Source organism: Scomber scombrus, chromosome 8 (assembly GCF_963691925.1).
Source record: "Scomber scombrus chromosome 8, fScoSco1.1, whole genome shotgun sequence".
NCBI lineage: Eukaryota > Metazoa > Chordata > Actinopteri > Scombriformes > Scombridae > Scomber > Scomber scombrus.
In genome coordinates this window covers 32,090,924-32,155,923 of record NC_084977.1, presented here as the reverse complement: position 1 = coordinate 32,155,923, position 65,000 = coordinate 32,090,924, and the positions used below count along the sequence as shown (strand labels likewise).

General features: G+C 40.3%; 2 protein-coding genes across 2 annotated transcripts in view; both read left to right on the top strand.

Annotated features, from left to right (window-relative positions):
* trmt1l (tRNA methyltransferase 1-like) overlaps nucleotides 1-827 on the top strand; it is a 12,898-nt gene extending 12,071 nt beyond the window's left edge. The window contains exon 16 of the mRNA XM_062424943.1: nucleotides 125-827. Coding sequence (XP_062280927.1) covers nucleotides 125-299 — 175 coding nt within the window. The 3' untranslated portion in view covers nucleotides 300-827. The remainder of the gene's footprint in view (nucleotides 1-124) is intronic.
* Nucleotides 828-14,550: 13,723 nt separating this feature from the next.
* niban1a (niban apoptosis regulator 1a) lies at nucleotides 14,551-50,894 on the top strand. The gene is given in 15 exon segments (XM_062424888.1): nucleotides 14,551-14,794; nucleotides 35,234-35,260; nucleotides 35,263-35,363; nucleotides 35,918-36,046; nucleotides 36,717-36,831; nucleotides 38,975-39,139; nucleotides 40,050-40,165; nucleotides 43,885-43,989; nucleotides 44,243-44,405; nucleotides 44,772-44,959; nucleotides 46,103-46,249; nucleotides 46,574-46,684; nucleotides 47,409-47,516; nucleotides 48,610-48,721; nucleotides 48,812-50,894. Coding segments are annotated over 15 exon segments (3,429 nt in total). The 3' UTR covers nucleotides 50,410-50,894.
* Nucleotides 50,895-65,000: the final 14,106 nt, after the last annotated feature.

Sequence of the window (65,000 nt, the reverse complement as noted above, 5' to 3'; positions counted from 1 at the left end):
CAGTAAAGTACAAGTACCTCAAACTGTACTGCAGTAAAGTAAAAGTACCTCAAACTGTACTACAGTAAAGTACAAGTACCTCAAACTGATACTAAATAATTGATGATATTCTCCGTGTCTCCAGGCTGAATAAATTCCTCCAGTACCTGACGGAGGCCGGCTTCAGGGTGAGTCGGACCCACTTCGACCCGACGGGGGTTCGAACCGACGCCACGCTGGTGCAGTTCAAATCTGTCCTCACTAAATACAGCGTTCCCACGGCCAGCCAGACGAGCGTGAGCGCCGAGAACGCGCTGTGACAGACCCGGCAGAGACTCCGGTTCTGTCTGACCCGGCAGAGACTCCGGGTCTGTCTGACCCGGCAGAGACTCCGGTTCTGTCTGACCCGGCAGAGACTCCGGTTCTGTCTGACCCGGCAGAGACTCCGGTTCTGTCTGACCCGGCAGAGACTCCGGCTCTGTCTGACCCGGCAGAGACTCCGGGTCTGTCTGACCCGGCAGAGACTCCGGTTCTGTCTGACCCGGCAGAGACTCCGGTTCTGTCTGACCCGGCAGAGACTCCGGTTCTGTCTGACCCGGCAGAGACTCCGGTTCTGTCTGCACTGAAACCTTCAAACACCCGCCGCCTGCTTCTTCCTGCTCATCGTGCTTTTACTAGAACAAAACATAGAAACTTCTTAAAATCCAGAAAAACCAAAACTGACTTTGATTTAAAACCAAACTGAGCCTCCGTTCTATTTATTTTAGTTTTGCTTTGTGTTTTTTCTTCATTAATTAGCTTATTAATTGTATTTTTATGTCTCTTTTGCCTTTTTAAAAACCATAATAAAAAAAGTCTTTCTGCTAAAAAAACTGAATCTTGTGGATCTTTTAGGGGTGTGATGTCACAGGGGTCAGTATGGGGGTTAAATTGTGTCATATATACTATATTTAGTTGAATTACTATGACATAAATGTAATCCTATACACAGTCTATCTGGAGTTGAACCACTAGATGGCAGCAAACACAAGAAAGACTAACATCAGACCTGCTGAAGCTTCTCCTGTCTGTTTCACTTATTAGTTTGTTTCTATTAGAACAAACTTCAAACTGTACTGCTGTGAAGTACAAGTACCTCAAACTGTACTACAGTAAAGTACAAGTACCTCAAACTGCACTGCTGTGAAGTACAAGTACCTCAAACTGTACTACAGTAAAGTACAAGTACCTCAAACTGCACTGCTGTGAAGTACAAGTACCTCAAACTGTACTACAGTAAAGTACAAGTACCTCAAACTGCACTGCTGTGAAGTACAAGTACCTCAAACTGTACTACAGTAAAGTACAAGTACCTCAAACTGTACTGCAGTAAAGTACAAGTACCTCAAACTACTACAGTAAAGTACAAGTACCTCAAACTGTACTACAGTAAAGTACAAGTACCTCAAACTACTACAGTAAAGTACAAGTACCTCAAACTGTACTACAGTAAAGTACAAGTACCTCAAACTGTACTACAGTTAAGTACAAGTACCTCAAACTACTACAGTAAAGTACAAGTACCTCAAACTGTACTACAGTAAAGTACAAGTACCTCAAACTACTACAGTAAAGTACAAGTACCTCAAACTACTACAGTAAAGTACAAGTACCTCAAACTGTACTACAGTAAAGTACAAGTACCTCAAACTGTACTACAGTAAAGTACAAGTACCTCAAACTACTACAGTAAAGTACAAGTACCTCAAACTGTACTGCAGTAAGGTACAAGTACCTCAAACTGTACTACAGTAAAGTACAAGTACCTCAAACTGTACTACAGTAAGGTACAAGTACCTCAAACTACTACAGTAAAGTACAAGTACCTCAAACTACTACAGTAAAGTACAAGTACCTCAAACTGTACTACAGTAAAGTACAAGTACCTCAAACTACTACAGTTAAGTACAAGTACCTCAAACTGCTACAGTAAAGTACAAGTACCTCAAACTGTACTACAGAGAAGTAAAAGTACCTCAAACTGTACTGAAGTAAAGTACATGTACCTCAAACTGTACTACAGTAAAGTACAAGTACCTCAAACCTTACTGCAGTAAAGTACAAGTACCTCAAACCTTACTGCAGTAAAGTACAAGTACCTCAAACGGTACTGCAGTTAAGTACAAGTACCTCAAACTGTACTACAGAGAAGTACAAGTACCTCAAACTGTATTACATTAAAGTACAACTACCTCAAACTGTACTGCAGAGAAGTACAAGTACCTCTAACTGTACTACAGTAAAGTACAAGTACCTCAAACTGTATTAAAGTACAGCACTGGTGTAAATGTACTTAGTTACTTTAGTTACTTTTACTCAGGTTATTACGGTTTTGTATTTATAAATAAATATAATTGAATCACAGCTGGATGACGTCATTAATTGGAGAATCGTGGCTGATTTTTAGACGCCTTTAGGGATAAAAATGTGAGCTAGTGTGTGTGTGTGTGTGTTTGTGTGAGAGAGAGTCACTGAATGACACAGTGTTCATAGGAGGGGAGGAGGAGGAGGAGGAGGAGGAAGGAGGGCGTGTTCCTCCCTCTCTCTCTCTCTCCTTCACTGCTGCAGATCGATGTGTCGCTGTTTGTACCTGAGGACTGAACCTTACCTGTGGATCCTCTTCCGGCAGCAGCACCATGGGATCCGCGACCAGTCTGCTGGATGAACCCACATCCAACTACATTAAAGGTAAAACATAATAATAATAATAATAATACATAATTAAATAAATAAAAACCCCTTTTAACGCATGCGGATTTACGCGTTTTGGAGCGACGCAGACGGACGTGTCATTAAACACAGAGGAGACTACAGCTGGTATTGCTTCTGTCGGGTTTAAAGAGGAAACTTTCACTTCTCTCTCTCACTCTCTCTCTCTCTCTCTCTTTCTATTCCCTCTGTTCTCTCTCTGTTGTTTCTGGAGCTTTAATCCGGTTGTTGATGATCAGTGGAAATCGGTGAATCGACCAAAAAGACGTGCGCCTTCTTTACGCTTCATGGGTTAACTCATGAATGTCAGCTTCAGCTCCTGGTTAATCTGAGTGTGTGTTTTATATATTTTATGAGCTGGATCTATATGTAAAGACTCAGCTGAGAGTTTCACCTTTTCATTTAAACACCCAGCAACACATTTAGTCTTAACTTTAGCTCTCATAGATCTGATCTCGCTGCTCTTAGAAACCTGTCAGGCTGGTTTCCTTCTAATCTTAAACACTGAGATATTCTCCTCCACTCACTTTCACCTTTCCCTCTGACAGACTGCATGCAGAGGAAAGAAAGAGAGGGTGTCATTCTTGGTTTTAGCCATGTTTTTATTCCTCTGTGGGAATAATGATCAGGTCACTCCTGCATTTCTAGTCCTGCAGGAAAGGTGAGGAGAGGGGCGAGTCCTCAGAGTGCCACGAACCTGTTTCCCCTTTTGTCTTCCCTCTGTCCCCTCCTGCTGCTGCTGCTGCTGCTGCTGGGTGTGTCCACAGGTTGTGTGATATGTAGGGAGGACAATAAATAGGTCAGCTGTTTGTTTAGTGTGTGAATGAGACTGTGAGAGGACTCAGGACAGGTGCAGATGCTTTCAGGTGTTCATGCAGAAGGTGAAAGATGCTGCTGCTGCGACTCAATCTGTGATATTAGACTTTAATTAACGTCAATAACATGAATCAGGAGGTTTAAACTCAAGAGATGCAATGATTAGTTGCCGTAAATTGAATATTTTTGGGTTGTGGATAAAACAAGACAAGACTGGGAAACAGTGATTGACATTTTTCACCATTTTCGGATATTTAATGGACCAAATTACTAATCGATTAATAGTGAGGCAGACAAATAATCATTCTGAGGGTGTTTCAAGACTCTTCCTCCATCCAAAAAATGTGATTTTTAACTTCTTTATTAGTTTTCTTTATAAATTTGGAGGTTCTTCTCTTAAATTCAGAGTTTATTTTCACCTGCTGAAGGAGGAAAAGTTGAACGCGTGAACCTAAGACGATGATTTGTGACATAACAACCAGTTTATAGCCAGTCATGGTCCAGTATGCAGTTTACACACATGTGGAAACTTGAAACCTCTGTTGCACAAACACTGATTTTTTTGGCCTATCTCATCTTCATCAGTGTATCTGAGGTTGTTTCCTCGTTCCTTTAATCATCAGACTTGTGACTAATAGGTAAAAAATGTGCAAAACCGTCATCGTCCCATCATCTTATTCAACATTAGTAGAGAGTTAAAGGATGGATGTGTTATAGTAAACCACAGAAAGGACTTAGGATTGTAGATGGAGGAGGTTTATTTGAGTATATAAGTATTACAAATTAAATTTAGAGGTGCAATGATTAGTTGGATTGTGGACATATGAGGATACCAGCATGATTGTCACTTTTCACAATTTTCGGTCATTTTATAGACCAACGACTAATCGACTAGTCAAGAAAACTAACAAATATGAAGTTATCGATAATTAACATATTCATCAGTTAGTTGCAGCTCTAATTAAATAAAAATAAGTAGTTTTTGTGTGTATTTGATCGCCAGCAGTAGAGAGATGACAGGAAATGCTTGGAGAGAGATACTAGATATTAATATTGATATTTAGGTGTTTCATAGTGATACATCAGCTGATTGATTCTTCATGGTTATAAATCTAACCCTTTGTAGGTCACACCAAGAAAGTGCTATTTTTGCTTTTCCTCTTTGAGGCCATAACAACATAAAACATGGATTATTTCCTCATTGAGCCTAAATGTGATGTTTTACAGACCTCTACAGACTCATTCACACCTCATTTGTTCTAAACATTTCTTTAAAAACATGTTAGACTCATTCTGTTCATGTTCAAGATGAAAGAAAGAAAGTCAACTTCAAAAATGTCTCCAGCAGGATCTCTGATGTCAGCAGTGATTTGTGTTATTCTTCATTTATATACTAAAGCACAACCTGTATCTATAGCAACCATAGAACAACCTGTATCTATAGCAACCATAGAACACAACCTGTATCTATAGCAACCATAGAACAACCTGTATCTATAGCAGCCATAACACAACCTATTGCAACCATAACACAACCTGTATCTATAGCAACCATAACACAACCTGTATCCATAGCAACCATAACACAACCTGATGGTCTGTCTGTGCATTACATACCTCATACAAGTGCTAAAGATTGACCTAAAAGTTAAATGGGTTCAATAGATTTATGTTTTTGAGCAGATATCATGACACAAAGTGACTTCTACCAAACGGTTGAGCAGACCTAGAAAGGGTTAACATTGATCCTAATTGTGTCAAACATACATCGACACTTAGCGAGACATTGCCGTTGGAAAATCGTCTTGACAGCGCTCTCTGGTGGACATTTATTTTACTGCAGCGTCTTGCATCTTATCATCGAACATTCAGGCTACACGATGCCAATATATTTATAATAATGTAATCCTGGCTGATGTATTTAGACTCTTTAGGTTACGCTGCAGTTCATAGTCGATGTTTCAACCATCAGGAAGATTCAGTCTTTGTACGCTGGTCTCACCTCGCACACCTGGGTCACACGAACAACACTGAGGGTCAAGGATCAGCTGGAAACCCTACGCTGTTTGTAAACTAAACAAAATAGAAGGTGAAAAGTCAGAGTAAGGCAGAGAGAGAGCGTAAACAACGGAGAACAAAGAGCGAAACAAGGGGAGACAATGACGAAAAATCTCGTCTCCTTCGGTCGTTACACTGGTTTGCGTTGACTCTGCCGTTGCCATGGTTACACATCCTGGACGTTTGTTCAAAATTGCAGAATGAAAAAAACTAATAATATAAATCCTGTGCTGTCCACGTGTTTTTTTTGGTGCACTTGTGATGCTTAATTTTACTTTAATTTGGAGTAAATTGAAGATAATTTTTAATGGCTAATTTTACAGAGACGGTTTTGCAACTCGTTACAAAAGTTAAGAAACAATTTAAGGTTTTTAAGTTGGTTTAATAAAGACAATTCTTTAACTGACAGAAGATACTTAAAGTAGTTTTCAGTGTGTCAAACTAAATATTAGCGTTTCAGATCATTTCTTAAAAACTCTTTTAACAAACACATTTCCTGTATACTAGTAAATGACGTAATCTTTCAAAGTAATGACCCATCAATGAATCGTTACGAAATTTTGAAAAAACCCAATAATCATTCCTACTAACTAAACCAATTTATCAGTTTTTCCATTTTTTTTCTTATAATTTGTACCAAATGTCCTAAAAAATAACAGTTAAATAAGTGCAAATTACTCAAAAATTCCAGGAAATTTGTATAAAAGACCCGTAAAATGAAGTGAAAATCATATAAATGAGTTGTAGTTGTTGTGTATGTTGTGAATTACAGGAATCCTCACTCTGCCTGCTGGATCCTGTAAATAAGCCTGTAAATATTACACTGTGTATGTTCACGTTGGACGAAACCAGCCTTCAAACTCTTGTTTAATAGGGTCCTTTGGGTGCTTTTTATCTCCTACAGCTCATATTGAAGCTCCATAAAAAGCAGCTCATGGCCTCAGTCTGCAGACTTTTAGGGCTCGTCTGCGCTTTCGTGTTTCCCTCGTCAATTTTTCCTGGCTGCCATTTAGCGGAGGCAAGACTTTTTAAAAACCAGAGCAGTGACAATGTGCATCCATTTCTCATGGTGAGAAATCTCTCTGTCTCTTTGCAGTCTGCAGCTGTAAAAAATGTGTGTGTGTGGAGGGTGGGGTGGGTGTGTTTGTTGCATAGTTGTTGTCAGCGTACGTGGTCGGGTTGGATGCCCCTCGGTTTGGTTTTGGTCGGACGGAGCGATTCCCGCTGCACTAACACATGATTCATGAATTGACAGCAGTCCAGTTTTTTGGTGGAGGCTCATCCCTCGACACTGTGAGGCAGTTTTTCGGACTGATGTCATTTGTCATGTTTGTGGTTTTTTTTATTACAGCTCGCTCAAAACAAAAGAACTCAAAACGTCTTCGGAGTATAATAGGTACCAACACAACAATCATAAAAATAGCAAATGAAGTTGTCAGCACTTGTAAACGAGTATGTAACACTTCTAATGATGTGCAGCAGCAGCAGGAGGAGGAAACGGACGTGTGTGGTAGCTTTTTGAGGCTTTCCTCAGTGTTTTCTGAGACATTTGTGGGTGTGACTCACATTAAACAGCAGCTAGGGACCTGATACAGATCATCAAAACAAATGCCAGTAAGAAAAATGAAGTCATAAAAAGAAAATGATCCCAAAAATTCCGTTATTGCAACAACCAGACCAACAAAATATGCATGTATGTAAGCTATACTCATGTCAACTCATCATGTGCAGATCCTACATAGAGAACACAGTTAATTATACATTAGGGCAAGTGTAAGGAGAGTCAATACAAAAGGAACGATTACACTTAATGGATAGTTAATGGACTGATGTGTTTGGGGCGTTGTGGGAGGAAGAGGATGCGAAGCGAGAACGGAAAGAAGCTAAATGATTTAAGAGGCTCTGAATTATTTACACGCTATTATCAGTTGTGTATTATTACCATGACGTTGCTATATTGTGACACCCCTAATATACACCAACAAAGCCCTGAAAATCTGTATTTATTAAACACACGCCAAAAAAACAATTCATCATTTATACTCAGTCTGTACACAGTTTATCCAGCAGACCTCGTTTTGGAGAAGTTTCCTCTTTTTTTCCTCCTCTTTCCTTACTCATTACCAATTAACCGTAGCCTAGAAATAAATAGTCTGTTGTAGGGATGCTTGATATTGACTTTTCTGCCGATATCCGATATTCCGATAGTCCCCAACTCTTAATTTCCGATACCGATATATGCAGGCTTTTTACACCAAAACTATTAGGTAACAACATAATATATCTCCTACTGTTGAATTAACACATTATGCCTAATTTTATTGTGATGCTCCACTGGATGCAAACATAAATGCAACATGGCTTTCCACATGTAAACACTGTCTGAGCAAAATAAGAGAAAAACTTCAACTTAAGTTATGGAAAAAAGTGCCAATATAGCAATATGCCATATTTATTATGCTGCTTTGCAGTCATTGCAAATTACAAATTTACTATCCGTAGGGAACACTTGGAAATAGTTCCAAACCACAGACATAAGCCCCGTTTCTGGAGGCGGGACCTTTTATAGGAACATCCTATCACTCGGTCCTCTCAGCTGTTGTGTTTCCATAGCAGAGTAGGACCCAGATAGGACCCAGATAGGACCCACCGGACTCTGACGGTGACGTCACAGAGGCGACTCGCCGAAAGCATAACAGAGAAAATGACAACGAGGAGGTAAAGCTTGTTTCTGGTTTGTGTGTTCGTGTTCATGGCGGTGGACGCTATGAACTTGTTAGCCACGGTTAGCCACGGTTAGCGACCCAGGAGTATAGCGTGTTGTTGTTATACGTCATCAAGCACCAGTAAACGTCCCATGCTGCGTTCATGCAGGCTCAGAAATGCTGAAGCCTACAGAACAAACATCGGTTATAAAAACCCGATACCGATACTTCCCGATATAACATTTTTAAGTAAATATCGGAGGGCCGATAATATCGGACATCCCTAGTCTGTTGTCTTTGGCTTTTACCTTTTCATTGGGTTTTCAGTCGGTTAAAGGTGTTCCAAATGTGTGACTGTTAACACCACGATCAAAGAGGAGCGTTTTTACATCCCTACACAGGCAGAACAATACAAACCAGTAGAGGAATCACATGTAGTCCTACCTACTGAAATGTCCTTGTGGGGTTTATCTATGTGGGCAAGACAAGAAGGGGAACTGAGAATTAGGATTTCTGAGCATCAGAAACAGAGATGAGAGGTCTGCTGTTGCTTTGCATTTAAATCCTGCTGGCTGTGGAGCTTAGAGGCTTCGGTTCAGTGGTGTTAATGCTGTTAGGTTGATGCTGAGGGAGGAGAGGAGAGAGGAAGCTGTGTATCCTCTGAGTATCCTGGAGGCTTAACAGATGGGTGTTATTGCTTTATATGTTTGTGTATTTTCTGTGGAGGTTCTTCACATTATGAGTTTACAGATGTACATACATGTATTTGTTATTGTTAGTGTGTAAATCAGTTGGAGATTCAGCTGGTTGGGATCATTTTCTAATCTCTTCTTATGTCTTAATTTTTCTCACCAGTATGTTGTTTTGATGATCTGTATCAGGTGTCTGGCTTAAAATGAGTCACACCCAGAAAATGTCTCAGAGACACTGCAGCTCTGTTTCCTGCTGCTGCACATTATTAAAACCAATATACGCCTATTTGCTGACGACTTCATTTTCTATTTCTATTATAGTTTGCTCTGTGTCCTTTTCAGATCCAGTGCTGCAAGTTTCAGCCCCAAAATGATACGTTTCTTTTCGATTTTAGAGTTTTATTGTTTTACATGTATACAAATAATACAAATTAAACACATATAGGCAACATAAGATGTGATGGAGAATTGCAAAAAACTAAAGATTATTAAAGAGAGATTAAGATTTCACAAGATATTCAGATAATAGATTTACATGTATGCTGTATGTAAGGATTAATGGGTTGATTACAAAGATAATGCATAAGGATAACACTGCAGCCATAGAAACAAACCTTTTACAGCTTGCTTAGAATTTGCAGTTGCTAAATAAAAAACTTTAGATGGGAACGCTGAACCTTTGTAGATTGGACCAAACTGTAACTGAGATGTTTGATAGATAGGCGGCCTGAGTGTAAAGTTGTTATGGGAGGAATAGTTATGAAATTGGTGACAGTAGAAGTTTTTATCATACATTGAGGAATACGAACATGTTTTTCTTGTTCTCAGCTTTCAACAATCAATATTTAATAAAAACATGATAGCTGTTGTGGAAACATGGTCGAGTCATGAGCTACCGACTGCAGATCTGGGAACCTTAAATGATGAGACACAAATCAGAAGTGAGGGGTTTTACTTCCTTAACCGTCCTGTTGTCCTCGAGTCAAGGAAGGAGGGGAGGAAGAAGGAAGGATTGAAGGGAGGGAGAAGGAAGCAAAGGAGGAAGGAAGGGAGGAAAAGGAAGGAAAGAAGGAAGGGAGGAAGAAGGAAGGAAAGGAGGAAGGAAGGGAGGAAGAAGGAAGGAAAGGAGGGAGAGAGAAAGGAAAATAGGAAGGGAGAAAGGAAAGGAAGGAGGGAAGGAAAGAAGGAGGGAGGGAGAAAGGAAGGACAGAAGGAAGGAAGAAAGGGAGATGGAGGAAGGAAAGAAGGAAGGGAGGAAAGAGAGATGAAGGAAAGAAAGAGAAAAAGGAGGGAGGAAGGAAGGAAAGATGGAAGGAAGGAAGGGAGGAATGAAGCAACAGTCAAAACAGACGGGGTCAATTTGACCCGGGAGGACAACAGAAGGGTTAATGGTATTTTGATAATTGATGAATCATTCTAGCTCCTAACATGTGAAAGTTTGCTGCTATCTTTTGGTTTTAGTTGGACAAAACAAGCAGGTTGTAACCTTTGGCTTTAAGGAAATGGACATTTTTTCTCTGTATTCTGACTTTTTTTGGACTAAAAGATAAATCAAGGATGAAAATAAGTGTTAGTAGCAGCCTTAAAGCGGTCTGTTTATCTGAATCTACGTCTATGTGAGAGCACAGAAGAATTAAATCATCGTGAATAAACGAGTGTAACATCTCTTCCTTCTATCTTCTCTGGAAACACAGAATTAACAGATCTAATTGAAGCAGTGAGTCATCTTCTAAACAGTATATTAATCCCCCAAAAACACTGTTTCCTTCATAATAAAGAGAAGACGGTTTCTTCTCACTAACAAATGTTTCGTGCCTGAATGTTACTAACACGGCTGGAACGTAGATTCCCCAGGTTTTTTTTGTTGTTTTTGCTGTCAGGCTGCCATTATTCATGCTGTGTCACTCTGCCTCCAGCTGCCATTACACAATCCCTCAGATATTCAGAGGAGCTGGGAGACCATGAAGCTATTCCCCCCCCCCCCTCCCCACCACCACCATCCCTCCCCACCACCACCATCCCTCCCCTTCTCCTTCAGATCTGAATCCACTGCTTTCCACAAAGAGAGGAAGCTGCTCTCTGCTGGAAACCCACCTGTTGTTTACTGGGACTGAGAGCGGCCTGAGAACACAATGCAAATACAGCAAAAGAAAATCTGCTTCCATTTAAACAACTTTCCCAGCATTAAACCAGCATTTAACAGGCTGGAGGATTTATATATTTATGTCACTGAATCTGTATAAAAGGACAGGAGACCAACGTTAGAGCCCAAAACCATAAAAATCAACCTTGTGGCTGAGATTAAAGTATAATTTGCTCATTAAAGGGTTGTTTCACACATATAAAAACATTTATTCTCACTAAAAGGAAAACATTGTTAGGTAATTAACTTGTTTAACCCTTACATACTGTTCATGTTTACATCTGAGAGCAGTAAAAACACTCAACACTTTCTTCTTTTAGCCTTAACTGTGACGACTTATCCTCATGTGACCCAGAATATACAAACATGTAAACTATTTTAATCCTTAAAAACATTTTTGTAGAGACTGTTTGACCCATATTTCTTTGAAAACATTCAAAAATCAACATTCAAACCATACTATAAACATATAGACATCATATTGTTTTCCTGTTTTATGCAACAAAGGACATTTATATTATGTAGTGTGGTTGTCAATGTTTTTTTACTCCACTAAAGAATAAATTCAGCTCTGTGAAAGCCTCGTGAAGGGTTAAGTGTTTGTGAATGATTTGTGATTCAGAAGGTGGACACTAGGGCTGCGTTCACACTGCAGTTAAAAGTGACCTAAGTCCAATTTGTTCGCTCAAATGTGACCCACATCTCATTTGTTTCTGACAATGTGAACAGCACAAGTCGCATTGAATCTGACATTTTCAAATCCGATTCAGGCCACCTTCAAATGTGCTACTGAATTTGAATGCGACCGCAATCTGAACACTCAGGTCGCATTTAATGCAGCTTTGACGTTATTCTGGAGCAACACACATTAAACAGACCTAACCCTAACCCAGACATCATTAAAGTATTCATTTTCTTTCTCCTCTTCCCCCTTTTTAACATCACCCGCCGCCACACACAGTTTTTAACATTAGACCATAAATGAGACGACCAGTAACTTCTCCATGTTCGCTGCCGTAGACACCGTTCTGTGCGTGACGTCATTAATGATCAACTGAGCATGAGGGTCACTTCAGGAGCGTTGAGCTGTTCACCTCGCAGTCCGCAGACAGGCCACATTTAAACGTGTAACATGAACAGCCAAACAAAAAAAATCGGATTTGAGCATTAAGGCCTGCAGTGTGAACGTAGCCTAATTATGAGGAAATAGTGTGATGGGTCAGATACGAACAGTACGTAAGGGTTAAGAGGGAGATGTTCAGATGTTCAGGATATCAATCTTGTACAGAACTTGATTAAAGATGAGCTTAGTTTAGGATTTAAAGGCTGGAAGCAGGGGGAAACATAATAGTCTATGATAATAGTTTAGCTTTAGGTGGCTGTTCAGCATGTGTTTCAGATTTGTATGAAATGATGCTTTTGTTCTGATTACAGCGAAAGAAATCAAGAGTTTAATGATTGAAAGTGATCCTGCTGATTTAACCCTCCTGTTGTCCCCGAGTTAAGGAAGGAAGGGAGGAAAAGGAAGGAAGGGAGGAAGAAGGAAGGAAAGGAGGGAGGGAGGGAGGAAGGAAGAAGGAGGGAAGGAAGGAAGGAGGAAGGAAGGAAGGAAGGAAGAGAGGAAGGAAGAAGGAAGGAAAGGAGGGAGGAAGGAGGGAAGGAAGGGAGGAAGGACGGAGGAAATAAGGAAGGAAGGAAGGTAGGAGGGATGGAGGAACGTAAGAAGGAAGGGAGGAAAGAGAGAGGAAGGAAAGAAAGAGAGAAGGATGAAGGAAGGAAAGGAAGGAAGGAAGGAGGGAAGAAAAGAAGGAGGGAGGGATGGAGGAACGAAAGAAGGAGGGATGGAAGAAGGAAAGAGAGAGGAAAGAAAAAAAGAGAGAAGGAGGGGGGGAGGAAGGACAGGTGGAAGGAAGGAAGGGAGGAAAGAAGAAACAGTCAAAACAGACGGGGTCAATTTGACCCGGGAGGACGACAGGAAGGTTAAACAGCGACTCCACACAAACAGCACTTTTTACAACTAGTTTTAAAAGCAAAATAACTTCTACATTTCACACAGATGACTTTCACGTTTCCCCTGTGATGAGCACAAACCAGAGCTGGGGACTCGGACTCGCGACTCGGACTCGAGTTGCACTTAAGTCTCACTAAACTGTGACTTCAGACTCGACTTGGACTCGACCGCAAAAGACTTCAGACTTGACTTCGACTCGAGGCTCGAGACTCGCGAACAACCTTTATTTCATGTTATTATTATTATTCTCATTATTTATCTGTCATTCATCTTTTTGTATGATCTCTGGCTCTGAGCTAGATGTAAACACCAACGTCATGCCACGCGCATGCGCCATGTGTGAAGCGCGCATCTTCAGTATCAGACATTGACAATGGCGAGTGCGACAAGTTCAGCAGGAGTGCCTCAGATCATTACGTTTGGATACAATGCCTTCACACTCCCGTTTTTCCCTGGTTCTCCCATATTTCGAAACCATCTCCCGCCGCCCTCCCGTCATTTCTCCTGTAATTGACAAGCCCCAAATTTGTTTGTTAATAATAATAAGAAGCGCACAATAGCAAAGGTTTTATTTTGAAAGCTCAGACAGGAAACCACCGCAACTCTTATCATGCTTAGTGCCACTACTAATTATTAACACAACGTTGCGTTAACTACAGTATGGTCATTTTATATATATATATTTTATAATATCCCCACACATTCCCTGCTGTGTGTTGTGTTAAGCAGCAGATAAAAGGCAGCTTGGAGAAAAAAATAATGAACATGTGTTTGTACCACAGTGTTAAACTGCAGTGCAATGTTTCTGTGATGTTCATGTTTTGTTCATTTTGTTATATTTTACAACATTGTTAAAATAATTATTTTTTTGTTGAAGAAAATACAGTTATGGAATTGAAATAATTCTTAGTGTATGTTTCTTCACATCACATTGCAGTAGATTCTCTATAGTGAACCTACAATTGATACATTTTCATACTGTCCTATATCAAGGTCTAGGTCAAGGTAATAGCTGAAGGTAAATTTGGTAACAGTTTCAGGAGAGGGCATCTCAACATACAAACAGATACATACATACAAACTTCAGTGACAGCACACCACAAAAACAGACATGGGCAGGTGCTCGCAAGGCTAACTGATCAGGATGAAATATTGTACAGCTCTAAGGTCAGAATTTGAATTTGAATTAGTGTTGGCGAGAGACTTGAGACTTGACTCGGACTCTTGACCAGAGACTTGAGACTTGACTTGGACTCTAGCTCAAAGACTTGAGACTTGACTTGGACTTGTAAAAAATGACTTGTGAACAGCTCTGGCACAAACATCTCTGCTTTCACTGATTCATGTGTTTTGACTCTAAAGTGGAGCTGAGCACATTTCCAGACAGTGAAAGCAGAGATGTTTGCGTTGGTCGACCCTGCACACAAACATGCACTCGCTCATGTTTTCTCTCCTCAAGCGCTTCACTTCTACTCGTCTGAGTCTCTGCACATCGAGGTTTATGTGACACCTGAAGTTCACGCCTGCTTGCAGCTTAGTTTACATATAAACACGAAGAGCATGGGGGCGAAAATGTCAGCATACGATCAACAACTGGGTGTTGAGCTCTATATGTTCTCACGTATGTCATCCAGGTATGAAGGTATGCAGGCGTCAAACTGGCTCTGCTGCTTGTAAAAAAAAAAGTTTCACTGACAGACAGATGAGTTTAATTTAGTTGTAGATAGTGTTGAGTATTGATAAGAAACGATCAATATCAATGCCATTGTCGATTCTTCTTATCGATACAATTCTTTATCAATTCTAAGGGTCTGATTTATTAAAGGTCTGCGTGTGTATAAACGTGTGCAAACTTTACATCACCTGCAAAAAATGTGCAAGCTGATCTACTAACGCAGCGCACTGAGGTTTGCATCTTTCAAATGTGCAAAAAGATAATACACACTGTTCATTTAGTACGTTTACCGTAATGACTGTAATATTAGTAGTTTACCATAATGAATGTAATATTAGTAGTTTACCGTAATGAATGTAATATAAGCGGTTTACCATAATGAATGTAATATTAGTAGTTTACCGTAATGAATGTAATATTAGTAGTTTACCGTAATGAATGTAATATTAGTAGTTTACCGTAATGAATGTAATATTAGTAGTTTACCGTAATGAATGTAATATCAGTAGTTTACCGTAATGAATGTAATATAAGCGGTTTACCGTAATGACTGTAATATTAGTAGTTTACTGTAATGAATGTAATATCAATAGTTTACCGTAATGAATGTAATATTAGTAGTTTACTGTAATGAATGTAATATCAATAGTTTACCGTAATGAATGTAATATAAGCGGTTTACCGTAATGACTGTAATATTAGCAGTTTACCGTAATGAATGCAATATTAGTAGTTTACCGTAATGAATGTAATATTAGTAGTTTACCGTAATGAATGTAATATAAGCGGTTTACCGTAATGAATGTAATATTAGTAGTTTACCGTAATGAATGTAATATTAGTAGTTTACCGTAATGAATGTAATATAAGCAGTTTACCGTTATGAATGTAATATTAATAGTTTACCATAATGAATGTAATATGAGGCGTTTTAACCCCACTGTGCAAAATACAGGGAGGAGAAAATGTAAATATGTTATTTAGCACACGCATTGTGATATAGCAAACCTGGAGGTAATGTTGGTGACTTTTTTTTAAAGACAATCTTTTCCAATGAATCCTTCGTTGTCAAACACTCGGCACCCTTGATATTTAACTCAGTGTTTGTTACTGAGGTGTTTGAGCATGTTGGTTGTATTTCTTCCTTTACGAGTGATTTCCGCCTTGTGTAAAAAATGGCAGGTGGCAAAATTGTCTAATGGTCTTTTTTTGTAAATTGTAGCCACGCTTTCGACTGCTTTCGTCTCGTCTCGTCGATGGTTCTGGTTGAAGAGGTCCTGTTGTTAAATTTGCAGGAATATCAGGAATCGTTAAAGGAATTGACAACGTGCAGACTCGAACGATTCCGATGGATTGAGTCATTTTGGACCGGTTCCAAATGGGGAACGGTTCTCGATTCCCAACCCTAGTTTTAAACAAAGCTTTCGATCATTGACGCCCAGCTTTAATAAGGAGGGAGGATGAGTCACAGAGAGAACAGCCCATCCTCAGGGTCAGTGAGATCACATCAGAGCTGTTAAACGTCTCAGCGCTGTGACGGATGCGTGTCGACGTAACTCTGCAGCTGCAGCTTTACATCATGTTATCGGCAGTTTGTTCCTCTGGTGTCTCATTATGTTTGAGCGAAGCATCAGTATAGATGGAGAGGACGCATCAACATATGTGGGCCAAAGTGCTTTCAAGGATAAAGAAGGAAATGATTAAAAGTGTAGAATAAAATCATAAAAACCCAGCTGCAATGTGCTGTGACCAGTTAAAGTCTTTATCATGACAATTAACCCTCTTTTATGAATGTTTTATATAAGAAATATGGGTTTATTTTGTTAAAATGCTACAATACGACATTCTTTATGAGTATAATAATCATTGCTTTTTATTTAATTGGGTGATAAATTATACTTTTATGCTTTTTACACCATCAAACCAAACCAGGTCAGTTTTTGACACAGGAGGACAACAGGTGTGATTAAAATAATTCATAATTTCTGTTTTTTATGACTAAAAAATGAGCTATAATTAAAAAATAAGTGTAAAGTTAGAATAAAAAGGTGTAATGATTTATACTTTATGTTTTATTAACGGTCAAAATAAACCCGAGAGGACAAAAGTTGCACAGTCGACGGGAAGAAACAACAAGAAGGATAAAAGACTAAAGAAAAGAAACTAAAGAAAAGAGAGATGGGTTTCTAATTAATCGTCGTGTCGTCCTCCCGGGTCAAATTGACCCCGTCTGTTTTGACTGTTCCTTCTTTCCTCCCTCCTTCCTTCCTTCCTCATTTCCTTCTTCTTCCTCCCTTCCATCCCTCCTTCCTCTTTTCATTTTTCCTTCCCTCCATTGTTCCTTCCTTCCTTCCCTCCTTCCTTCCTACCTCCCTCCTTTCCTTCTTTCTTTCTCCCTTCCATCCTTCCTTCCTCCCTTCCATCCTTCTTTCCTTCCTTCCTTCCTTCCTTCCTTCCATCCTTCCATCCTTCCTCCCTTCCATCCTTTCATTCCTTCTTCCTCCCTCCTTTCCTTCTTTCTTCCTCCCTTCCATCCTTCCGTCCATCTTTCCTTCCTTCCTTGACTCGAGGACAACAGGAGGGTTAAGGGATAAAAATATAATCTTCTGCATCATCAACAATATTTTTAATCTGTTTCCCAACTTGTGACTTTCTTGTTATTTTCTTATCTAAACAATTATAATTTTTATAGTTATGAACTGGAGGAAAATGGGTTAAATTACATTTTTCTTTTACTTTGAGGTAAACAGACAATTTCTGGATGAACTGAAGAGTCTTAAATCTTGGAATGGAAATGGAGAGAAGCGTTAAATATCAGCCGACTGTTTGATTCGTGCCTCTCAATCATTGGCTCCCAGCCGACTGTAACGTCCAATCATCTTCTTTTGCCTCTGAAGCCTTTAAATGCCTGTTTTTAGCATTTTAATTAAAGTTTATTTTTTTTCAGTATCACATTTCATTTGCGTCTGACTTTGTTTACACACAAACACATAAAACCACCAGAGAGGAGCAGTGTGTGTGTGTGTGTGTGTGTGTGTGTGTGTGTGTGTGTGTGTGTGTGTGTGTGTGTGTGTGTGTGTGTCAGTTTTTGGGCCTTGCAGCAACTTGCTCGGTCCTCTCTGGTATTTCCCGACACAAAGAGGGTCTTTTTCTAGATTTCACAGGTTTGGTTGAATCTCTCTGAGCAGTCGGCAGCCGCGATGTCGAATAAACGTACACAACTCATTCACTATTTCACCGTTTTTAATGACGTACTCGTATTTTACAGCCTCGTAAATGTCTTTTTATAAACTAGTTTTTACCCGACATGAGATGAGCGATGACACACTGTTCAGATGTAAAGATGTTGTACCTCAAACCTGTGTGTTTGCATGTCAGAGTGTGTGTGGAAACATACCTGACATGTGCTGACTTGTCTTCTACATGCATGCACACACACACACACACACACACACACACACACACACACACACACACACACACACACACACACACACACACACACAAACACAAACCTTCAGATAGCCACAGAAACACCGTCATAGTCCAAAATGGGCCAAAAACCCCCACCTCTGATCTACTTTTTGCCTTCTCTACCAACCTGTTGCTCCATTAATCTCATTTAAAATAACTCATCCTTCATATTTTACATCTAAACGTATATAAATCTGTTATATCTCTATATTTAGTACATCTCTATAACAACAGATCACATGCTGTGCTGTTTCCACAACAATGCAGTGAGTCAGTGTTATCGTTGAGGAGTGGAGACTATATTGTTTCTATAATAGCTGAGCAGCTTGTTTGGACTCTTTGTTTTATATGTATTCACAGTTTTGGGGTGTGTGTGTGCAGATGATCCACACCTTCTTGTCTCTGGGAAAGTCTTGAAATATTTCTGAACTGGGTGTACTGTTGTTTTTGAATCCTGATTATTGTTTATTTTAGTGTGGACCAGGCGGGGAGTTCCGGTCCTCTGAAATGAGGCCAACGCGAAAGTAACTTAAAACTGCATTCTATCAAAAGGCCACCAGGGGGCGACCGATTTGGTGTCAAAAGGATTTCCGTCTCTATACAAGTCAATGGAGAATTCACCAAATTCTCACTTGATTTCTAACCTCAGTAAACGTTTTCAAAATGTGTTTATGGTCTCAATCGCTAGTTTAAAGCCTTCTTCAATGCAGTATGATGTTCATTTGGGACATTTTGGCCTCCCTGATTTTATATGTGACGATAAAGCAGGGTATGCATTAGGGCGTGGCTACGTGGTGATTGACAGGTTGATTGGTTCACAGGTTCAGGAGGGCGCCTCATGCTCCTCCTGATGCCCATATAAGTAGAATCCCTGTTTTTATTTTTCCCAGCATGCACCTGAAATGTTCAAGATGGCGCTGCTCAGATCCGATACTATTGGCCTCCGAGCAGCAGTCCACAAACCAATGGGTGACGTCACGGATGTTACGTCCATTTTATATACAGTCTATGGTTTGAACCTAACTATTTAAAGATTTAAAGCAGCTGCAGTCAATAGTTTTATAATAAAAATTTATAAAATATCTGTAGTATATATGTATTTCCATCCACCAAATTTTTTTTTTTACCATATTTTCGATTTAATAAAACCTAAACGGAAAAAAAATCTCAAAATATCACAAAAAACTTCTTGCAATTTGCCTAGGTGGGAAAGTTTTAGGGTATAGTGTAATAAAGAGGGATTTAACAGCTTAATCATGACGTACATGAAGCGTTTAGACTTAAATGTATAAATGAATATTGGACTTTACATTTAGCAGGTGGACAGAAACACGAACTAATGAATGATAATGTTGATCAGTAACTGCTGCATGTGGAAATAAGTTATATTATAAGTTATATTGAGTTGTGTAATTGTTTCTACTAATAAATTCAGTTGCAAGTGTTTCTTCTGTTGTTTCAGTTCAAGTCTAATTTGCTTGAGTTCAGAGATTAAACAACAGAGAAGATTTTATGCTTGAAACATGAATCTAAATGAATGATAAAGTTGTGTTATCGCCTCTAAATGTGTAAATAAGCAGCTGTTTGACTCACGATTAAACCTCTAAACCTGCAGCTTCTAGATATTTCATCATTAACCGTCTGACATTATGAACGTTTTAAAGGTGGATGAGCAGGTCTCGCCTGGGAAACGAGGGCTCGTAGTCGTCGAGTTGCTGGTTTGGATTTTTTCCAAGTGTCATCACATTACCCAACGTGAACATACTGTACGTGTTTAGAAAGAGAGAAAGAGTTATTGGTTGCTTGTATACATTCCTGAGCCCTGAAGCCAACTGGTGAAACTATGCCGTCGTCATGCAGTGAAAACAGGTTTACAAAAGCAGCTAAAAGGAATTTAATTATTTCATCACACTGCAGGGTTAAAGCCAGACTAGTCTATAGGTGTGTCTCCTCTTCAGGTGTAACATCCTGCAGCCAGCTGAAAGTAATACAGTCTAATCCAGCAGCCGTCTGATAAATCCTGCTTTCATTAACCCTTACATACTAAAATTAAAATTAAAATTAAAATTAAAATTAAAATTAAAATTAAAATTAAAATAAAATAAAAATTAAAAATAAAAATTAAATAGAAATAGAAATAGAAATAGAAAATAAAATAAAAATTAAAAAGAAATTTAAAAAATTTAAAAAAATCAATTAAATAAAAAAATAAATAAATAAAAAATAAATAAATAATATTTTATAATTTGTACTCTTCATACTCTAGAATAACTCTTGCATGCTGTTCAGGGCCAAATTTGACTAATTTTAACATTTGAGAGCTGTATAAACACCATATACACTTTTCCCAATGTTTACCACAAATATGCACACATTTGACTCTTTGTAAGGCAGCTTTATTTATACAGCACATTTCATACACAATGGCAACTCAATGTGCTTTATAATAAAACAAACATTTAACAGTAAGAATTGGAAATAAAAAAACATAAAAACATGCAATTTGAGAAATAAAAATAAAATCCAAAAATTAAAACATACAATTGACCCTAACCCCCACCTAACTAATAATAATAAAAATTAAAAATTAAAAAAATTAAAAATTAAAATTAAAATTAAATAAAAAAAATAAATAAATAAAATTTATAAAAAATTATTAAAATTTAATAAAAAGAAATGAAAAAAATAAATAAAAATAAATCAAATAAAGAAATAAATAAAAAATTAAATAGAATGAAAAAAAAAGAAAATTAAATTATTTATTTTTTTAATAAAACTAAAAAAAAAATTAAATTAAAAAAAAAAAAAAATATTTTATAATTTGTACTCTTCATACTCTAGAAAAATCTTAACTCTTGCATGCTGTTCTGGGTCAAATTTGACTAATTTTAACATTTGAGAGCTGTGAAAACACCATATACACATTTCCTCCAGGTGGACTTTCCCCCAAATATAATAAATATAAAATGCATCATTAATATTTCTTATTTTTGTGCAGCTGATACACATTTTTGTAAATGCAAATGTCCAAATTTCTCTCTTTGTACTCTTCATATTCTATAAGATGTTCTCCTTTAGTGCAAATATATTTTTTTCAGCTATTTAATGTATTAATAACTAATGGGAGAGACTAATTATGAGTCAGAATATGAGCAGTATGTAAAGGGTTAAGGTTGTTTTGTTCAGTTTTGGAGGGATTTTGTTCATGTTTATGGTTGTTTTGGGTGCTGTAGTCACTATAGTGTATCAGAGAGGAAAGTATAAAGTGTTTGTGAGTGTTCTGACTAAAAAATGTCTCTGTGTTAAAACATGTTGGAATAATCGACTGGATTGTCTACATGAGTGTATTTGATTGGTCGGCGCAGTCAGAAGATGTTTATTTGTGTCGTGGAAAAAGTGTTTCATTGCATTTTTTTTGCCTGAGACTTTCATTGTTCATTGTTTCCAACTGTGTCTTCTTATTATCTTCATATCCAAGTAAACTGCAGCAGTAGACATGTTTTACTAAAGACACGCTGTAACACTGCTGATTCATGTTTTCTCTCAACAAAATGAGATAACGTTAATTAGCGTATTTGGCAAGTTGCAAAAAAATGTTGAGAGAAATATTCAGAGACAACAACAAACAGTACCTGCTTCTTCTTTTTATTCCTCTCATCTGAAATATGCAACCTTGCAGTTTGATCTCGTGTCGTCCTCACGGGTCAAATTGACCCCGCCTGTTTTGACTGTTCCTTCTTTCCTCCCTTTCTTCCTCCCTTCTGTCCTTCCTTCCTCCCTCCCTCTTTCTTTCCTGCCTTCCTTCTTTCCTTCCTCCATCCCCCTTTCTTCCTTCCTCCTTCCTTCCTTCCTTCCTTCCTTCCTTCCTTCCTCCTTCTCTCTTTCTTTCCTCCCCCTACCTTCCTTCTTTCCTATGTCCTTCTTTCCTTCCTTCCTCCCTTTCTCTTTTCCTTTCTCCCTCCCTCCCTCCCTCCCTCCTTCCTTCCTTCCTTCCTTCTTTCCTCCGTCCTTCCTTCCTTTCCTTCCTCCCTTCCTTCTTTCCTTTCCTCCTTTCCTTCCTTCCCTCCTTCATTCCTCCCTCCCTCCTTTCCTTCCTTCTTCCTCACTTCCTTCCTTCTTTCCTCCCCCCTACCTTCCTTCTTTCTTTACTTTCCTCCTTTCCTTCCTTCCTTCCTTCCCTCCTTCCTTCCTCTCTCCTTTCCTTCTTTCCTCCCTTCCTCTTTTCCTTTCTCCCTCCCTCCGTCCTTCTTTCCTGTGTCCTTCCTTCCTTCCTTTCCTTCCTCACTTCCTTCCTTTCCTTCCTCCCCCCTACCTTCCTTCCTTCTTTCCTTTCCTCATTTCCTTCCTTCCCTTCCTTCTTTCCTTTCCTCCTTTCCTTCCTTCCCTCCTTCATTCCTCCCTCCCTCCCTCCTTTCCTTCCTTCTTCCTCCCTTCCTTCCTTGACTCGAGGACAACAGGAAGGTTAATACAACTTTCACACTAAGCTGAACCAAAGTGTCTTTGTTGTTGAAACCTGAACACACTGAACTCAGGATGCATCGTGTGCTCCCTCCCCCATCCTCGACCTCCTTTTGACCAAATGCATGATGGGATACTGCAGGTTCCAGCTCCATGCAAACCTGCACAGGATAAACAGGTGTAGATGATGCACAGAGTATTAACCCTTAATGGGAAATTATATATAAACTGGTTCTTTATTCTGAGCACTATTGGTTCAGTTAGGAGATTATAACCATGAAGATAAAATAGACCTTTTGTCTGCATAGTCTGCCGTCACCAAAGCAACCAGCAGCTTCACAGCATCCATCTGAACTTAAGATATCTTTATTATTATTCTTCCTGAGGAGAAATCTGATGCACAGCCAGCAGCAAACAGAGGGATGAATAAATGAGACAATGAAGAGAAACACACTTTATAAAAACAGATACAACTTTAAGACTATGAAGATTTAATATCCAGAGTCTGTAGTTTACACAGTTTCACAATTAATATCATCATGTGTGTGTGTGTGTGTGTGTGTGTGTGTGTGTGTGTGTGTGTGTGTGTGTGTGTGTGTGTGTGTTGTCGTTATATGACTTTAGCTCGGTCCTTCTGTCTGCTGCGGTTTGTTTTCCTTCCCGCTTATATAATAATGTTTTTATAGCACTTCTCTCTTCGTCTTTATTAGTTTTTTTTGTACAATGTCTTTGCAATCTGTGCACGCTGCTTTTAATTGCTGTAATTTATTTTATTTTTTTTTACACATGCACAGAGACAGCAGCTGAGAAGGAGGCAGATGGCTCCTTCTGGCACATTTACAGTGAAGCTGATTAATGTGAACAATCCTTAAAAACAACAGTAATGAAAACAAACAAGTAGCTGTGATGAATCTGTGATTATTTTAATAATTCATTTATTATCTAATTTATAAATAGTTGAGAAAAGAGGGCTGTATCATATGTTTGCACTGACTAAGAGAGATTAGATTATGATGAAATGTCAAAGTAATAAATGGTGAATATTTGAGCTAAACTTTAAAATAAGGAGCAACTTTTTTTTAATCTTTATTTTTATTATTTTGTCCTCATCTTTCAGGCTTTCTGTTTCACCCACAGTCTGCTCATCAAACGTGGTAATAGCTTTTCTTTATTGGTTTGCACTTTCTGCACAATAAAAAAAATGTAATAAGATGAAATAAGACGCTACTAAAACAACAACAACTTATTACTGAAACTAAATGAACCTAAAATATCCCCATGCAGAGTTTTACCAGCAGGTCAAAGTCGTCACTTAAGCTGTAAAATATCAATTTGATGGATTAGTTCAGACGTTGACTTTTCCTCTAACGCCTCCATCAGATTGATCCTTGTAGTTTTTAATTGACTTGATATCTTGATTCTTTGATCCCCAGACGATGAATCTAAATAATGTTTTATTAGCACCATCGATTCTTAAATGAGCAAAGAACAACAAAAGAAAACCAACGTCTTAAAAAAATTAGCTACAAGAATGGTGCACTCCTTATGTAAGAATAATAATTAATAAATATTAAACCTCCTGTTGTCCTCGAGTCAAGGAAGGAAGGAAGGGACTAAGAAGGAAGGAAAGGAGGAAGGAAGGAAAGGAGGAAGGAAGGATGGAAGGAAGGAAGGTAGGAGGGAGGAAGGACGGAGGAAAGAAGGAAGGAAGGAAGGTAGGATGGAGGGAGAAAAGAAGGAAGGAGGGAGGGAGAAAGGAAGGGAGGAAGGTGGGGGGAGGAAAAGAGGAAGGACAGGAGGAAGGAAGGGAGGAAAAGAGGAAAGGAGTAAGGAGAGGAGGAAGGGATGAAGGAAGGGAGGAAGGAAGGACAGGAGGACGGGAGGAAAGAAGGAAGGAATGAAGGAAAAGAGGAAAGACAGGAGGAAGGAAGGGAGGAAAAGAGGAAAGGAGTAAGGAGAGGAGGAAGGGAGGAAGGAAGTATTCAAGGAGAAGGGAGCAAATAAAGAGGGAAGTAGGGGAAGAACGAAGGAAAAATTAAAGAAACTTAACCTAACGATTCATTTATTCACTCAGGATGTTTAAAAGTATTAATAAACCAACTTTTCCACCTCAGCTAAGCAAAATTAATAATATTTGCAATATTTGTAAAGTTTTGGGCATTTCCACTGTGAGGTTTTTTTTAATATGTAAATTGAAAATATGAATAAAAACAGATGGATGGAAATGCATCTTTGTATTTTTCCGATTTTTTGGGGAATTCAAGCGGAGAGTTATTCAACCAGACTGATATAAGATGTAGGATCAATAGATTCAGATTCACTTTAATAGTCATTCTCCTGCATTTGCATCAGGTGGGGAGTTCTGGTCCTCTGAAATGATGCCAACGCGGAAGTAACTTAAAACTGCATTCTATCAAAAGGCCACCAGGGGGCGACCGTTTTGGTGTCAAAAGGACTTCCGTCTCTATACAAGTCAATGGAGAATTCACCAACTTCTCACTTGATTTCTAACCTCAGTAAACGTTTTCAAAATGTGTTTATGGTCTCAATCGCTAGTTTAAAGCCTTCTTCAATGCAGTATGATGTTCATTTGGGACATTTTGGCCTCCCTGATTTTATATGTGACGATAAAGCAGGGTATGCATTAGGGCGTGGCTACGTCGTGATTGACAGGTTGATTGGTTCACAGGTTCAGGAGGGCGCCTCATGCTCCTCCTGATGCCCATATAAGTAGAATCCATGTTTTTATTTTTCCCAGCATGCACCTGAAATTTTCAAGATGGCGCTGCTCAGATCTGATACTATTGGCCTCCGAGCAGCAGTCCACAAACCAATGGGTGACGTCACGGATGTTACGTCCATTTTATATACAGTCTATGATTTGCATACATAAAAACGGAATAATGTTTCGCTTAAAATAAAACCGAGAGAATAAATAAAAAGAGGATACAAGACATTGCAAGATTTTCTAAAATAAGAATTATAAATAAATAAGATAAGAATCAAATTAAGGTGACTTCTCTAAAGAGCAAGAGCTTCACTTCAGTCATTTCAGTGGCAGTTCATTTATATTTATTATTTGCTAGTTGCTCTTTAAGTTCTTATATTTGTTTACAATACATCTTACAATAATATATTAAGACTGAAATAAATTTAGTTCAGTCTCTTTTAGAAGAGTTCATTGTATCCGATCATCAGTGATAAGACTAAGATGTTTTTTGCTCCAGTTTGAGAAGCAAAGCTGTCGTAGGTCTTGGTGTCGTTGTGTGTGAACATGTCATCCGTCCTGCAGCCTCCTTCCTTCCTTCCTTCCTTCCTGTCACACAGCGTTTTGCATAATGATTTAACTCGAAAAGGGAAAAAAATAAACAAAACAGCGGCTGGCGATATTTTGCATGAACAGCAGCAGAGCAGTGAGATGAAGGCCGACGTCACCGCCATTCAAATCACCTCCGAGGAAATCAACCCGAGATAAACTCTGAGGAAGACGTTCATCCTCCACATCGAGTTAAAGAAGATAATTAGTTTATTATAACACAAAATAAACAGCTGACAGATTAAATATATGTTCTATCCTCTCAGGGTTTGTAGCCTCAGTGCACAATAAGACAACATCTTCCTGCTGCTGCTATGATGCTTCCTGAGAGACTCGCAGCTTATTGGAAAAAGACTCTTTTCATCACAGCACTGAGTCTTTATTTCAGGGTTTGAGTTACTGAGGTGGACGGTCGGGATTCTGTTAACCTTTGTGTCGTCCTCCCGGGTCAAATTGACCCCGTCTGTTTTGACTGTTCCTTCCTTCCTTCCTTCCTTCCTTCCTTCCTTCCTTCCTTCCTTCCTTCCTTCCTTCCTTCCTTCCTTCCTTCCTTCCTTCCTTCCGTCTGTCCTTCCTCCCTCCTTTCTTCTCTCTTTCTTTCCTCCCTTCCTTCCGTCTGTCCTTCCTCCCTCCTTCCTTCCTTCCTTCCTTCCTTCCTTCCATCTGTCCTTCCTCCCTCCCTTCTTCTCTCTTTCTTTCCTCCCTTTACATCCTTCCTTCCTTCCTTCCTCCTTTCCTCCCTCCCTCCCTCCCTCCCTCCTTCTTTACGTCCCTCCTTCCCTTCTCCCTCCTTTCCTTCTTTCCTCCCTCCCTCCTTCTGTCTTTCCTTCCTTCTTTCCTCTGTCCTTCTTTCCATCCTTCCTTCCTCTTTTCCTTTATCCCTCCCTCTCTCCTTCCTTCTTTCCTCCCTACCTTCCTTCCCTCCTTTCCTTCTTTCTTCCTCCCTTCCTTCCTCCGTCCTTTCCTTTCTTCTGCTCCCTTGCATCCTTCGACACCATGCGACACCAGACCCCCGCTTATTCCAGTTGTTGTTGCTAGCTGATATCAATGGAGGCCTTGGACAGAGGACCAAACCAAATTCTTAATTAATCTTTGGGGAGATGGCTCCGTTCAAGCGAAGCTCGAGGGGTTTGTTGTTGCTGTCGCTGTCGCAATTATATGACATCACACAATACACGCTAGATGACGCCTCCGCTCCGATGACGTTGCCACAGCAACCTGTCAGATTGGTCATTAATGTGGCCCAGTCTGAACAGAGCCAAATCCTGTTTGGACACTTGCTAAACACAGTGTGGATAGTCAGGCCTAAATTTGAGAAGGAATCAGATTTGAATCAGATTTGCTTGCAGTCTGAACACAGCCATAAACCCTTCAGGCACTTTAGGAAAACATCACACCCCCTAGTGTTTTGTCTGTGAATTGCAATACGATGCAGACCTTCGAAAGGTTCACGATGGCGTTGAGTTGACGCAGAACTATATAAATCTGGCTTCAATGGACCAGTGTTGACATGACAACGCAGTAAATGGACCAGGTGTTGTCTTCTTGCCTGCTCAGATTTTCTATTCATTATTGAAGTTTGTTGAATTGAACCGTGACCTGCAGGAGTTCACATTAAGGGTGTTTTATCCATAGTTGCACTGCAGGAATTAATTCAGGCATGTTTAATCAGCATTTAACCTTTAGTTTTACTGTATATGAAAACATCTCCTATGTGTCTGCATGAGGTAAAGGACGAGGCATGAACATGACATCACTTAAATATCACACTACTTGATGAATTAGATTTCAATCTGCATCTGTTTTACTGTAACAGCTGCAAGAAAACAGCCTAATATACTCCATAGTCTCTATAGGCTCACTGTGGTTCTGATTTATTATCATATATAAAACATTTCAGAAACATCCCCCCCTCTGATTTTTTCACAAATCACTCCCTGATTTCAGCCATCTGTTTTCTCTTTCTATCTTCCTCTGTGGGCTCGTAATGTTCTGCATTCTCCTGTACTGACTTTATTTTATGGAAAATTGAAGCATACATCTGCACCAACAATAACAGACCTCCAGAGAAAAACAATTTTAGAAGTTTACGGTGCCAGAGGAAAGCCTGTGACTCTGCAAAACGTCTGTCTTTTAGATCAGATGAGAGGTTGGTAAACTGTGAGCCGTGGAGCTAAAACAGTCTGCAGCTTTTAATTCAAACTAAAGATTTCATCAACTGATTAATACTCGTCCAGTTGGAGGAGAAGAGCTCATCGAACCACCTGCTGTGACTGTCTGAGATAAAAACCTGCAGACTGTCGAGCTCGCCAAAATCTGCAGCTCTTGGAGAATCACAAGAAAATAGATCATATTGAGCAGCTGTAGTAATTCTGACTATTCTTCAGTTCAGCTGTATCTGGGTCAGTGATGAGTAAGAGCTAGCAAGATCAGCAATTCAAAAATATGTTAAAAACTAGATTTAAAAGCAGCATCAGGTTTGTTAAAATGTACATTTAGTATTTTTGTTGGTTTTATATAATTTGAAATGACATTTGCATCATTTTTTACCAAAAGTAAGACTGAATGCTCCTGAAAATGTCAAATGGTGTAACCACAAAAGAATGATACATATTACATATTTTATCCAACTAGAAAGAAAGAAAGAAAGAAAGGAGGAAAGAAGTTGGAGGAGAGAAATAAAGAAACAGAAAGAAAGATAAAAGAGGAATAAGAGAAAGAAAGCAGGTTCCTGATCTCCATGGTAACCAGAGTAAATGTAATATTTAGAACAATTGTATTCCATTACCTTTATTTAATATAAAAGTTATAATGTAAGATCATGCCAAACTAGTTGATATGGTGTTTTATTGACAATTTACTGTTTTTAAGCAAGTTGAATTATTTGGTACAAAGTTTTTATGGTTACACCACTTAGACATTTTTGCCATAATCCTCTAATATATTCTCTCTAAATGGATTAAAAGCAGAAATTTGATGCTGAGTCCACAAAAAAAGAATGTGTGCAAGTTATTCATACGTTTATTTTATCATTTTTAACCCTTTAAATTTAAACTAAACCACATGGACACAAACAAACCTCATTGACCCTTGTACTGTGTGAGTGGAGAGATTTCCTCATTCGTCGGAGGATGGAGGAGGAGGAGGAGGAGGAGGAGGAGGAGGAGGAGGAGGAGGAGGAGGAGGAGGAGGAGGAGGAGGAGGAGGAGGAGGAGGAGGAGGAGGAGGAGGAGGAGGAGGAGGATGGAGGCATTAACTCATTAGCAGACTTCACCACAGGAGACTGCTGTTAGTTTCCTGTTTCCGACAACATGAGTCTGAGTTTATCTCCAGTCTGATCAGGTCTGGTTGGGTCCTGTTGTATTGGTGCAGGTCTCGTCTGAATGCTGCCAGTATTGGTGTCTTCAGCTCCTCTGAAGCCTTCTATATAAATTTAAACATGTTGATGGATTGACAGAAAACTAACCTGCAACTATTTTGATAATTGATTAATAATTTAAAGTCATTTTTAGGAAGAAAATGCCAAAATTATGTATTTCCTGCTTCTTAAATGTGAATATTTTTGGTGTTTTTAGCTCTTTTATGAATAGTTAGTGGTGGACTGTTGTTTGGGACAAAACAAGACAATTGATGGCGTCATTTTTGGGGAAATAGCGATTTAAACTCTTCATAATTTTCTCCAATTTTATAGAACCAAACAATTAATCGAGAAAATAATCGTTAGTATAGGAACAGTATGCACGACAGGTTGGTCTGTATGGATTGGATTCACAGTAAAGACTTTATGTGCAGAGGTGAGCAACAAATATGTGGATTCATCCTCTAAAGGATCATGAATTTGATGGAAATCCGTCCGCTGGGTGTCGAGATATTTACTCGACCACCCGGCAGACCTTCTGAAATAACCATCGAGCACCAGGAAAAGTCATCTGAGTGGAGAGTTACTCAGGAGGTGGAAGCAGGATATCCACAGTGTGCATGATTGGTTATTGTGCTGTGTGTGTGTTTGGTGTGTGTGTGTGTGTGTGTGTGTGTGTGTGTGTGTCATGGGGGGGGCAACGAGAGACGGATCTAACCTTTTTAAAAGCTGCATTGTTTAGACTCGGAGGAAAAAACAAGATAATCCCCCCGAGGATCGTCTGAGCCTTAAACTGCAGCTGCTGATGAAGAACCAACCTCTGCCTTATTTACACCACGAGACAACAAACCCTTTAAACTGTTTAACTAACATTAACTCATGTGTATTTTACCTCTGAACCCAAAATCAAAATGTTTCTTTATGGTATCAGTGAGTCTTCTTACTCTCATTTTAAGGAATACATGACTTTCCCCCTGAATTAAGACATTTCACTCATCCATTATACAATTATGTTTATATTTTAGGGTTTTGGCTGATGTTATAAGTCTTAAATATTCTCCATATTCAGTCAATATTCTGCTTTTTTGCATGCACGGTGCATTTAAATGGAAATATTGTAGATGTTATTTTATCGATGTTTCTCCAAAATCTTTCCTGAGCTTGATGGAGATGGAGAAACGATGGGGTTTAAAGGGTTAATGTTCAGCATCAAAGACACACTCCTGATGTTTTGCTGTTTCAGAGCCAATAGTTTGTCATTTCTTCAGTATGATGCAACAGAGTGGAGTTTAAATTTCTCATCGGCCTCCTTGAAGTATCTCGCTATTATATCCTCCATAACTTCAGCCAGGGTTGAGTTTTCCTCACTGAGTTTTCTGTGAAGTTGATCCATCATGTCTTGTTTTCTGCATTTACTCAAGTGGTAAGATATGTGGGAAAAAATAGTCCAATATCTATTAAACTGCCCACACTGTTGAGGCTTTTCTTTTAGTTTTGGGACGGCTGTGGCTCAGGAGGAAGAGCAGGTCGTCCACCAATTGGAAGATTGGCGGTTCGATTCCCGGCTCCTACAGTCCACATGTCGATGTGAATGTTTATGAATGGTTAGTTTCCTCCTGATGAGCAGGTTGTGTGGTAGCTCCTGTCATCAGTGTATGAATGTGTGTGAATGAGTGAATGAAACATGTAGTGTAAAAGCGCTTTGAGTGGTCGTATCGACTAGAAAAGCAGTTTATCAGTACAGTCTATTTACCATTTAGTTTGAGGAGGATAAACACCGAGACACCAGGGTTAATTATAATGAGTTGTTAGTTATAATTAAGGCCTTTTTCTAACTTAAGGCTCTTCCTCAGTCACAGCAGCATGACATGGATGTGGGTGATGGTGCTCATCTTAAACTACTTGCTACTACTAAGGTCTATCTCTTGGAGTTGGTTTAATAGCAGATTTAACACCTCAGTTCTGCACAGACTGTAGGAAGGTTAATAATGTAACCCAGCCTGACTCTGTCCCTCTTTCCTGTGTAAAAGACTGCATTGATACGGAGGGAAACAGCATGCTATGTGACCATGCTAGATGTGCATATAACTTCCTGCAGTACACTGTGATGGTGTTTGGCATGTGAGGCGTCGCTGCCGCCTTTCAGCAGCTCATGTAAAGCGTTATCTGGTGTGTGAAGCCTATTTTAGATCATTTTATAGTGTATTCACCTGATTGAGAGAGTCCCATTAACGCTCCTCTGACTGTTTCCCAGTTCCTGTGTGAGTCTGCAAAAGCTACCATCACTTATCTTGGCAGGAAGTAGATCAGGGATGAGTTCAACCCTTTGCAGCCCAAGTAGCCAGCTCACATCACCAAATGTCAGCTGGGTTGTTCCCTAGGGTTAGCAGGTTACTAGAGGGCATTTTGCAGATCGCTGAACTGCCACTGATAGGAGCAATGATTGAGATCGACTCCTGAAACTGTGAGGAAAGAGCAGGTATACATAACTCACTGCAGAGGACATAACAGTGTAGATGACTTGCTGATATTTGGTACATTTTTAAGAGTTTTTACCCCCAAAAAAGCTGTTAAATTATACAGATAATACCTCAACATTGTCATGCATGAATTATCCAAATTTAAAGTTAAAAAATGAAAGGATTGGACATCTTTTCTTTTGCAACTGAGCTACAAAAAGCTTCTTTTTCCCCCCCTCCCCGTCTGAAAGCATCTTCAGCTTCGGAGACGCAGTGTGATGGAGCGCCGCAGCTTCTTGTTTCCATAGTGACGCGTAGCAGGGTTTGTGTGGCCCTGTGCCATCAAACCCCGGCTGAAAAACATCCTGCAAGCTTCACAGCGAGATAATGACAGAGAGAGATCTACCCCGACATTAACACTCAGCGTAGAGCGGAGGAGAGGATAAACAGCAACCGCACACTCAGGCATGTTTATCCATTAAGTGGAGGGTGTGTCACTGGGAATTACCCATTAGAGTTTGTGGATATTGAGCACTTAAAGCTGGGTAAATACTCATTTAATGAATTCTGGTGCCAGTGATGTGGTTTGCAGCTGCACACAGAGAGAAAAACAGCAGAAACGGACGAGCATTTATATTTATCTGGCTCAGTTCAGACCTTTATTGTCTCGAGGGGAAATTTGGTTTGCAGTGATTGTACAAAAATCAACTAACACAACAACCATGAATACATAAATAAATAAATAAACATAACAAACATCACATCAGCATACAGCAATCACAATCGGAATAAAAGTAGAAAAGTTGTTTAGGGGTTGTACAAGTTAACTGCTTTGATTGCAAGGAAGGAAAGGAGGGAGGAAGGAAGGAGGTAAGGAAAGGAGGAAGGGAGGAAGGAAGGAATGGAGGGAGGAAGTAATGAGGGAAGGGAGGAAGGAAGGAAAGGAGGGAGGAAGGAAGGAGGTAAGGAAAGGAGGGAGGGAGGAAGGAAGGGAGAAAGGAAGGAATGGAGGGAGGAAGGAATGAGGGAAGGGAGGAAGGAAGGAAGGAAAGGAGGGAGGAAGGAAGGGAGGAAAGGAGAGAGGGAGGAAGGAAGGAAGGGAGAAAGGAAAGAAGGAAGGGAAAAAGGAAGGAAAGAAGGAGGGAGGGACGGGGAAGGAAGGAAGGGAGGAAAGAAGGGAAGGAAAGAAGAAGGGAAGGAAAGAAGGAGGGAGGGAGGAAGGGAGAAAGGGAAGGAAAGAAGGAGGGAGGGAGGAAAGAAGGAAGGACAAAAGGAAGTAAGGAAGGGAGGAAGGAACGAAGAAGGGAAGGAAAGAAGGAACAGTCAAATCAGACGGGGTGAATTTGACCCGGGAGGATGACACACGAAGGTTAAAACAAGCCTGCCAATGATCTCTGAGAGAGAGTTTGAGCTGCTGATGCTAATTATCTTACTGGCTTCTTCTTTCACTATTTAGACGTTTCGACTGTCTGTTTGCTGAGCTTTGTTTGGTTCTTTCCTACGTAACTGAATCCCCCCGCATCAGGAATCTGGCCGAGTTTTTTTAGCAGGAACGAGCAGAAATCTGAGACTGTGTGTGTGTGTGTGTGTGTGTGTGTGTGTGTGTGTGTGTGTGTGTGTGTGTGTGTGTGTGTGTGTGTTGCCAGCAGTCATAGGTTGACGAACCACAGCAGGGAGAACACAGAGTAAAGAGATCTGGTTGATGGTGTGTGTGTGTGTGTGTGTGTGTGTGTGTGTGTGTGTGTGTGTGTGTGTGTGTGTGTGTGTTTGTGTGTGTGTGTGTGTGTGTGTGTGTGTAGAGTGAAAGAGAGAGAGACCTTGGAGACGTGCACAGAGACACACAGTCTGATTGGACGCTCAGAAATTACTCATAAACTCCAGAAAAGATGCTAACGAGTACTCACAGCAGCCTCGGTGACCTGATTACAGTGCTGTGCAGGAATCACTGTGTGTGTGTGTGTGTGTGTGTGTGTGTGTGTGTGTGTGTGTGTGTGTGTGTGTGTGTGTGTGTGTGTGTGTGTGTGTGTGTGTGTGTGTGTGTGTGTGTGTGTGTGTGTGATATCATCTGGTGTTTTTAAGTCAGGCAGGAGGAGGAAGACTAAGACTAAGAGATGGAAAATAAGTGTGGAGTTTTTTGAGCTCAGGTTTTGTTTTTAGAAAGCGTCGTCATGTGTGAAGCTTCTTGGCTAAAAGAGATTCATAAACTTCCAAACAAAGAGATTATAACTGCAGCTGCTTCTGGTTGGTTTTTAAGCAGAGCTGCTTTTATGCAGATGAATCTAAAAAAGGGAAGATTTTCAGCATTTTTGGAATAGCTGTTTCAGGATTTAGTTACTGAATTATCATGATCGATTTATTTAACCTTCCTGTCGTCCTCCCGGGTCAAATTGACCCCGTCTGTTTAGACTGTTCCTTCTTTCCTCCCTTCCTTCCTTCCTTCTGTCCTTCCTCCCTCCTTCCTTCCTTCCTCCATCCGCCTTTCTTCCTTCCTTCTGTCCTTCCTCCCTTCCTTATTTCCTCCCTCCCTCCCTCCCTCCCTTCCTTTCTCCCTCCCCTCCCTCCCTCCCTCCCTCCCTCTTTCTCTCTTTCTTTCCTCCCTCCTACCTTCCTTCTTTCCTCTGTCCTTCTTTCTTTCCTTCCTCACTTCTTCTTTTCCTTTCTCCCTCCCTCCCTCCTTCTTTCCTCCCTCCCTCCTACCTTCCTTCCTTCCTTCTTTCGTCCGTCCTTCCTTTCCTTCCTCCCTTCCTTCTTTCCTTTCCTCCCTTCCTTCCTCCCTCCGTTTCTTCCTCCCCTCCTTCCTTCCTTCCTTCTTTCTTTCTTCCTTCCTTCCTCCCTTCCATGCTTCCTCCGTCCCTCCCTCCTTTCCTTCCTTCTTCCTCCCTTCTTCCTCCCTCCCTCCCTTCTTCCTCCCTCCTTTCCTTCCTTCCTCTCCTTCCTTCCTTCCTTGACTCGAGGACAACAGGAGGGTAAATCGCTCCCAACGGGTTCAGATTGATCAGATTCCCTTCATCGTGCCAGAGTAGAAAACAGATCGTGATGATTAATCGTCTTTCCGTCATTTGAGTACACATCTTGAACTCAACTTCCTGGTTCATCGTCTGCCTGCAGCAACACGCCTCAACTTCTTATTGTTGGTGTGAAATCTGACCAGCCGTCGAGTGTCGGGTGAACAAACACGAGCTGGAAACTCAGTATTTGAAGCCTCGAGAATAAAAGGTGTTTTCGTGTGTGTGTGTGTGTGTGTGTGTGTGTGTGTGTGTGTGTGTGTGTGTGTGTGTGTGTGTGTTGGTCCAACCTCTGAGTAATATTCCTGATCTGTTTTATTCTCCGTGTTCCTGCAGGTCAGGCCGAGGCGGAGCTGAAGGGGTTCATTCGTACTACAGGAAGCAGTTCTCGGTGTGGCGGTTCTCTCAGGTAGAAGATGACCTGGAGCAGCAGAAGGAGATGATCACACAGCTGCTCAAACAGAAGGTACGCGGCTCAATGGTTTCACTGGTTTCACTGGTTTCACTGGTTTCAGGCATCCTCAGTGGCCCAAAACGCACATTATTACACCTACTATTCAGGGTCAAGTTTAACACATTTTTACATTTGACAGCTGTAAAAACACCCTAAATGTTCTTTTAACCGGGAATTTGATGATGTAAAGTGTCCTAAAGTGGCACAAAATGCACAAAAATGAAAATATGTTAACCCTCACATACTGTCCAGGGTCAAATTTAACCAATTTTTACTTTTTAGAGCTGTAAAAACACCCTAAATGTCCTTTTACTCTGTAATCTGAAGACTTAAATTGACTTAAAGTTTCCTAAAGTGGCCCAAAAAAGTAAAAAACACTCTAAATACTTTTACTTTTAGCCTGAACTTTGATGACTTTTCCTCATGTGACCCAGAATATACAGAAATGGAAATATCTCAAACATTAGTGTGCAGCTGATTCATGTTTTTGTAGAGTATTTGCCATTGTACTAGTCATATACTATATGATGTAGCCATTTGTTTGTTCATGTGTTTTAATGATCCAGGAGGCGCTGCAGGAGGGTGAGGTGCTGTACGAGGAAGGCGTGCTTTACTTCGACGACACCCGGAAGTGGAGGGAGAGGTACGTGGTGGTGAGAGCCAACTACTGCCTGGAGTGTCACGACAGTCTGGAGGTGAGAACCACCGAGACACAAATTGACCCCGTCTGTTTTGACTGTTCCTTCTTTCCTTCTGTCCATCTTTCCTTCCTTCCTCCCTTCCTCTTTTCCTTTCTCCCTCCTTCCTTCCTTCCTTCCTTCCTTCCTTCCTTCCTTCCTTCCTTCCTTCCTTCCTTCCTTCCTTCCTTCCTTCCTTCCTTCCTTCTGTCCTCCTTTCCTTCCTTCCTCCCTTCCTCTTTTGCTTTCTCCCTCCATACCTCCAACCTTCCTTCCTTCCTTCTTTCCTCCGTCCTTCCTTCCTCCCTTCCTTCTTTCCTTTCCTCCTTTCCTACCTTCTTTCCCTTCTTCCTTCCTTCTTCCCTCCTTTCCTTCCTTTTTCCTTTCCTCCTTTCCTTCCTTCTTCCTTTCCTCCTTTCCTTCCTTCCTCCTTTCCTTCCTTCTTCCTTTCCTCCTTTCCTCCCTCCCTTTCTTCCTCCTTTCCTACCTTCCTTCCTTCCTTCCCTTCTTCCCTTCTTCCTTCCTCCCTCCTTTCCTCCCTCCCTTCCTTCCTCCTTTCCTTCGTTCTTCCTCCCTTCCTTCCTTGACTCGAGGACAACAGGAAGGGTTAAATGGAGCCAATCTGAGATGCTGAAAGTCACAAATCCACCAATGCCACTTTTTCCTTTTCTGTCCTTTTTTTTATCAGACTTTTGTTAAAGGGGTTCCTCCGCGCCACAAGCTGCTGCCTACAGGGGGCACTGTTCTGACCACAGAGGAGAAGTACATGGCCATGGTGGACAAATGCTTCCCTGATGATACTAGTGAGTGAACGAGTTTCTGCTCACTGTTTAGCTGCAACTTTACTGTTCTGGTTCACTCTCAGAGCTCTCATAGAACATTTCTGATGGTTAAACTGAGTCCTTCACTCCTGAATCCTGCAATTTTTAGTGTTTAATGAGTTAAAGTATCTCTAACATATATTTCTATAACATGTCATCACTGTCAGTTAGATAAAAGTCACTATAAAGCTCTGTAAAGCTTCTCATAACATTGTTTTCAGAGACAAAATCTGTAAAAAGCCACTATAAGTGCATTAAGTTTTCACAATTATCAGATTCATTACTGAAAGTTTCAAATTCCAATGTCTGAAAAGTGTTTTGTTGGAGTTTCCAAACCTGTTTTTAACCATCTGAAGAACATTTCTGATGGTTAAACTGAGTCTTTCACTGCTGAATCCTGCAGTTTTTACTGTGTTAATGTGTTTGATGAACCTACAGAGAATTATCAGAGACTCTGCAGCTTCCTCTCAGCTTTACAGCTTAATAGTTGAGTTTCAGCTCATTGTTTAGCTGCTACTTTACTGTTCTGGTTCACTCTCAACTGCTCTCATAACGTCTTTTTCAGAATAAAAGCCACTGTACTCTACCTGCTACAGACACAGTTATCTGTAGACTAGCTGCTGAACATAGTGGAGCATTTAGATATTTCCCTCAGGAGTTGGTAGAGAGTAAAAACAGAGCTAACAGAGAGAATATTAGACTTTACATTCAGCAGGTTGGACAGAAACACGATGAACTAATGAATGATAATGTTGATCAGTAACTGCTGCATGTGGAGATAAAGCAACTGTTTGCTGAAGGTTTACAGCTCAGGGGAATCAGATATATCAGGACTCTGGATACACACACAGTAGCTGTTAGTAGATCAGTTCATTGTTGGTTTTACATGAGATTTATTGACAATAAGAGAAATGTAGAACATTATCAGACGCAGTCAAAAGTTCACATTTAAAAGGTTTTAATGAGTTTGTTTTGGGTCTCGTCATATTTGAAGAAGCCTTGTTAAACAGTAGTTAGAGGCTGAGTCATGAATCCAGGTGAGATCAGGTGTGTTGACGCAGGTTAACGTCAGGTCTGAAGGAAGACGTGAGTCACACAGAGAGATTCTCACGGCTGATTTAAATGGAAACGCTCGGAGTAAATTCCCTGGAAACAGAGTCTGTGACGGCGCCTGTTCAGACCTGCAGGCAGCCGGACGCTAACAGCACAGAACATAAACCTTCCTGCTGCTGTTTTCATTTAAGACTCCTGTAGTCCTCAAGTCAAGGAAGGAAGGGAGGAAGGGAGGAAGAAGGAAGGAAAGGAAGAAGGAGGGGAGAAAGAAGGAAGAAGGAAGGAAAGGAAGAAGGAGGGGAGAAAGAAGGAAGGAAAGGAGGAAGGAGGGGAGAAAGAAGGAAGGAAAGGAAGAAGGAGGGGAGAAAGAAGGAAGGAAAAGAAGAAGGAGGAAGGAAGAAGGTAGGAAAGGAGGGAGGAAGGGAGGAAGGGAGGAAGAAGGAGGGGAGAAAGAAGGAAGAAGGAAGGAAAGGAAGAAGGAGGGGAGAAAGAAGGAAGGAAAGGAGGAAGGAGGGGAGAAAGAAGGAAGGAAAGGAAGAAGGAGGGGAGAAAGAAGGAAGGAAAAGAAGAAGGAGGAAGGAAGAAGGTAGGAAAGGAGGGAGGACGGGAGGAAGAAGGAAGGAAGGATGGAAGGGAGGAAGAAGGAAGGAAAGGAGAGAGAAAGGAAGGAAAGGAAGAAGGAGGGGAGAAAGAAGGAAGGAAAGGAGGGAGAAAGGAAGGAAAGGAGGGAGGGAGGAAGGAGGGAAGGAAGGAAGGAAGGAAAGGAGTGAGGAAGGAAAGATGGAAGGAAGGAAGGAGGGAGGGAAGGAGAGAGGAAGGAAGGATGGAAGGGAGGAAGAAGGAAGGAAAGGAGGGAGAAAGGAAGGAAAGGATGGAAGGGAGGAAGAAGGAAGGAAAGGAGGGAGAAAGGAAGGAAAGGAGGGAGGGAGGAAGGAGGGAAGGAAGGAAGGAAGGAAAGGAGTGAGGAAGGAAAGATGGAAGGAAGGAAGGAGGGAGGGAAGGAGGGAGGAAGGAAGGAAGGATGGAAGGGAAAATAATGAGATTGAAGCTCAAACCTGTTCTTCTGTTTCAGATGTGAAGGAGGACTTTGCTCCTCCGCTGTCGGGGATGCCGGGTCAGTTCCCCGTCTACCTGCGTCTCCCCTACAGGAGAGACTCGTACTTCTGCTTCAGACAGCAGGTCAAGCAGGCAGCCTTCCTCTCCATCCTGTCCGACTGCATCCGGCACCAGAACCAAGGTAGCAGGACCCTCCTCATCCTCACTAACACACACACACAAACACACACACACACACACACACACACAAAAACACACACACACACAGAGAGAGAGACACACACATGTACTACAAAAGGAAAACCTGAGCTGAACATTAAGCTTTTTTCTAGTTTGTTATATTGTTGTTGTTCTTATTGTTTGTTTTATTTGAGTCTAATTCTCACACATATCTTCATGTTTGTCAATAAGTTGACAATTGAGAATAAGTAATAAAAAAAATAATAAGTCAAAATAAAATGATACAATCAAAAAATATATACATTATTCTTCCAAAAAATAAGCAATAAAAATAGTAAAAATCCATAAAACCATTTTATTCCATTATAGATTGAATATTAGTGTAAATACAGCATCATATTGATAAGACATAAACAGTTTAATAGACACTGACTTCATTAACAGTCCATCTCAACGTGATCTGAATGACAAACTTTGAACCTTTCGACCCCTCGAGGAACGCAGAGACAGACTTCAGCATCACTTGGACCACTTTCCACAGTTGCCATGGCAACAGACTCATCACACTGGATCCACCAGAGGAGCAGAAACTGAGCTTTTTTTCTTTTTTTTTTGTTGTAAATGTTTTATTGTTTTTTTTTTACCATTATTATCCCACAGAGATGAAACATACAGAACATATGTATATCACATCAATTCACACATTCATCTCCAACATGTAGAAGTGCATTGTTCAGCAGAAACTGAGCTTTTTAATCACGTTGAAGGGGAAACGCCGCTCTGTGCAGCCGAGCACGTTTGAAGGAGCGATGAAATAAAATCAGCTGATGATGGAAGCCACACTGCAGCGTTTATCCTCAATTAACCTGATTTATTTTATTTAACATGCTTCTTTTTTCTCTCTCTGTCAGACTTCCTGAAGAAGAAGACGTGTGAGGTGCAGGCCTTCCTTAAAGCCATCCAGCTCTACAGGCAGGACAAAGGCCGATATGAAGCCTGGGACATGCTGATCGGCAGCGACGTCAGAGTGAGTCAGAGGCTTGAACCATAAACACATCAACAATACTTTAAATACTTTATTAATGATCTCAACATATTAAACAGAGTCTGACATTTAGGAGCATGACGGCTCTGATTAAAGAGGAGTGTGAGGATTTAAGACAGATGAAGACTTATGTTATAAACAAGCCAACAGATTATTCAGATAAAACACTTAAAACTGAGAGTGAGCACAGCTGTAATGTTGCTGATAATCTAAACTGTTTATAGTGACAGTAAGTGTGTAGGAAGTAGGGAGTAGGAAGTAGGAAGTAGGGAGTAGGAAGTAGGAAGTAGGTCAAAGTTGAAGCAGCTCTGAAGAAGCTCGTCTGTAAACGTTTTCTCCTTCAGTTTCATGTTTGATGATAAAAACTTAAAAATAAAAAAATATGATCCAAGTTGTGATGAACTGAGGATTATCTCATAGAAGACGAGTTCTTCCCTCTTAGTGTTTCCCTGTTGAGCTGTGGTGTAACCATAGTAACACAAAGACTTTGCTACGAAAAACACTGTAACGTAGAAACATAGAAGATGAAGATTTCACTCATCTTCCTCCTGCCTTTTCTTTCTTTCTTTCTTTCTTTCTTTCTTTCTTTCTTTCTTTCTTTCTTTTTTTCTTTCTTTCTTTCCTCATCTTCCTCCTCCTTGTTCTTTCTTGCTCCTCTTCCTCCCTTTTCTTTCTTTCTTTCTTTCTTTCCTCATCTTCCTCCTCCTTGTTCTTTCTTGCTCCTCTTCCTCCCTTTTCTTTCCTCTTCTTTCTTTCTTTCTTTCTCTCTTTCCTCCTCCTACTTTCCTCATCTTCCTCCTCCTTTTTCTGTTTCTTTCTTTCTTTCTTCCTTTCTTTCTTTTTTTATTTCTTTCTTTCGTTCTTTCTTTATTTCTTTCTTTCGTTCTTTCTTCCTTCTTCCTCGTTCTTTCATCTTCCTTTTCCTTTCTTTCTTTCTCTCCTCATCTTCTTTCTTTCTTTCTTTCTTTCTTTCTTCCCTGCTCATCCTTTCCTCATCGTCCTCCTCCTTGGTCTTTCTTTCTTTCTTTCTTTCTTTCTGTCTTTCTTTCTGTCTTTCCCCATCTTTCTCCACGTTGTTCTTTCTTTCTTTCTTTCTTTCTTTCTTTCTTTCTTTCCCCATCTTTCTCCACGTTGTTCTTTCTTTCTTTCTTTCTTTCTTTCTTTCTTTCTTTCTTTCTTCCTCTCTCTCTTCAGCTTCATATTAGCTTCAGATCAACTTTTAAATCCATGTTTCCATCACTTCCATTGTAAGTTTATTATGAAGGAATCTTCTAATGGTCAGAATGAGTAAAAACAGAGTGAATATTAGACTTAAATATCACCAGATGGACAGAAACATGAGTCTAAATGACTGATAACGCTGCTCTGTAACTGAGTTAATGCAGCTTTAAGATCAGTGTGTCTGAGTTCAGAGTCTCCTGCATCATATTTTCAGGCTGCAGAGTATTTATACATGATGGAAAGATGAAGGGTGTGTATGAAACAGAGTCACGGCTCATTTGCCTCTAAGTCTATTTGACTTTCCAGCTGCAGAAGTAAAGAAAACACGAGAGGAGAGAAGAGAGGAGCTCCTGTTCACTCATCTTTACTCTCTTTCCTTCTTTCTTTCCTCTCTGAGCTTCCTGCTACGTTTCCCTCTTCAGTTTCCTTTTTTTCTTTTTCTTTTTAAGAGCAGAGCATAATGAGAGTGTGAATGCTCCATTGTGTTGTTGTTCGGTCACAATGCCGTTTGTTCAGAATCGGCTGGAGGTTGAAAGGAAGTTTGACTAGCGGCAGGAAGCCTTCGCTGAGGTCATTTAGTTTCAGCAAATAAGTTCAGACATTTCCTGTTGTTTCATGGTGTTCGTACACGTGCAGTAAAAATACAGCAGAGAGCACACACACACACACACACACACACACACACACACACACACACACACACACACACACACACACACACACACACACACACACACACACACACACACACACACACACACACAACCACACACACACACACACACACACAGACACAGACACACACACACAACCACACACAACCACACACACACACACACAACCACACACAACCAGACACACACACACACACACACACACACACACACCGACACCCACACACACACACACCGACACCCACACACAACCACACACACACACACAGACACACACACGCACACACACACGCCTGCACTCACTCACCGACACACACACACAACCACACACACAACCACTCACACACACACACACACACACACACACACACACACACACACACACACACACACACACACACACACACACACACACACACACACACACACAACCACACACACAACCACTCACACACAACCACTCACACACACACACACACACACACACACACACACACACACACACACACACACACACACACACACACACACACACACACACACACACACAACCACACACACACACCACTCACACACAACCACTCACACACACACACAAACACACACACACACACACACACGCACACACACACACACACACACACACACAAACACACACACACACACACACACACACGCACACACACACACACACACACACACACACACACACACACACAGAGAGTCAGAGCAGAGAAATTAGTGGAATGACTGAAATGTTGGCGGCACAAACAGCTTCACCCTGTTTTTAAAGGCACAGCTGCACAGAACACAGACTGCACTCATACAGTGAGGTGTGCAGATTTGCAACAGTTAATTGATTAATCGATTAATTGATCACTCGATTTGACAGAAAATTAAATTTGCAACTCGTTTCATAATTGTTTCTTTTTTTTATTCTGCAGAAAATGACAAAAAACTAAAGCAACTAATAGTTTCCAGCTTCTTTTATAATGAAGATTTTCTGCTTTTTCTTTGTCATAGATGATATTAAACTGAACACTGACATTTAAATAAACCAATTGATTAACTGATTGATAATATAATACATAGAGCCCGACCAATACTGGATATTTGGGAGCCGATACAGATATTAGGAGTAAAAAAAACTCTCCTCTTATACATACAGAATATGTACAGAAACACACATAATAGACCGATATCGACGGATAATATCTGTCGGGCTCTTATAATATACAGATTGATGATTAAAGTAATTGTTAGTTACAGCTGTAGCTATGTGTTTAAAGTTAGTTAATCTGTGTATTTACTGAAAAATGACTTAAATGTTTTCTGTCTGCAGCTCAATCAGTTAATTGATTAATTGATTACTTTATTGACAGGAAGTCAACTGGCAACTATTGTTTCCAGCTTCTTTATAATGAAGATTTATCTGATTTTTCTTTGTCATACATGATGGTAAACTGAGCATTTAACATGTTAAAATAATAAACCAACTGATTAAATAATTGACAAAATATTCACATCAATAATTGCAACTAAAGTAATTGTTAGTTGCAGCTGTAGCTATAATGATTTATATAAAAATTAGTTAAATGTTTTCTGTCTGCAGCTTCTTACGTAGGCGTGATGATTTCTTTCTTTTTCATTTCATTATAAACAGTTTAAAGTCTTGATTCTCCACACTGTGTTTCTGGAGAAGTTCTTTGTCTGGTTTGCTCTTATTTTACTCGTGTGAATCATTGACTCATTGAATCATTGACTCATTGAATCATTGACTCATTGACGGATGTTTTGGTGTTTCAGGTGATGGGGAACCTGGTCATGGAGCAGCTGCTGCCGTCTCTAGAGAAAGACATGCTGCCTCGCCTCAAAGCCAAGAAGACCGAGAAGAAGAGAGTCTGGTTTGCTGTGAGTCAAACTGTAACTTTTAACTTCATTTTAAATGTAGTATTACTTTCATTTTTATTTATCTTTGCTAAAATTATCTCACAAATGCTGCTGCAGAGATGAGGCAAACAAAAACAACAAGGAAAAGTTATGAAATTATTTAATCCAACTTTATTATGGCAGCTTTCATGCAGGTTCTATTGATTTAAACTATAAATGAAACAGCACATTTTAAATCTCTGCAGTATATGTAATGAGTTGTTTTGGTGCTCAGACGGTGGAGGCGGCCTACATCCTGGTGCAAGAGCATCTGTTGGAAGGTCTGTCTGCGCTGAAGGAGGACTGTCGACTGTCGGTCCGGCAGCAGGAAGTACTGATCCACTCAGACATGGACCAGATCCTCAACTCCAGACAGCAGCTGGAGGAGAAAGTCAGAGGTAAAGTTGTTGTTGTTGTTTCTCCGCCTGAAACTGATACTCACTGAGAGTCGCTGTCACATGCAGGATGAGCCGCATTCCTCTCTGATAGATGGGAATGAAACTGTCGCTGGTTTTCATTTTTATGTTGTGAATCAAAGTCAGTGAAGTTATCGTATATGGTTCCTCGCTGCTCTATAGGGTAAACATTTACCAAACAGTCTATATATAAATATAGTCTATGAACACACTATGTTACTTTATGCTCCTCCTCCTTTAAGGGTTATATAACACAGTTGTAAAAAAACAGATAATGCATTATAATTAAACTTTCTCTCAGGTTTGTGCTCGGTAAATAAATTAAATACTTATTTTTTCTTTCTTCAGCCAAAGTATCGGAGCCAGCAGAGAAGCTGTGCAGTGAGAGCGTGCAGCCGTACCTTGGCTCCGTTCTGGAGGAACTGATGGAGCCGATCAGCTCTGGTTTCCACGACGGACGACAGCTGAGCGAGAGCATGATGGACCAGGTGTGTCAGGAATACCTGCAGGGAGCCAAGAACGACGAACTCAAGAAGGTTTGTTCATCTTTATCCGATTTTTTTAAACTTTTTTTTCCTGTCATTGAAGCTCAAATAAACTTAAAGAGGGAAATAAATCAAATCAGACAGACGAGTGCGGTTACATAATCACCAAACTGAATATTTGTCCTCGAGGCTGCATCAGCTGATACTGATATAAAACACACCTGAAGCTCTGACTGAACTGTCAGCAGTGATTAAACCTGTTTTTACTTATTAAACACAAATCTCAACCTGATATTTAACCTCTATCAACACACCTGATCTCACCTGGATTCATGAACCAACTTCTAAGATCTATTTAATTAGGCTCCTCCCAAAAAACAAACTCATTAAAAAGTTTAAATTTGAACTTTTGCCCGCTTGGAGTCTGAAAGGATGTCTTATCCTTTTCTATATAGTCAATAAATCTCATGTGCAGAATCAAACCAACAATGAACTGATCTACTAACAGGTATTGTGTGTGTGTGTGTCCAAAGTCTGATATCTTATTCTTCTATTGTTGTTTATAAACTGTTAAAAACATGTCACTGACTCTTCATAATGAGGGAACATGTGACCCAGTGCAGCTGCTCGCTCCAAAGACTAATAACAGGGATCATGTTTTCAGTCTCAGAGTAATTCTGTGTAAAGCAAACGCCACTGAGAATGTATAGAAACACAGCTAACATGTTGTGCTACATATAAAAACATCTGGATTTTACAATAAAGTTCTCTCTACGACTCTTATCTTCTGACCTTGTTAAAAAAAATCAGTCTGGTATCTGTAACAAAGTCCCAGTTCTGACCTCCATGATGTCTTACTGCATCTGACCTCCATGATGTCTTACTGCATCTGACCTCCATGATGTCTTACTGTAACTGACCTCCATGATGTCTTACTGTAACTGACCTCCATGATGTCTTACTGCATCTGACCTCCATGATGTCTTACTGCATCTGACCTCCATGATGTTTTACTGTAACTGACCTCCATGATGTCGTACTGCATCTGACCTCCATGATGTCGTACTGCATCTGACCTCAATGATGTTTTACTGCAGCTGACCTCCATGATGTCTTACTGCATCTGACCTCCATGATGTCTTACTGCGACTGACCTCCATGATGTCTTACTGCATCTCTCTCTCTCTCTTTCAGGCTCTGGCCGACATGGCGAGGCCGAACCTGCTGAGCTGCTTCCAGAAGATCGGCTCCCTGCAGCAGAAACTACAACATCTGCAGGAGAGATTTGGTTTCTCAGACATCACCGGAGTTATACACAGCGCTCAGATAGACCTGCAGCAGGTACAGCTGTCTATGTGTACACACACATACACACTCACATACACACATAGACGGAGTGGGTGGAGGAATTTTCTGACTCGGTAATTTTACATTTTAAACATTTATGACACACTTGTGATTGTAACAGATGTTCTTTCATTATATTGATTCAGCGTTTCTGAGCTGAACTCATGATGAATCAGATGTGGCCTGTTGATTCATTCTCCAGCTGTTTACTGTGTGTGTGTGTGTGTGTGTGTGTGTGTGTGTGTGTGTGTGTATTTATGTCAGTAAACTGCAGTCTGATCTGATCTTTTCTCTCCTCCTGTGTGTTTTTGGGCTCAGCTGATGGAGAACGCAGCGTGCACATTTGAGCAGCTCCTCTATAAAGCCGTGCAGGATAATCCAGACGGAGCCGGATCGGCCATCGAGAAGGCCAAACACCGAGTGCTCAAGGTCTGATCATCCATAGAGACACAAAAGCTGCTGCTGGAATTAAATAGTTTAAATTATGGGAGTTTTAACAGTTTCAAAGTGCCAAAACATACAATTACTACTAATATTATAGGTAAAAATAAAATAAAATAACAGCAATTTTTATTACTACTGTTGTTTTATTGGTTAATTATTACTAAGAGTATTGTATCATATTTAATTGTCTCATTTTATAGCTCTTTTTTGAAGTTTTGAAAAATGCTGCATAATTAAAGTTTATAATAATAATAATAGACTTCATTACATAGGATCTTAAAACTGTTACAAAAAAAATGAAAACAAATCAGCACATCAATTAAATTAAATTAAATCCAGTGAATAAAAGTACAGAATTTTTAAAAAAAGAAAAAAAGGATAAAATACCCAAAATACACAATACAATGAGATAAAAGCAGTAAAGAACTCATATAAAACATGTGAAAATGTTTGGAAATTAAGTACTTAATTAGTAAAAAAGAAGGTGATGCAAGTAATTTGGCCATTCTCATGTTTTTGATACTGTTAACTTTCAATCTGTGGAAACATATTTTAACCAGCTGAAAATCCTAATGAGAAAGTGAGAAAGTGAGTTTTAAAGTTCTACAGTATCTGTGTGTAGTTAAGATGGTGATGAAATGTTTTTATAGTTATAGTTAAGTAAATAAACTCCACATGCACTGACCTTTGAACTCTGTGTGTCCTGCAGCAATATGACTATGACAGCAGCACAGTGAGGAAGAGGAGCTTCCAGGATGCTTTGGTCTCCATCACTCTGCCCTTCATCAAGAAGAACCTGGCTCCCACCTGCAAAACTGTGAGTCTCACACACACACACACACACACACACACACACACACACACACACACACACACACACACACACACACACACACACACACACACACACACACACACACACACACACACGGTAGAGCTGCTGCCACATAAAGAGCAGAAGATGTTTGTAGGAACTGTTAAATGTTTAAAGGATCAGTTCACAATTTTTCAAGTCTGTGCTCAACGACAGTCAGGAGCTTAAATGAACATTAATTGTGTTTATCTTGCTGTAATGATTCCTCCTGTTCATACTGACCATTAGAAGATCCTTCATAATGTTTACAATGGAAGTGATGGAGGACTAAATCCACAGTCCTCCTTCTGTGGAAACATGGATTTAAAAGTTGATCTGAAGCTAATATGAAGCTTCAGTCGTCTGAATGAGGAAGAAGAGGAAGAAAGAATAACAAGGAGGGGGAAAAGATGAATAAAGGAAGAGAGAGAAAGAAAGGAGGAAGATGAAGAAAAGAAAGAAGGAAAGTAAGAAGAGGAAGAAAGAAAAACAAAAAAGAAAGAAAGAAAGAAAAATGAAAGGAAAATTAAGGGAAAAAGGGAGGAGGAGAAAGACAGAACAAGAAGAAAGAAAGAAAGAAAGAAAGAAAGAAAGAAAGAAAGAAAGAAAGAAAGAAAGAAAGAAAGAAGAGGAGGAGAGTAACTGAGTCAAATCTTCTATGTTTCAACGTTACAGTGTTTTTAGTAGCAAAGTCTTTGTGTTACTATACTTCCACCACAGCTCAACAGGCTCAAACACTAAGAGGGAATCTGATGCTAAAAAGACTGTAAATGTGTCAGATATCATTTGATATGACTAACTCAGACTGCTGAAGCTCAATAGAAGCTGATCATCTACTTTAAATGCCTGTGTGGACAGTATGAACATGAGGAATGATTACAGATTACAGAGGGAAAGAATCTCTGCACATCTGATTTTTGCAACAGTCACGTTGGAGGAAACTAACTCACAGATACACCTGATGAAGGCTGAATAGACTAAAACATATTCAACTACTGAATAAGATAATTTAACAGTCTTATTAAAGTTTGACCCATGCGTCTTTTTCTCTCTACAGGAGCTTCAGGCTCTGGAGCCGTCCGTCTACGCCGATCACTCAAACTTCATCCACGTCGAGAACGTTTATGAAGGCGTCCTCCTCCAAACTCTGGACAAGGAAGTCACACAAGGTACGATCACACCGACAGTGTTACGCTACAGATGTTGAATCAGCCAAACAAACACTCTCTAATGCTTCCTGTTCCTGTTTGGTCCTGCAGTGGTGAAGGAGGCCGCGAGCCTGAAGAAGTACAACCTGTTCACAGACAGCAGAGACCTGGTGAGCGAGTCCAGCCGCTCCAGCCTCTCCTCTCCGTCCCGGTCCACTCCTGGCAGCCCTGCCATGCTGCTGGCCTCCCCCGCTAAAACCTCCACTGAGGCCACGCCCCCATCCCCGTGCCCGCCCTCTCCTCTCGTGGTCAACGGTTTGTCTTCCAGCCCCAAGAAGGAGCAGAAGGAGCAGAAGGAAGAGAAAAAGGACACCGTGCTGCAGCAGAGTGAACCCTCTGCAGGTGTTATGGTCATTGAGACGCCGCTTGGAGAGATCGAACAGAAAGAAGCTGCTGAGAGTGTCGCCATCAGTCAGGAGGCGACGCTGCCAGCAGCCAAGGCAGAGGAAGTCGTCCAGAGTGTGCAGGCAGAGACCAGCAGCACTGTGGCACCTGAAGCACCTGTCACACCTGTCGTACCCAAGAAATCTGAGGCACCTGAGGCTCCTGTCACACCTGTCGTACCCAAGAAATCTGAGGCTTCTGTGGCATCTGTTGTACCTGAAACACCTGAGGCACCTGTTGTACCTATCGTATCTGAGACATCTGAGGCTTCTGTGGCATCTGTTGTACCTATCGTACCTGAATCACCTAAGGCACCTGAGGCTCCAGCAGCAGCTCCAGCAGAAACGACCACAGCTCCAGCAGAAACAGCAGCTGTGAGTGAGACGCAGGATGTTAGCGGAGCAGCAGCTGCTCAGACTGAGATCCAAGAAGATAAAGAGATCTCCACTGTAACAACTGAAGCTGAGACAAGTCCTGAGCTGCAGATCCAGAACATGGACGCAGAAATCACCTCGTCAGAAATCACCACTGTTGTAGAAAGTATTAAAGCAGATGTAGAAGAAGCTGCAGCACACAGTGAAGCTCCTGCTGAAGCTGCAGAGCCTGAACCTGAACCAGTAACCCCTGCAACAGAATGTAATGGTTCCCAAATTGCAGCCAGCAGCAGTGACGAGGCTCAACCTGAGAGCGCAGAAGACAAGTCAGCGGCTCCCTCTGGTGGTAAAACAGCTGTAATTACACCCAGCTCTGACCTGAAGGCAGAGGAAGATGTGAGAGCTGAGCCGAACTCTCTGGATGTGTCGGCAGGAAGCGAGTCACCACCGTCAGATGTATCATCGTCCACGGAGGAGACGAAAGTGTTGCAGAGCGGCGAGGATGTCGTCATGACAACCACTGATGTCGTGGAGGAAGAGGAAGTCAAACATGCGAGCTCAGACGAACCTGCAGAGGAGAAAACTACTAACGAGGAGCCGTCACCTCAGACAGAAGCTGTGAGCGTGGAATCGGTAGAGGCGGCAGAAGTTCACGATGAATCCGCCAAAAAGGAAGTACCGTCCAGTCCTGAAGCCAAACAGGAAGTACCGTCCAGTCCTGAAGCCAAACAGGAAGCACCGTCCAGTCCTGAAGCAACAGAGGATGAACCGTCCAACCCTGAAGATCCGCCTCTGGACTGCATCAAAGAGATCCGCAACCTGGTGGTGGAGGTGATCGAGGTGGAGGAGCTGCTGCAGCGTTATCCCAGCGGAGTACCGACGGAGGAGTGAAGCGTGTCACAGGACAGGAAGGACAAATATGGGACTAAATAATTATTATAAAACATATGTTCTGCTGAAAGGAATCAAATTATCACCGGAATATAAAGAAAGAGTCAACGTGAAAAAACAAGGAAAAGACTCTTGAGGAAAGATCACAAAAGCTTCCAAAGGGACATTTTATGCATGAAATTCTGATAAATTATTTATACAATCAATACATCTGCTCTGTGAGATGGACAGGAATGTCTTAGTTTCATATACACAAAAATTACTTTAGCATCAGATTAATTTAGAAAATGTAGATTTAAAACTATTTTATTACACAAGTCAGAAAAGAGACTTTTTTTAAAACTGTGTTATTAATTAGGTTTATTCATCCGTTTTATTTTAAGGGAATAGTTAAACAATTTTGGGAAATATGCTTATTCTTTCTTACAGAGAGTTAATCAACCTCATGATTGTGTTAAAGGAGAATTTTAGGCCTCTAGATTCTAATAATTATAGTAATCATAAAGTTCATTTAAAGAGCACTTATTCAAATCTGCACCTACAAAGGCTGAACAGGACAAAATAAACCTTTAGTGCTCCAACAACAGCAGAGAAGAAGAAGACTGAAAGCTAGTAAACATAAATGTGAACTTTAAACTGAAGGATTTAAAATATTTTATGAGGAAGGAAACTTATTCAGCATGTTTGTTGGACCTAAAGGATTCACACAGTGAGTTTTAATAAGAAACACTGAATGTAAACATAACGAACAGGGAAATCTCTTTATGCTGCGTTCATGACGTAAAGGAATAATTGTAATTATGAGTTTTATCACCTGTAAATTACATAATTACACCAAAGAAAAGCCCCAACATTACCTTACCTGGTACTTAACGTGGATGCCTCACGTCAGCCTCTGTTGGTTTTTTTGTAATGTAATTAATGACATTTAATGGATTTAAATTGTAATTTTGTTAATGCACGGTATTTTAAACCCTCGAACGACAAACTCAGTTACCATAGAAACCATCTTGAGCTCAGCATGAAGACTGGAAGTAGATGAAAACATCTCTCAACATGACATAAAGGAGTTATTGTAATTATGAGTTTATCATCTGTAAATTACGACTGAGAAACTCAGATAATCCTGAACTGGCACTTAACATGGATAAACATACATTTAATGGATTTAATGTAATTTTTGTGTCTGTCAGATGACGATCACATCTTGTCATCTCCACCATCCATAACGTACATACTGTGTTTATTATGTAGTACGACATAAATGAGCTGGAGTCACGGACATGGTTAGCTTAGCTTAGCATAAAGACTGGAAGTAGATGGAACTGCTAGCATGGCTCCACAGTGGAGAAAAAAAGCACATCTACCAACACCTCTAAAGCTCATTCATTAACACATTATTGCAGGTTTTTCTTTAATCTGAACACAAACTGAAACATTATAATATAAATGTATTATTTATAGAGTTACTATAAATAACTAAAAATGGACTGTACTTATATATATATAAAAACAAACCTAACACACTCATTTTTACAAGATAAAAAACATGTTAATCAGTGAGTTTCAGAGATGCTGGTTGGTGTTTTTTTATAGTTCGGACATGAGACTGAACATCCATCTTCTGATCTGACTCACAGATAGAAAAAAAATAAGCATATTTCCCAAAATTCCCAAATTATTCCTTTAAACTAGCCGACTTCGCAGTAGCGTTTTAGATCATTCAACATTAATATATTAAACCACATCAACTACTTCCCATTTCTTACTGAAGCTGTTAGTTCGGGAACATTTTTTTCCTTTACGTGATTATTTTTCACCTACTGAAGGATTTTTATTTAAATTTTTTTAAAAGGGACCTGAAGAAGTAGCTTTTTTAAGTGCCTTCAACAGAACGTCCACGTGCCTTTTGTTTTTTTAACAGTAGATCCTGCGATGAAGGAAACCAACCTCTTTCACTCCTTCATGTTGGATGTGGTTGCCGTAGAGACCGGTTGCCGTAGAGACCGATCCGATCCTGTGAATACCTGAGCATCACCTTGTGCCTGTTATACCTGTGTGTAGAGCATCTCATACAGACACGGTTATAGTTTAACACAGTGTACAGTAATAGTATATAACACAGGGGGAGAAATACTGAATGTGGGTTTAATGGAAAACAGTGTGGAAATATTAAATAAAGAGACTATAAAACAAACATGATGTCAAACTGTTTCTGTGTGAGCTGGTTTGAAATTTAGGGGGAAAACACAGACTGTATATAAGAAATGGACGTTACATCCGTGATGTCACCCGTCGGTTTGTGGACTGCTGCTCGGAGGCCAATAGTATCGGATCTGAGCAGCGCCATCTTGAAAATTTCAGGTGCATGCTGGGAAAAATAAAAACAGGGATTCTACTTATATGGGCATCAGGAGGTGCATGAGGCGCCCTCCTGAACCTGTGAACCAATCAACCTGTCAATCACGACGTAGCCACGCCCTAATGCATACCCTGCTTTATCGTCACATATAAAATCAGGGAGGCCAAAATGTCCCAAATGAACATCATACTGCATTGAAGAAGGCTTTAAACTAGCGATTGAGACCATAAACACATTTTGAAAACGTTTACTGAGGTTAGCAATCAAGTGGGAAGTTGGTGAATTCTCCATTGACTTGTATAGAGACGGAAGTCCTTTTGACACCAAAACGGTCGCCCCCTGGTGGCCTTTTGATAGAATGCAGTTTTAAGCTACTTCCGCATTAACATCATTTCAGAGGCCCGGAACTCCCAGCCTGGGAAAACATCACAAATAATAAAAAAAAGTTTAATTTGACAATAAAACAAACGCAGCGTGATGTTATTAGATTATATATGTATTTATTTATGCTCCACATGAACACTTTAATTAACTAACCACACACACTCAAACACACACATACACTGCACTGAGAAATATGAAAAAAACCTGCATGTAAGTAAGCAAATCCTACATCTGAAATAGATTAAGTACAGTCTGACAACGATAATATTCCCTCTATTTATTTGATATATTGCACCACAGAAGAAGTCATATTTCAAGCGGCGCTCCAGGCACATCGAGGACGAGATAAAGAATAAAATACGACATATTCCTTTTAACATTTGTTCATATTTAAAAACACAGATAAGACATTAGAGGCAGTTAATGTTTCTCCCCTTAAATTACATTCACATAAATAAAAAGAGAAACGACATCTTAATCCAGCGCTTTGATTTCAGTACAGTGCAGACGGTGCAAAAAAGGCAGAACAAGGAGAAATATCCAAATATAGAGTTTTTCTAAAACAGCTGCATGTCTAATATTATATATAACCAAGTGGCTCAAACGTTGTGTTCAGGACATCAAGATGAATCTGAGCAGTTAAACAGATGATTAAAAGGGTTCGTTGAGAAAGAAAAGGTTCATAAAAGTCCAATTTTTTGCTCTTTTTTTCATTTGACATACTGGATAGTTTCACCTTTTTAAAGCTTCGTGTTGGCTGTTTTAACTGTTCCTTCCTCCCTCCTTCTCTCTTTCTTTCCTACCTTTCCTTCCTCCCTTCCTCCTTTCTTCCCTCCTTCTCTCTTTCTTTCCTTCCTCTCTTTCCTCCCTTCCTTCTTCCATCCCCCTTCCTTCCTTCCTTCCCTCCTCCCTCATTTCCTTCCTTCCTCCCTCCTTTCCTTTCCTTCCTTTCCTTTCTTCCTCCCTTCCTCCCTTCCTCCCTCCTTCCTTCTTCCTCCCTTCCTTCCCTCGAGGACAACAGGAGGCTTAAAGCTTTAAATATTTAAATCTTTAACATTAAACAATCTGAAAAGGAAAATTAAAGTTTTTTTTGGTCAAACTGTCCTCACTAAGGCCTGTGCTGTTGGGTCATCTCGATTTTTAAAGTGTCACAAGCAAAATAAAGTTAAGAACCACTGACATATATTAACATTTCATCCAGTGACATCTTCACCTCTAAATTAATCCCAGCAATAGTTTCTTATTGCCAATAAATCCCATTAAAAATCTACTTTTTGTATTGTATTACACTATTGTGTGTATCTTACTCCTCTGTGCCATCATGGTCTAAAAACTATTAAAATGATGTCAATAATAGTTTATATGATAGTTTATATTGGCTCAATCCTCCACACACGCTGTAATGCTGCCAGAATAATCACTAGAGCATTAAATATGGATTCATCCGCCGCTGAAAATAGTTCCCCAACAAATGCTACTAATGCTATTATCTCCTGTTGTTTTAGTGAATTACTGAGTATTTTCTAATCATGTAGCTTCATATTTGTGAGCTATTTTTTAAAGATTTATCAGTAAGAGCCAATGAGACACAGACAAATTAAGAAAGGAGACAAATATCATTAATTGGGATTCATTGATAATAAGAAAAATAGAGAATAAATCCAGACTTGTTCAATAAGACACATCGATTCTTTTTTTTGTGTGTGTGTAAGGTTTTTTTTTTGTGAATCATCACCTCAGGCAGACTGTGGTAAAAATAAAATGAATAAATAAATTTCAGTGTTAAAATCAACAATCAAAGTCAAAGTAAAACATATTATTATTTATAAATCCTTCCATTTAAAACAACCTTAATCTATTATAAGGATTTTATTTTATTTAAACAAGAAAAAAAAAAAACTCTTTATTTTAGGAATCATCCCTGAATCAGTTTCAGCATCTTAACCCTTATATACTGTTCATATTCTGACCCGTCACATATTAGTCTCAATAACAAACTTCTGAACCACAAATCATTCATAAATACCTCATCAGTCACAGATAAAAGTGAGATTAATCATTAATTAAGCTTTCAGAGTGAAGAAAGAATATATATTATAATAGTCCAATGTTTCATTAGACAGGAGAAACTATTCCAACATATGATATTAAATGTGAAGAATGAATATGTGTTGAATATATGTCTTTCTTTGTATGTTAAGTTCATCTAATTTCAAGCTAAAATCTGATCTCACATGTAAAAAATTGAGCAGTATGTAAGGGTTAAAATTAACAGATTTTTTTGGTGCTTTAACATCACGAAAATGCCACTTAAATATTAACAGTGCTGTACGTTTGAATAAAATCACATTGTTGAACTAATAACAGTCTGAATGAAAAGGTTAGGATGATAATAAAGCTCTGAGGGAGATGAATAATGAAGACATACATCTAGATACTACACACAGAAGACATCAGTTAGTTCAGTGTTTAATGTGTGACAGACAGAGTGAGTCCAGGTTTTTACCGGGAGGCGGTGCTGTAGTTAAAGAAGAACTGCTCCTCAGGTCTGAAGCCGTACGAGCTGACGGGTCGATCCGATGATGAAGTGACGAACTGCTCCGACATACTGACGAAAGAAAAGATTCATATAATGTGATTACAGAGAGAAACAGAGGAGGAAGAAGCTCTTAAACAATCATTAAGATGTTTCTAAATTATGGAACTGCAACAAATAATAACTTTTAGAGCTGCAATGACTGATTTTACAACAACAACAACAATAATAATAATTGTAAACTGTATATTTAGAGCACGTTTCAACGATCCAAGCAAAATACACAAATCACATAATAATTACGTGATAAAAGAGGACGAATAAAAACAATTTGATGAGTTCAATGTGAGACAAAAGCAATTCAAGGAAAGTTTAAACTCTAATAAAGTCAGATATAAGTATGTTTTAAGAAAGGACTTCATTACAGATTCTTGTCATTATTATTATTATTAGTTGCCAACTTTTTTGGTAATTGATTAATGTTGGATTAAGGACGTCATGTCGGGTTTTGAGGAAACTGTAGTCGACATTTTTCAACATTTTCTGCTTTTTTAAAATAGACTATATAACTAAACGAAGGTCAAAATGTATTATTCCAGCATCTGTGGCTTTACTGAGTTTTCTCTTGTTATCAAAACATCACATTTATCTTCTTTGGCAGCGAGTGAAACGGCGCCATCTGCTGCCTCTATCACAGAGAGAGAGAGAGAGAGAGAGAGAGAGAGAGAGAGAGAGAGAGAGAGAGAGAGAGAGAAAGACAGAGAAAGGGAGAGAGAGAGAGACACAGAGCGAGAGCACAGGTAAAATTGGTGTGGGTCAGATGCAGTAAGACATCATGGAGGTCAGATGCAGTAAGACATCATGGAGGTCAGATGCAGTAAGACATCATGGAGGTCAGAACTGGGACTCTTTGTTCCCGACACCAGACTGATTTTTTTAACAAGGTCAGAAGATAAAAGAGTCAGGAGAAAGAGAAATCTTGCTTTTGAGGTGCAACCAATGGTCAAACAGAGCAGGAATGGTAGCCCAAAGCTGAACCTGACTCAGGGGGAAGCTAAAGGAAACAGGAAGTGCAAAGGTGAACTGGCTTTTCTGCTGCAGGTCTAGTCTTCTGTTTGACCGGTCGAGCAGCGCGTTGAACAACAATCCCTTAAACTCAACAGGACTCGATGTGACAAACCTCTATAGTCAATAGAGAAGCATTAAAGTCATATTACATCTGAAGTTAAACAAACATTTTGGACGATCGAGGATAAACAAAGCATTCGATCGAGATGCAACAAACAAGTAAAAGTCCACAAAATCCTTGTAAGTGTTCTTGTGATCTCCATACCAATCTGACTGACTATAAAGGTTGACTAAATTTACTTAACCCTCCTGTTGTCCTCGAGTCAAGGAAGGAAGGGAGGAAGAAGGAAGGGAAAGAAAGAAGGAAGGGAGGGAGGAAGGAAGGGAGGAAGAAGGAAGGAAAGGAGGGAGGAAGGAAGGAAGGAAGGAAGGAAGGAAAGGAGGGAGGAAGGAAGGTAGGAAGAAGGAAGGAAAGGAGGAAGGAAGGAAGGAAGGAAGGAAGGAAAGGAGGGAGGAAGGAAGAAAGGAAGGAAAGGAAGAAGAAAGGAAAGGAGGGAAGGAAGGAAGGGAGGAAAGAAGGAAGGAGAGAGGGAGGGAGAAAGGAATAGAGGAAGGAAGGAGGGAAGGAAAGAAGGACAAAGGAAAGAAGGAAGATAATGGTGAGGAAAGAAAGACAGAAGGAGGGAGATAAGAAGGAAGGGAGGAAGGAAGGAACGAAGGAAGGAAGAAAGGGGGATGGAGGAAGGAAAGAAGGAGGGAGGGAGGGAGGAAGGAAGGACAGAAGGAAGGAAGAAAGGGGGATGGAGGAAGGAAAGAAGGAGAGAAGGAGGGAGGGAGGAAGGACAGACGGAAGGAAGGAAGGAGAGAAGGAGGGAGGGAGGAAGGACAGTCGGAAGGAAGGAAGGGAGGAAAGAAGGAACAGTCAAAACAGACGGGGTCAATTTGACCCGGGAGGACGACACAAAGGTTAATATGTACAGGCTTTATTACAGAGTTCCTGCATAGTTTAAACAGCCATATTTTAACAAGCTGCAGTCAAACCTATATCTGTAACAGTGCAGCTGCCAGGTGACATATTACGAGCACCAGGAAAGGTATCAAGAAAATGTACTTTGTGTAATTTTGATCTGATTCAGCTCCATAAAAGAAATGCTTTTCCCAGTCTGCTGTGGAGGAACTCGACTGGCCTGCACAGTCGAGTCCTGACCTCGACCCCATCTAACATTAACGAGCCAGACCCGATCGCATCAACATCCAGCGTCAGTGTCCGACCTCACTAAAGCTCCCGCGGCTCAATGGGAGCGAATCCCTGCAGCCAGGATCCATCAACATCTGCTGGAAACCAGAAGAGTGGAGGAACCATCACATAAATAACCTGATGTCCACATACTCTTGGCTACAGAGTGTAGAATTATAAGACATTTCAGGGACTCTTTCATTGTGTAACTGTTACTAAACATAAAAAAGGAGGAAAAAAAAGAAGGGAAAGATTAATAGAGATCACATCCACACCACCAGGTGGAGCTCTGACACCAGGCATCTCTTGGGGAACCCCCCACCCAAACCCTCAGTCAAAAAAGGCTCATAAAAAGTTAATGTAATATTCATCTGCCCTGATGCTTGCAGGTGTTGGACATCCACAATGAGTGTGTGAGTTATGGACTGCTAATGGCTGGAGGGGTAAACAGCGGAGTGGCCAAGCCATAAAAAACCAGAGAGATGTCAAAACACAACGGCATGACGAGGGCGGAGGCTGACGGCCAAGCTCGAAGGACCTGGCTGCCCTCCGCCCGGCAACAGAGGGGGGGGGGGGGGGGGGGGATGACAAAAGGCCTGTATCTACACCGTATAAATCAGTTACTATGGCGATGTGGATACAGAGGGTGGGGGCCTGATTTCACACTCCATCTCCTAAGCAGCTGCTGGGAGTTTAGCGTCTGGTTTCGGGTAGGGATCGGGTCATGATATTCGAATTCATAATTTAACAGCCATTATATTATAAAGAAAATTAAGCCCGTTCATGCGACTATTGTCTTAAGAAATATGTTTTTACTGGTGCCTGGTGGTTTGGGGTTACTGTGAGGCGGCTTCCCGCACGAGGGCAGTAGCAGCATTTGCTACGGCGCTGCTGTGACATAGGTTGGATGCTTGAGTACAAACATGAAAATGAGGTGCAGGGTTAAAGTTAGCACAACAAGGCACCTGGCAGAAGGTGGGAGTCCATCCACAGATCAACAATCAATCAATTAATCAATCGCTTTGTCACCAGATGAAGTCAATTTAAGACTTTAGCTCATTTGGACAGGCGTTGCAGTTGCATCACTAAAGAACATGACATCAAAACAAAAAAGACTTGGGGAGGTTTAGGAGGGGGAGTCTTCCAAGAATGGTTGATTAGTCCCCTGTGAATATCGAATAGTATTTATCTTGACATGCTCATCTCTGGCGTTGGGGTCACAGCGATGCTTCCAACCGCCTCGTCATGTTGATGGATGACACCACATCTCACACATCTCACACTTATCCCAACACACTCTCGCTCTCTCTGTTTCTCTCTCTCTCTGTTTTCTGGAAGTTTGGAGCGTTTTGCCGCCCCGGCCCGTCGTCCTCCTCTCCCGGCCCTCTAAAATACGAGCTGTTTGCTTTGCCCCTGCAAGCGCCTATAATGACGTGTTGTTTTTAGCCAAATCACTTCCAGCGATCAGTTACACAGCTTGCTGCATATCCCCGACTACCCCTCCCTCGTCTCCTCATTCTCTCTGTTTTGCCATTGCCCCCCTGCCACCACCCCTCCTCCCCCCACACCCTCCTCTCTGGGTAGAAATATGTCTTTTTCCTCTCCGCACGCTACGGCTGTCAGGGGGGATTTGAGAGCCGAGCTAAAGGAGGCTGGATGAACACTGGAGCTCTGAGTCACACCATCTGTCTGCCTGTTTCTGTGGCTGGCTGGCTGGTTACACCCCGGCCTGGCAGCAGAGCTCAGCCGCACCTCACGACTTCCAGGACCTCAATAAGTCCTGTAGAAGTCTTGACATTGAGGTATTATCCTAATATTTAACTTTTTAAAACATTTAAAAACAGGACAGCTTCGTGGTGGAAAGAGTTGGACCCTCACGAGCGGTCGCAAGAGAAGTTTTATGCTCTTTAGATGTGTAGGTTTTTATCCGTAATGGAACATTAGGGAAGCGTTTGATCGGTCCCAAATGTATTCTGCAGCATGACAACGACCCCAAAACATAGAGCCAGAGTCATAAAGTACTTCAGCATCTTCAGCAGCGAGAGGAAATACAGCAGGCGGTAACTCACAGCTTTTAAACCTTTTGTCCTCAACGTAAGGAAGCAGCTCAACTGGCCTAAATTTGAAGCCGAAAGCAGCAACGAGCCGGTTTCAGGCGTCACAAACGTTAGCAAAGTCACTTGTCACAATTTAAAAAGACCTGAGACCAGTTAGACTCTTGTTTCATCAGCTCAAACCCTGCAGCATTTCAATGAGCGCACACTCAAAGTTCCAGCATTTCGTCCGCCTGCCTTCATCAGATTTGAACGAAACTTGCTGAGTTGGTTCAGTAGATACGACACAACGTCTCCAGTGAGTTTAATCAGGTTTGCTTAGAGGCATCTTGTGTTATGAGCACATATGTGATAGACCATAACAACCTGAACCGATCAATTTGGCACATCAGATTTTGGTTAATAATTTAAATGCATTTTTGTGGCATTTGTGGCGCCCCCTATGGGTTGGGTCTCTCTCTGCTTTGGTTAACATATTCCCAAACATGGACTGAAGTTATGAGCCAAGATTTATGATTAGACAAATAGTTAATGATGGTCCAATAACTGGAAATGATGTGCGCATCATTTCCAGTTATTGGGCCAAAGTTTCGTGGTCTTACCTCATTTTCAGCTCACGGCAATCTGAGCCACGGCTGAAAACAACAAATAACAATAATAATAACGAACCAGCACAAACTCAGAGGGGTTCGTTCCCTGCAGGGTTTGAACTCTAACTATGAGTCCTGCAGCAGATGGTTTGGCCTCCGCAGAGCCCTGATCTCAACATCATGGAGTCAGTCTGGGATTAAACATGAAGAGACAGAATCAGCTGAGAAGAACCGCGATATCTGCTGAGTACCTGAAACACTGTGTGCAGGTGAACCGAGGAGAGCTGCAGCTGCTTTTAAATGCAAAGCTGCTCCCTTTGCATCAAGATAATTCATGGTTTTACCTTTGGAAGCATCTGCTCTAAAACTTCTTATTTATACCCTGAATTACATCAAGTTGAAATGAAAAGAAAAACAAAATCCTGATCTGTGTTTTAAGACCTTTTTCCCCCTTTTTTATATTACATCATAAAAACAAACAAAAGGTTGAAATAAAATTTTAAAAAAACACAATCCTGCTCTGTGTTTACATTTCAGACCTTTCTCCTAATGTTTTATTTATTTTAGTTTGTTTCTCAGGATCCTGGAAATGCACCGTTGTGGCAAATAAAAACTGCTTTTGCTTCACAGTACAGGCCCAGTGTGTGTTCAGGATATTGATCAGAGCCAATAAAAGATGGAAATTATTGAGTACGCTGAGTTCTAGCAGGACTTGATTAATCACAGCAGAAAGAGAAAGAAAGATGTTTGAACAGAACTAAAAGAGATAAATCCACATTATTTCCCCCAATAGGCTGAAAACACGACAGTTATACTGGAGCAGCACTGTGTCTGGTTTTTGCTGTTTGTACACTGGCTTTTTTTAACAGCTTTATCTCTGATGTTCCCTCCATCTGTCCTTCCTTCCTTCCTTCCTTCCTCCCTTCCTTCCTTCTTCCCTTCCTTCCGTCCTAAGATCTAAGATCAGCTGTTAGGGTAAATGTTCCCTCCATCTTCCCTCCCTCCCTTCCTTCCTTCCCAACATTTATCTCTCATTTGAAAATGTATTCATTAGTTCATGTAGATTTTGGAATATAAAATAAAGATATTTGATGAATAAAGTGGGTTTAATTGGTACTGTGACTCCATTTAAGCTCCATGTGTGCTCCAAATAAGCTCACATCATGATTTATTTACTAAATATATAAAAAAAATATTGATTTCAAAGAATTAAAAACAGCAATATATGTATTCAGTAACATGCTGCTACATGGAGCTAGTTTCTCTCCAACACTAAGTATAGCTGCTTGGAAAGGAACGTAGAGAAAAGCATAGTTATGGTATCAACATTTGTACCGAAAACTTCAATGCCTGGAATCATTAAACATTGATTTATCCCACAATGTGAGTGTTGCATGTCTCATTTTATGTACCTGCTCAGGTGTGAATATACTGAGAGGTTTTACTGGTAGTTTCTTTTCTCTTCTTTCTTTTCTGAATAACTGAAGTGACGTCTGACGCAACTTCTGTCAGCTGTGATATTTCTCATTATGAAACATGCAAATCAACCTGTCTGCCACCTTCTCCAGTTTACGTGTGTCGGTGTGTGTTGTGACACGCTGACAAAATGACACGGAGGAGGAGGAGGAGGAGAAGGAGGAGGAAGGGTCATTAAGACAAAGGGGCCCAGTGTTCCTCACTAAATGCCAGTTTGGCCCCAGAGGAGCGGAGCTGCAGGAGGCGGCAGGCTGAGCGGCGGGGACACGTCCCATCCCGCAGAGAACATTCCTCGGTAGTGAACAGGAAAGGGAATCAGGCCTTTTTCCTCCTTCAGTGTGACCCTTCGCCTCCTCCTCCTCCTCCTCCTCCTCCTCCTCCTTACTCCCTGCGCCTGTCTCTTGCAGGGCCTCGCTTTGATCTCTGCCCGCCGTCACTGCTCAGGTTACAGCGAATCAACACGCCGACCCTGGTAAAGATCCAGGTCTCACCTCACCCCCACCCCCCCCCCCCCTCCTCCTCTCTCTGTGTATCTCCACGTCTCACCTGATTGTGACGGCGTTCTGCTTTTCCTTTATTGCCCCCCCCTCGTCCCAACCCTTACTTTGCTCCCCGGCGCCCCGTCACATCCTGACAACCTCTCAAAGCGCTCATTGATTCTACACACACACACATACACACACATACACACACACACACACACACACACACACACACACACACACACACACACACACACACACACACACACACACACACACACACACACACACACACACACACACACTACCTGACTGAAGCACTGTTAACACTTTTGGGAATCTGTCCCCTCTGTTTTACTGCAGCTGGACCGGTGCTGCTTTAATAGAGGCTGATATAAATATCTGAGGATAAATAAAACTGATATTTATATATTGGCAGGTTTTTTTTTTTTTTAACATTAACACCTAACACAGAGATCCATGTATGATAGAGGTCCATTAAATGTGGAAATAAAGGAGTTGTGACCGAGATATGAATGATATGAGTGAATAAAACATTGATATTTTAAATTAACTTTTCAAATAGGCTCTAAGATGCAAAAACGGGAATAAAACAGCCTTAATTTTATGTTTTGATTCATTGATTTCTGATATATTTGACTATAGATTCACTGATTTCTGTCATGAACGCAGGGATCTTAGTGTCAATCACTGATCAGTCATTAGAGGAGTTTTGCATGATTTTAACAGCTGCTTGAGGCTCATATATAAGAGAGGAAAATATTTAGTAGCTACGTACAAAGAAAAATGTAGTTAAAAGTAACTAATGAATATAAGAAATATGATAGAAACATTTTAAAAACATTGAACTGATGTTAGAAATCACACATAAGAAAGTTAAGAGTATGTATAAACTTGTAAAGTACCTTAAAAGCACCTTAATGAAAATGATCTACAGGGATATTATAGTATTAGAATAATGATTTAAAGTCTTAAAAGATAAATTAAGTGAAATCTCCTGCTGCCTTCAGGACTTTTATTTGGTATAATTATTCATTTTGTGTTGAAGACGATGTTTGAGCATCTAATTATCACCTATATATTTAATATAATAAATTAGAGTCGAGTGTTTTCTGCTGCAGATAAACGGGATTAATGGATCTGAGCTGAAATCTTACAGATAATATTGAGTTAAAGTTCCTGATATCAGCAGCTGAGAGACATCACATGCAGCTCATCTTTAATTCAGACTCTGCAAACTTCACTGGAAATTAAATTAAACAACTACGAACAAGAAAAATCCTTTTTTTTTTTTTTTTTAAACATAAATCTTTTGGGTTTTGCATTTTAAGCCTTTTTTTTTATTACAGCGATAGTCGAGAGATGACAGGAAACAAGGAGAGACACAGATGTGGAGCGACAGGCAACAGATGTTCGCTGCCAGAATCAAACCACGGACGTTTCAGTTATCTGGCACGAGTCTTCACCATCAGGCTACCAGTACGCACCGAGCAAAATAACACTGAGTGAAGACAAATAACACAGATGTAGCCTGTAAAACATTAAAAACGCCGCTTTCAGCAAAACTACTTCATTCCCATAGTGACTAATTTATCTTTATGTTTCATTTTAGTCTCTTTTTTTTCAGGATGTGATGAACTCCAACTCCATGTTACTCATCTGCCAACATCAGGAACAATATGGATCAAACCCTCCATCATGATATGTATAGTTTTATATCAGGATATCAGGATTTTGCTAATTTTCTGGAAGTTCAATTGAGACAAAACCAAACCAAAATGTCTCGTACAGTGAAGTAAATCTGACAAATTTAAATATTTGATCCTGAAATAATAAAATAGTCCCTTAGTGAATAATTTATCATTATATTCTTTAATTACTAACACTCTTTTAGGATTTAATGTACTCTAACTCCATGTTGCTCATCTCCATCAGGAGCAATATGGATCAAATCCTGTATCACGATCATGATATATGCAGTTTTATATCAGGATATCAGGATTTTGCTCATTTTCTGGAAGTTCAATTGAGATAAAAACAGACCAAAATGTCTCGTACAGTGAAATAAATCTGACAAATTTAAATATTTGATCCTGAAATACTAAAATAGTCCCTTAGTGACTAATTTATAATTGTATTCCTTATTTATTAGCACTCTTCCAGCATGTAATGTACTTTAACTCCATGTTAATAATCTACAAATCCTCTATCATGATACGTGCAGTTTAATATCAGGATATCAGGATTTACTAGAAGCTCAATTGAGACAATAACCAGACCGAAATGTCTAATCCAGTGAAGTAAATCTGACAAATTTAAATTCTTTGATCCTAACATAATAAATAGTCCTGCAGTCCCCATCAACAAACCCAGGATGACAT